We start from the raw sequence: 54697 nt of genomic DNA, 5'->3' as shown, positions 1-54697 counted from the left end.
AGTTTAATCCCCCTGCCCTATTATATACTAGGGGCTTACAGAGGAGGTCATGCTAATCACAGGGGGACCCCAACGCATAATGTTCCCTAGTGTATGTAGGTGTTTTCACTGTATTCTAAGTGTCTTTTAACATAGCACTGGCTCTAGGACTGGTTAGTCAGACTCAGTTACCACCAGTATCCGTCTGAAAAAGTTGAGGGTACAGGATGATTTTGCAACAAGGCTTCTTTCTGCTCTTCTTTTTGTTCTTTCTGCACATTATCCTTCTTCCTGCACTTTTCTTCGTCTTTGAGGACTTCTGTTGCTTCTTTCTGCACTTCTTTTTTTTCTTTCTGTGCATTTTTTCTTCTTTCTTCACATGTCCTATCTCTGTAGGCATAGTTAGAAATTAGCAATTAAAAAAACCTTTGAAATTCACAGAAAAAAACATAGGTTTCAGGCACGTTATAGTTAGGAATTAGCATTTAAAAAACCTCAGAAATTCACTGAAAAAACCATAGGTTTCAGGGGTGTTATAGTTAGCTGGACTTTTCACTTGTACAAAACCATTGAAATTCCCCCGTTATAGTTAGTTCAGCTAACTATAACTCGCACGTCCGCAATGCACTGCTGATGACGTCACATATTACATCACTCATGACATGGTCAGTGACATCACTCATGACATCACTGATGACATCTCAAATGACATCACTGATGACATCACTGATGACATCATCCTTGTGATAGAGTGGCAGACCTCCTCTCACCCTAATATAACCTTTGATACACACATTCAAAAATAGAGACTAAACTTTTCAAAACAATGGACATACCAATACCAGTTACAACAACCTCTTCAGTAATTCTAAGATCCACATACACATCCACTCATTCACCAACAGTCCTATACAGTCACTCATACATGTATTCACTCATCATATGTACTCATACACTTATACATCCTGTTACAAAATGCCACTCATCCATAGAGTTACTCACACACATAGTCACTCATGCTAATAAAGAATCAAATATACATTTATTTGCATATACAGTTATACACACACCACCACACTTACTTCTACGGAAACTTACACATACTTAGTCTTTTAAACAATCACTTATAGAAACACATACTTATTCATACAGGAACTCTTTCAATCTCTCACTCTCACATATACTCACTTATATACACCAATAGTCACATATACTAGTTTAAAACATATGTAGTTACTCATAAAGACACTATTGAGACAGTCATTCACTCACTAACACACCCATACACACACTCATCCACCCATACAGTCCTGCACACATGCTGTCTTCAACACATACAAAGAGTGAGTCACTCATTCATGCACCTATGCACTACGTAATACCCCCCACCGAACCATGCAGACACTCAGACTGATACTCAAAAAACCAACTAATAACCTATATAGACACCCATGTAGCTACTCACCAACCCATGCAGCCATGTATACACAAAGTGAGAGACTGATACAGATATTTACATATTTAAACATTACTCACTAAGCCATGTATTCACTATGATACACTTAATCAGTCAGTTACACAATCAATTTTTCAAAAACAAATCATCCATTTAGACACTTATATACCCATTTATTCTTCCATCGACCTTGAGATATACATATATAAAACATATTTAATTTTCAGAAAAACACACATTCACTGGATGATGTCATCAGTGATGTAATTTGTGATGTCATCAGTGATGTCATGAGTGATGTCACTGACCATGTCATGAGTGATGTAATATGTGACGTCATCAGCAGTGCATTGCGGGCGCGCGAGTGATAGTTAGCTGAACTAACTATAACGGGGGAATTTCAATGGTTTTGTACAAGTGAAAAGTCCAGCTAACTATAACACCCCTGAAACCTATGGTTTTTTCAGTGAATATATATATTGTTCACGTTTTCCTGCCACTAGCTCCGAACTCAGGGCGGGTGCTCTCCCCCACAGCGAGGGCAGAAAATCGCTTGCTAGTCAGCAACCTCCAAGAAAAATCGGGAGCACTCACGGGGTCACTTTTGTTATAAAGTCTTTATTCTGCCACAGCTATTCCCTCCACAAGATGTTTTGGTGTCATATATATTAGTGTTTATGTATATATACATATATATATCTTTATGTATACACACACATATATGTATATATTATATCATACCCCCACTTCTATTATTGACATTAGTCACATAGAATATAATGCACTCTTAACAGGTCTTTCGGGAGTCAAATTCACATTCCTCCAATGGAAAATGGTGACAATTGCTGTGTTGCTATATTGCTGGTACAATATGTGAGCTGTTTGTTGACCTGATCTCGCACCCTGTATCATCTTGAGTTAATTTTCACATGACTATGGTAACATTCTCGCTGTTTTTATGTGAATAAAAGGCTACGTCTTGGTCAAACCATCATAATCTGTGTTGTTTCTCTCCCTGGGAGGCTTTCCAGTTGGGGGCTGCGATTTGCTCGTTCTGAGCGCTCTGTCAGCCGTAGCCTTTTCTATAACATCACCTGCAGGAGGAGCAATTAAATTTACTTAGATTGTGGCAGGAATATTTGCTTGAGACTATTAAACAGTGACTATGATGTTATTAATCCTTTTGCATTTGAGATAATCCACCGCTCCTTTCTCTTGGAAAGGTAATCCGTTATCAGTTCAAAGTTTGCTCATTATGTGTATAGAGAATCACTTTTTAGAGTGGTCGTCCCTGCTGGTCAGTGCAACTGCGCATGTGCACTGTCCCTATGCAGTAAATTGGCTGGATCCAATTGGCTTATTTATCTTTCCAGTGCAGCAATGGTAAATTGGTGCTGGAAATGCACAAGGGGCCTGCAAGATAAATGTCACATCTAGGTTGCCTACATGTAAGAATGAAAATGTATAGCTCCTGCTACACCATTGTGCCTACCCAGCTGGCTGCAGTTGGAACCCTGAAGTAACATGTCCCAGTAAAATACTCCGTCATGTAGAAATATCTTCTTTAATACCCAAGAAAACATATCCCCAAGTGGGTCCTGTAGCCCAGTGGGTTAATTTCTTAATATATAAAAGTGGGCATGCTGGATGTTACAGAAAAGTATGTTCCAACAGGCACAAAATGGAGTTTTCACCACTGCATAGGCAAAGGGCATTTTCTTATGGAAATGACCCTCTGTGATAAAAAGTCTCTTTTCACAACTTCGGCAACAAAACAGGTAGGAACGTGCTTTGCTTAAAAAATCTTTTTACTGATTACCACAAATCCAGTTCAGCGGCGAATGAACATTTATGTTGGCTATAGTCCAAAGGTACTTCCAAAAATCATACTTATTACAGCCTTGCAACCTGGCAGTAATAAGCCAGTTCTGCTGGCTTTTCTTCACCCCAGTGGCAGTAAGTGGCACCCGGAAGAGGCGTGAAACGGTGCTCACACAGGAACCCACAGACTAACTTTTGAAGGTCAAAATACTGGAGCGGAGCAGTCACTGAACGCTTGTGTAGTGACGTTTGGAAGTGGACAGATGCAAAGGTATCACAAACGTTCCAGGACGAAACCTGGATTTTATTATAAAGATGGCAGAGAGGGCCTCCTTTGGAAGAAACCTATGAGGGGAACCCACTCAGACATCTGCCTCTACTTCCAGTGGGCGAAAATCGTTCTCAGATCTGGAGCAGAGAGTGGTCCATCAGGGACTGTTCCTGGAGGGAGCAGGGGGCGTAGGACTTGAGCTCTGGAAAGTGGATCCTGACTTCTGCTGTCTTGAACAAAGGTTTCTGAGGCAGTTTACATTCAAGTGAAGTAGGAAATGCTATAAAATGGGATGATTAGTGGTGGGAAAATTGCATAGATTAGGCCTAGGAAAATCTGCTATCACTGGTTAGTGCACTTGATAAAAAAGCCGTCTTAGCACCAGCTCATCAAAGCTGGCTGTAAGGAACTAGACCTTACCTGGACCAGGAAGCAACATTATTAGGCTGCCTGACCTGTCTGGGCTTTCCTGGCCGGACCTGCACCCTACTTTGCCCTGGAAGAAAAATTAGCCTGCCTGAACTGAGTGAAGGGACCCAAGTTTTCTCTTGCTCGTCACTTGAACCCAGAGACTGGAAGTTCTCTCCAAGGGTCAGTACTGCCTCAGTGACCCTGAGGCCAAAGAAAGGCACCATCTTGTGTTGACGATGAACTGTATTGGACTCTTCTTTGAGAGAGACTTCCCTAAGAACGTTCTCTGGAACCCTGGGGGCTATGGAAAAGACCAAGGCTCAGATTTTTGCAAATTGGTGCAAAGCCACACAAAGTCTTGATGGGTATTAACTTTCTATCACAACAGTTATTTTGCGCTGGAAATGTGGTCTTTCTTACCACCAATAGAGATTTGTGCTTTTTGCATATCTTTGCGTCAAGGGGGCTTTACTGGGGTGAAACTTTGGAGGATAAGTGCAAGCAACCATAGTTTTTGATGCAAAGCCTGATCTACCAAGATAGGCAGACTGGGCTTTGTGTAAAACAATAACATCTCCTTGAGTTAGGCGTTAAAAAAGGAAAATGCTTTCATTTCTCCAAACAACCCATACATTGCATGAGTCCTGCAATGCACTCAGAATTTGTCTCGGCATAAGAATTTGTACTGGAAGCTTTTGCTTCTAGTACAAATCCTATGCTAAACAGCTAGACACTCGCCTCTGCACCTTGGTGCAGGCTGTGTGTCGCGCAAGGCACTCGTTTTAGTGCACCAGCGCAAAAGTAGGCAGCAGCAGCCGCAGCAGCATTCCATTTTTAATGTGGAGCTACTCTATTTTCTCCTCCTTGCTCAACACAGCACAAACCTTTGCTTGCTGCTCTGTGTTAAGCAAGCAATGGTAAATATGGGCTTTGAGGCTAGGGCAAGACAACCACTTCATCCCAGCTTTCTGGGTAGCAAGGGTGAAGAGTCACAGGCGTTTAATGGAGGTCGCGTGAAGGCAAGAACTCAGAATTAAACAATCAACCAATAGGCACAATAATGTATTATCCATCTCACTGCTTGTCTTAATAGAAAAGGAAGTACTTTTAATCTCACAGCAGAACTCAATATTGTACAGTTCAAAGAATACAACATATAAGATTGCAGAATGGTCAGGTACAGTTTCCCCAATTCTTCTCACTGGTTTCAATTGGCAGCAAAGTTCAACTGTTTTTCATTTCTTTATTGCCAAAATAATACTATAGAGTCTCTCCTGTGACACTTTCTTGGGTCATCTCCGTTTTCTGGGATTCCCTTCCCTGGGATTCCCTTCAATGGGAACTTACTGGAGCCACTCTTTCTGTACAGTCTCTCCTCCTGCATGGCCAAGCACACTTGTTCCCTCAACAGGCAGGCATGCAGGCAGGCTCTTTATGCAGACATTGTTGACTTCAGGTGATGTACCCTCAACTCTGGGAAATTAGCTATCAGGAAGACAATAACCCTAATATCTCTTCAAGTACTCTATGGAGCACTCCTTTCTGTGTCAAGAGGAACTGGAGATTGGAACCAAGTGGGATAGTTTGGATCCCACTGTCACAAGGGGGACATACGAGACCGGGGAGGGGAAGACGATACGGTTTATTGGCATTATACTTTACCATCAGCTCACATTATTCCCGGACTTCTATGTTTGTAGCCGCTGTCTGCTGACATCTTGACAGAAACATATCCCCCCTACCCCGCATGGAAAGGGTCTGAAGCGAATCTGCCAGAACCCAAAAAACCATAACACGTTACGAGCCCTTTAAGGGGGAGGAGCTACGCCACTGTCTACACTCCTTCAAAACTGAACTGGGAGAGGAAATTAAATTGGACATGATGACCAGTCCGCAAGATCTGAAAGCTGATCTAAGCAAGAAGATAGCCACACTTCAAACTGATGTGTATTCAATGGGCACAAGAGTACTTGAGGCAGAATTCAAGGTGAATGCTCTGGAAAGCGCTACAAGAGCAATGAAAATGAAGCTGACTCATCTTCAAGCCCAAATGAAATTGGAAATCCAAGACCTGGAAAACAGGACCAGAGGTGATGCTACACAAATTAAATGCCTGCTAGAAAACACAGTAGGAGCAGACTGAGGTGCCTTTCTCGTTGGCCTTTTTCATCTAAGGTTATTCTGCTGCAGCAGGGGGTGCCCCAGGGCTCTGCGTTGAGCCCTACTTTGTTCAATCTTTATATGCGCCCCCTTGCTGATATCATTGAGTGTTAACATCGCATCGTACACAGCTCATCATCACTCTGTCCCATTATAAAGCCAATATAGCGGCTTTGTTAAGATCTTGTCTGTCAGAATTGACTGAGTGGATGGACATGAACTGCCTTAAGCTGGATGCAGGGAAAATTGAGATCCTTATCCTGGGTAAGCAGCCATCACTGTAGTCATCTACATGGTTGCCAGTTTCACTCGGGCCACTACTTGACCTCAAGCCTAAAGAAAAGAACCTCGGCATCTGGCTTGATTCCAAACTAACATTTGACTGTCAGATAACTAGTCGAGCAGGTAAATGCTTCGGAATCTTGAAAATCTTATAAAAGAGCCTGGGATTCCTCCAGGAAGCCACCAGGAAGGCAGTAGACCAGGCCCTGGTTATGTCCAGACTGGACTATTGCAATGTCCTGTATCCAGGAGTCTCACGATCTAGAGTGATGAGACTCCAAAGAGTGCAGAATGCTGCAGCACGTGTGCTGCTGAATCTTCGAAAGCGATCCCCTGTGGGTCCTGCCCTCACTAAATTGCACTGCTTCCCTTGGGAAAAAAGGGTGTCTTTTAAAAGCACGAGCTCTTGTCATAGAATTCTGAATAACAAGGGTCCTTGCTATTTGCGTTCCTTTGTTAAACCTTATCTACCCAGCAGAAATCTTAGATTTGCAGGGGCTCTTTTAGCCTGCATTCCTAGAGTGAAAAAAGACTGCACATGAGGGTGCTACTTTAACTTTCTGGCCTCTGTGTTATTCTCTACCTGTATCACTCAGACAGGAAAGATCTGAACCACTCTTTCCCAGGAAGTTAAAAACTTGGGGCAGATTTACAAGCCCCGTGCGTGACTTTTGCGCCGCCGCTGCATCACTTTTGTGATGCAGCCGCTGCGTAAATATTGCAGCCCATTTACAGCGTGACGCATCTAGGGAGATGCGTCCGTTCTAAAGCCCTGCGACATTTTATACCTGCTTCAAGTATAATGTATGCAGGGTGGGCGTTCCCATGCAAAAAGCCATGTAGAACTGGTGCAGTGAAATCTACAAGATTTCACTGAGTCGCTTTACGCCTTCACTGCGTCAAAATCCCTACGCCTGCTCAGATGAGGCGTAAGGAATAACGCAGGGCTTTTTGAATACGACTCACCCACTATTTTGGCTCATTGCTAGAGTTGTGTCACTTTCATGAGCAACTCCAGCAATGCGTCACTTTTGCGCCAACAGATTTGTCAGAATTTCTGATGCATCTGTTAATCCTTTCGCCATGGAGCACTGTATTGTAAATACAGCGCATCCATAGTGGCGCAAGGACATTCAGCGCTGACGCAAGGAAACTGACGCATCTAAGCAGATGCAATGGTTCATTGTAAATCTGCCCCTTGGTTGTTCAGATTGAGCTGAGTGATCAGTCCTAGTTGTCGTTCTGGTTCTGGTCCAGGAGCGAAGCCTCAGCGCAGGAACACTTCGCTAAGAAGTAACCAGGCACTTTATAAATCACTTCGTTATTATTACTAGTTGACAGCCATACTGATATCTGCATTGATAGGGCACACAGGGTGGACCTCATACAACTTGTAGGAATACAAAGACCGAGAGAGATTTTAGCTAAGCTGCTTAACTACAAGGTAAGGAGGACATACTCGTGGCAGCCGGACGCAAAGACTTGATTAGTTTCCAGGATCACACATGCACCCTTCACCAAGCTATTGCTCATCGAGCCTGTCCAGGCATCATCTCTTCAGGCCAGTCCCAGCGAAGCTCAGAAGAGACAATATAAAATATCTCTGGACTCATCCATTTGGGATTGGGTTTTATCTCCAGAACAAATCTTAGCACTTCAGCAATAGATATGAGGCAGGCGTCTTTTGGACATCCAACTACGGTAACACACAGGGCTGTCTGGGAGAGGAGACAGAGACCTGGAGGACCGATGTAACACCAGACCACAGAACAGGAGCTCAGAGGTGATGAAAATCAAATAGTGAATGTCAGATGCATACGCTTCGACACCCTTCCTACAAGGTCTGCAAACAACATATCTTTACCCCTGCTGGGTATGGACATCATGGGAGGTAGAGGGTGTGGACACCTTGACATAAGAACTGGGATGGACTTTGGTGAGCAGAGGGGAGGGAATGGGTGGAAATGAAATCTGTAAACTAGGTCTTCTCTCTTCCAGACCCACATCACAAAAACACTACCTCCACATTAAATCGAATTACGCAGAATACTAATATCACCTAGTTCTTAGACAACTGGGGGGCACTCTACTAGGCCAACAACACTTGGTCCATGGTGGTGGCTCGACTCTGGAAACTATCCACACTTTGAACTGGCCCAACATTTATTATTTTTACTTCTTAGCGAAGTTCACTGTTTGCACGTGTTTGTGTATTGCTTATGTGGTTGTCGGTACTATAGAAGGGATTATTAGACTATTAAATATTGGTCACCTGGCAATTCATAGATAGCATGCGGCCCACCTAATGAACATGATTCAACTCTTAGGATCACTTCAAGTGCAACCGTATGACTCTAATAGTTGATTTACACATGGCCCTAAAGCTAGTATCCTTTTTTTTAAAAAATCTTTATTTTCCAGTGTCAAAAATGCAAACATAACATTGTTCCAGCTCCAATTCCATGCTAACGAATATTAATAAATGCCACAGACATAATGCGACCAGCCCGCGCCATGTAGATTCACGACAATGTTTCCAATTTGAGCCCACAAAAGAACCTTCACACCATCCGTTGCTTCCCTCAGTACATTTCCAACACCTCAATCCGCGCATCTAGCAGTGCTCTAATGCTATGTACAGTTCTAATTCATAACATCATAAAGTAAATGTCCAAGTTTATTATGCGGATTGAACATGTTCAGCCAATACCCGCTGGTTCCAGGCCAGCTTCCATCCGTGCGTCAGGCGCCTCCTGTGCCATTGCTGTGAATTGCTAGAGTGGGCCCCAGATGGCACGTGGGCGGGATGTGCCAGGCAGTGAGGAGGCGTATAAATCATAGTTCAAATTACAGTATGCCATGCTATTCATCCAATCTTTACTTCATCCTCCTCCCCCACTTTAGCGCTATTTCCCTTTTTGCCAAGAGCAGCCCAACCGCGACAAAATTCCAAACTGCTTTTGGGAAATTTTTCACATATCCCAATAGGGCCACTTCCGGGGTTGGGGATAATACTAAGCCCGTCATTTTCCCAAGCAACTGGTGTATGTCAGTCCAGTAGGAGCTCATTTTGCTGCAGGTCCATGTGAGGTGAGCAAAGTCCGCTTGCGGGGTTTTGCATTTTAGGCGGCAGAAAGCTAGTATCCTTAAATACCAAAAGCCACAATTCACCGAAGAAGAGAACCTCTGGGACGGTTGTTAGGATATAATTACTCTCAGGGGAGCACCTTTCAGAAAGCAAAGTTCCCCACGGGATCCTCCTCGGTTTTGGGCATATCCTGGAAGGACAACAGCACAAATAAATCAGAAATGAAAAGGGGTAAGTAGGTACAGTCGAATGAGCGAGCAATGAGGTTCATCCTTACACTAGTTACCCTCCCAGCGATGATGGCGGCCTCCTTGAAAAGGAAGGTGTTGTTATCTCAATGAGACAAACATGTGACATCCTTGAAGAGCCGAAGAAGACAATGAAGACCTGTTGGCTGACCCTGAGGTAAGAAAATGCCAGTCTCATCATGGCAAGGCTTGGCTGCATCATACTTTTTTCTTGCCATGGCACCGTGCAAGCACTTCCAAGAAGAGTCAGCCTCAGTCTTGACAAGAGGGGTCTGGTCTGAGCAGATTATCCATTCATATGGGAGCAAGAAAGTGTTGGAAGGAAATTCTTTGAGTCAAATTGCACGGCAGGTGTTTACATTCGATTTTGTAATGTTGACCTCCTCTGTGCCCTTACAGACAAGACCTAACCATATGCAGATCCGTATTGGACACACCCTAAAATTATCTCTCTGTCTGTCCGTCTGTCTGTCTGTCTATATATTTTTGCAACCCTATGCACCAGAGTAGTGTCCCAATATGATTCCAGGGGTCCAGAGTCTTCAAACATTTGCATCTATTCACTTTGTGATGTCTAACTGAGTCTCTCTAAGTGACATGGTTAGGCGTGAATGAGAGCTCCAAACTTTCTACACCCTAGGCACTCAAGCTGCACCTCATCAGGGAGGCCAAACTAAGTGACACACATATGCTGTTGCTTGTCTTTTATACTTCCTCTATCAATGTGAATCAAATGTTTAGAACAGCTCTGAGTTAGAGACAGAATCCAGTTGTCCTAGGCAGACCGACTTGCCAATGCATCTGTTTTTAGCCCAGTTTCAAAGAGGTTTCTAGGACAACAGAGGTCTTTGTTTACAGCTATGCTCAAGAGTACTGTCTGCTTTTTTAGCAAATTAGGAGAACACTGTTCTGCTGGGGCACAACTGGGTAGAAGGAGTGAGGGAGTTTACCATTTTCAATATACAAATTACACACCAATAGAGGTTTTCACCGTCTTCGATTTTATTGTGAGGTCCTTCGTTCCAGCGAATGCAAATCTCACAGAACACGCAAGACACGACACTGCTGAAAAAAAGGGATTAGGAGACTTTAGGAATGGCTAGTGATTTATTAACATCATAGTATGGAATGTTTACATAATGGCCGGCATAGCATGGTGTCCTTAAATCTTTAGGAACCCATGCACAAAATGCTGCTCTTTGGATCAGGTTTAGCAACAAGAGGAGGAGATGAGAGTCAACTCTACCCGAAGGACATGATTCCCTGAACTGCTTGTCAGATGAAATACAAGGGATGCTATTCTGACCACCCAGCTTGAATAGCTGCCTCTATGAACCTGCTACTAGATTTATGTTGTATTCTGTTCTGCCAGAGTTCCACTGAATATCAATATATTTTATTTTAGCATTTTATCTTTGTAGAAAATCGAGAAGATCATTATAACTATCTGCAGCTTGCTGCTGTGCTCTGGTGGCGGCTGGTAGGGGACGGTGGCGGGTGGAGGGGGATAAGAAAAAAAGAAGAAGAACTTACCTGTGGGTTTCCAGCTGCTGCTTCGTCTCTGTACTTGCTGTATCCTGCCTCGCAGAAGCACCCAGGCTCCCAGATTCCCCTAGCCAATCACGACGCTGCCTTACAGCAGCGTTGTGATTGGTCTGAGCGCCGTGTCTCGGCACTCAGATAGGGACTGGGAGGCTGTGCATGTTCTCCACCCAGGCTGTACAATACCGCGGGTGGAGAACATGCAAAGTGCGCATGATGGTTTGGCCAACACAAGACGGACGGCCAAACTGTCATGCACACTTAAGGTGCAGCAGCCACTCCTCCTCCCTCTGTGTCGCGGGAGCCCAGCCCCGTCCTGCACTAATATGGAGCGTGCAGCCAGACTCAAAATAAAATGATAACGTTTGGTTATCATTTTATATTTCCTTTGCACTGCCCTTAGAGCAGTGGGGCGACGCTCCTTTGCCTTAGCGGCGGAGCCTCCGCTGCTGTGCTCTGAGGAAGCTTTCTTTCTTCTGAATCGCACAGTCCATTTTTTGAGACAGAGACATTTTTACACGGTTCCACCTCTTCTTTTTAACTTCTTTCGCCAGCTTCTTTTCATGAACTGGATTCTCAGGTATAGCAGCATGGGCTTTTTTGTACATTTCTTTCATCTGGTCACGTGCAACATTGTACATTATGTACTGTGAGAACTGTTTTTTATATGAATTCTCATCTTCATCCATCAAATAGCGGATGTAGTCTGCTACACTTTGTCCCAGGATGTGCTTGCGGTGGACTTCGACATTAAACTCTTTGATTTCAGAGTCATAACCAGGGAACCGCTTTGTGCTATCGGGAATAGACAGTCCACCATCCACTGCTCGCTTGAGGGCTCCCAAAACTTTTTTTTCCAGTGTTGGTTCTGGCCAGGCCAGCATCCAGATAAAAAATAAAGGCACCAGGTTGGCCAGCTATGCTCTCCACGTTGTATTCATCACTGGTCACTTCCACTTGGCCTTTATAGATTTTGTCCAAGGCAAATTTATGGAGAATCCTTCGAACCAGCAGCAAGCCATTGCTATAGGAGGCAGCATTGTTGGTGAGTCCGACCTTCACACCACACTTGGGATGTTCATGCGAATAGGCTGCACGAACAATCATATCTCCTTCAATCCTGGCATTTGCAACCTGGCAGATGATGTCTCTGTTGGTGATGCGCACAATCATGTGGTACTTCGGAGTTTTGTTCTTGTTTTTATCCTGGATCACAACCATTTTCAGTCATAATAATCAGTTTTCCCCTCTCTTCTCCGACAGAACTTGACCTGGTACCTTTTGAAGTAGGCCTTGTTCTTGAGAACTTTCACAAACCCCATTTTGCACATTTCTGTCCCGTGTTGCTGAGTACAGGGGAGTCACAGCCCCAGTATATCGAAACCACAATTTCAATGGGACACAATATCAAGGACTGAATATGAAAAATAAAATGTTGACAGATAAGTTTAGATTTTCTATCCCTAACACCACATAAATGTATCTACGAGGTACATATATCTGCAAGGTACGTAGATGTGGAGTTAGGAATAGTACGTCTATGCTTCCATACATGCACTTACCTTTCAATATTCGTTCCCTCGATATTCTTATGCCACGATATTGTTGGTGTTGATATTCAGTAGTACAATCTGTTCTGTATTTTTTATAAAGCACACATTTACCATTTACTTGAACTTATAGCATTGTGACGTGGAGACGTAGGTGCATGCAGGTGTGGGTTTGCCTATAGAACCATGAGGTAGTGCCTGGAAAGACCACACTAAACATAGTGAGAATTGTGTTGAGCTGTGTTGAGCTGGATGTTGCACTTTCTCTGTGGTTGCGTTCTGAACACACTTGTATGACTGCGACATGCCGACCAAACCTGTGTGAGTGAGAGATGAGTGGGGTTGCCACTGTGGAGTGTACTGCAGTTGGGGTGTGAATCATTTGACATTCCATTTAACCCATGCTAGCTATGTTAGTGAATATGTCTGGTTAGAGTGTTGATTGACTCATGCTGTCTGGAGCAACACTGTACTTTCCTAGGTGTTAGCATAGTGTGCAAGTGCGTGAGTGGTGTGTGTGGAACTCTGGTAGTTGTGGAAGCAACCTTTTGAACAGAGGGGCAATTGGGTGTTAAAGGTCATCGAACTGATGGGACCTGTTACATAGTACGTCAACTGAACTCTCAGTTAATTGGTGGAGTACTGGCTGGAGTTTTGTGGATTTGTTAGACATGGCATGATCCCCACAACTTTTACAAAGTGGAGTAGCTTCACTTGCCAAACTGCACACGCGGAAAACCCAACAACTCCACCATTGTGAATTTCTGAAGCATCAACCAAGGAAAATGAATACACTTCACCCCAGCCTCTGGCATTTGTGACAGCTAATGATGCACTGTGGCTCTCTAGTGATATTTCGGAGAAATACTATTTTCAGTGCTGTGTTTCTACTATTGTTTTTTTTTTTAAACAGATTTTATTCGTTTTATTCCTCGTTGCGTCATCTTAGTACATAATCATAAACTGTGTTTCTACTATTGTTATCCTAAAATGGGGAGTGATTCAATTCTGGACTGTGGAGGCTGGAATCAATACTTAAAGAATCTAAATTGGGGTAATGCCTCCCAGACCATTGATCAAATAGCGCTTTAAGGAATCCATACGTTGTTCCTTCAATTGTGTTTGATTTCACCTATTATTTTCAATCTTTCGCCCATAGTACACACTCTGATGGATCACAACTATATGAATGGTTTTATTTGTGATTTTATCATGTAATACATCCCAAATCTTTTTTCCTAAATCTTAGAATATTTTTCTTTTGTTTGTTTTTATACAAAGTTTTTTGGGAAGAACATGCTTTACATACATAGAGACAAGGGACATAGCTTGTGAAAAACAACACTTACATAACAACATTTCATAAATACATGTGAAGGATTAATCAGGGGGTCAGTTTATGTGCAACAAAATAATCACTACATCATAATTATAATAAAAACTTGGTTTACAGACGTGCAACAGACCAAATGCAGTTGCCTGTCTAGTGACCTATAGTGTATTGGCTTTGGGACTTTTACCACTTTAGTCCTCTTGTGTGTAGTGCTGAATGCTACTACTGGGCCCTGTTAAGTTTGGAGTCAGAGCATGAGTTAATGCCAGGGTGGGATCCTAGATTCCATCTCTCCTGTTGCACTCCTTATGTGCATAGAATAACCCAGTTTGTGGTTGCTCTTGACCCCGTGTGTTTGTACGCCAATGCGTTTTGACCTTTGGAGGTGGGCTTGCAATGTGTTTCGGGGAAGGTCTTCTTCAGGGTTGTTGACTTTTTGGACATGTTATGTTGGCTGCTTTATGAACATCTTGTTTGATGTATACTGCCAGTTTCTTATTCCATGTTCCTGTAATAATCAGGGGGTCCTGTGTGATAATCGGACCTTAAGGTTTTTTGAGCTTGGACCATCCGTCAGTAGTGGTCCAGCAACCTGCTTTGGTTGAGTGTCCGGCCGTCTCTTCGATGAATTAATTTCCGTGGGGATGGTTCTGTGGCGCCAGGACCTTTTTAAGTTTCTACTATTGTCATCCACTTATTAAGTAAATGGTTAGGGTACTGTTAATACAAAAGGACTTTAATTATTTTTGCTATTTTTGTATATAACCAATTAATAGCCAGACAGGTTAAGGGACATTTGTACCACAAAAAATATTTTCACCCTTTCACGTTTTTGTTTTTTTCATCACTGCAACTTTTAACTGGTTTGTCATCATTTTAATCTAACCTGGTTTGAAGCTGTACATTCTCTATTTCATTAACTGTAATTTGGTAAATTCAGTTACCTGCAATACTGCACCAACATTTCTCTGTTGGCTTGCCTTGAATTTCAGGCCAAGGTACCAAAGGTGAGCCAAGGGTAACTGTCAAATTTAGTGAGTGAGATAATGACCAGTCAAACTGAGCGAGCGAAATAATGATGTCCAACAACTTTTAATTGCACTGTGCTTATTCAATTTATTAGTATTTCCAATCCATTAATTAGTGGTGATATATTATTTCAGCATGAAACCTTCTGGTGTAATTTTTCATAGATTTTATGGGTAATAGTCTTGGAATAGAATAAGCGTTCTTATTAATGTCCTCTTCTTCTTCTTTTCTCCCTTCAGTAGGTGCAACATCAGATGTTTCCCCACCGATACACTCGAAAAGAAGAAATGCAGGGAAGTGTCTATTATTTCTACTATATTTTCCCTAATCCTGGCACTCTCTGCTGCCCTCTTTGGGGAATCGGGTTTGAGTCTCGGGAACGACGCTAAACATCCTGTGATTCTGGGCAAATCACTTAGGGGCATATTAACAAGGTGGCGAAAAAAAATTATCGCCGCTTTTGCGGCCGTTTTCGGCCGAAAAGCGGCGATAATTTTATCACCTTATCAGCAAGAAAGTGTTGGAAGGAAATTCTTTGAGTCAAATTGCACGGCAGGTGTTTACATTCGAATTTGTAATGTTTACCTCCTCTGTGCCCTTACAGACAAGACCTAACCATATGCAGATCCGTATTGGACACACCCTAAAATTATCTCTCTGTCTGTCCGTCTGTCTGTCTGTCTATATATTTTTGCAACCCTATGCACCAGAGTAGTGTCCCAATATGATTCCAGGGGTCCAGAGTCTTCAAACATTTGCATCTATTCACTTTGTGATGTCTAACTGAGTCTCTCTAAGTGACATGGTTAGGCGTGAATGAGAGCTCCAAACTTTCTACACACTAGGCACTCAAGCTGCACCTCATCAGGGAGGCCAAACTAAGTGACACACATATGCTGTTGCTTGTCTTTTATACTTCCTCTATCAATGTGAATCAAATGTTTAGAACAGCTCTGAGTTAGAGACAGAATCCAGTTGTCCTAGGCAGACCGACTTGCCAATGCATCTGTTTTTAGCCCAGTTTCAAAGAGGTTTCTAGGACAACAGAGGTCTTTGTTTACAGCTATGCTCAAGAGTACTGTCTGCTTTTTTAGCAAATTAGGAGAAGACTGTTCTGCTGGGGCACAACTGGGTAGAAGGAGTGAGGGAGTTTACCATTTTCAATATACAAATTACACACCAATAGAGGTTTTCACCGTCTTCGATTTTATTGTGAGGTCCTTCGTTCCAGCGAATGCAAATCTCACAGAACACGCAAGACACGACACTGCTGAAAAAAAGGGATTAGGAGACTTTAGGAATGGCTAGTGATTTATTAACATCATAGTATGGAATGTTTACATAATGGCCGGCATAGCATGGTGTCCTTAAATCTTTAGGAACCCATGCACAAAATGCTGCTCTTTGGATCAGGTTTAGCAACAAGAGGAGGAGATGAGAGTCAACTCTACCCGAAGGACATGATTCCCTGAACTGCTTGTCAGATGAAATACAAGGGATGCTATTCTGACCACCCAGCTTGAATAGCTGCCTCTATGAACCTGCTACTAGATTTATGTTGTATTCTGTTCTGCCAGAGTTCCACTGAATATCAATATATTTTATTTTAGCATTTTATCTTTGTAGAAAATCGAGAAGATCATTATAACTATCTGCAGCTTGCTGCTGTGCTCTGGTGGCGGCTGGTAGGGGACGGTGGCGGGTGGAGGGGGATAAGAAAAAAAGAAGAAGAACTTACCTGTGGGTTTCCAGCTGCTGCTTCGTCTCTGTACTTGCTGTATCCTGCCTCGCAGAAGCACCCAGGCTCCCAGATTCCCCTAGCCAATCACGACGCTGCCTTACAGCAGCGTTGTGATTGGTCTGAGCGCCGTGTCTCGGCACTCAGATAGGGACTGGGAGGCTGTGCATGTTCTCCACCCAGGCTGTACAATACCGCGGGTGGAGAACATGCAAAGTGCGCATGATGGTTTGGCCAACACAAGACGGACGGCCAAACTGTCATGCACACTTAAGGTGCAGCAGCCACTCCTCCTCCCTCTGTGTCGCGGGAGCCCAGCCCCGTCCTGCACTAATATGGAGCGTGCAGCCAGACTCAAAATAAAATGATAACGTTTGGTTATCATTTTATATTTCCTTTGCACTGCCCTTAGAGCAGTGGGGCGACGCTCCTTTGCCTTAGCGGCGGAGCCTCCGCTGCTGTGCTCTGAGGAAGCTTTCTTTCTTCTGAATCGCACAGTCCATTTTTTGAGACAGAGACATTTTTACACGGTTCCACCTCTTCTTTTTAACTTCTTTCGCCAGCTTCTTTTCATGAACTGGATTCTCAGGTATAGCAGCATGGGCTTTTTTGTACATTTCTTTCATCTGGTCACGTGCAACATTGTACATTATGTACTGTGAGAACTGTTTTTTATATGAATTCTCATCTTCATCCATCAAATAGCGGATGTAGTCTGCTACACTTTGTCCCAGGATGTGCTTGCGGTGGACTTCGACATTAAACTCTTTGATTTCAGAGTCATAACCAGGGAACCGCTTTGTGCTATCGGGAATAGACAGTCCACCATCCACTGCTCGCTTGAGGGCTCCCAAAACTTTTTTTTCCAGTGTTGGTTCTGGCCAGGCCAGCATCCAGATAAAAAATAAAGGCACCAGGTTGGCCAGCTATGCTCTCCACGTTGTATTCATCACTGGTCACTTCCACTTGGCCTTTATAGATTTTGTCCAAGGCAAATTTATGGAGAATCCTTCGAACCAGCAGCAAGCCATTGCTATAGGAGGCAGCATTGTTGGTGAGTCCGACCTTCACACCACACTTGGGATGTTCATGCGAATAGGCTGCACGAACAATCATATCTCCTTCAATCCTGGCATTTGCAACCTGGCAGATGATGTCTCTGTTGGTGATGCGCACAATCATGTGGTACTTCGGAGTTTTGTTCTTGTTTTTATCCTGGATCACAACCATTTTCAGTCATAATAATCAGTTTTCCCCTCTCTTCTCCGACAGAACTTGACCTGGTACCTTTTGAAGTAGGCCTTGTTCTTGAGAACTTTCACAAACCCCATTTTGCACATTTCTGTCCCGTGTTGCTGAGTACAGGGGAGTCACAGCCCCAGTATATCGAAACCACAATTTCAATGGGACACAATATCAAGGACTGAATATGAAAAATAAAATGTTGACAGATAAGTTTAGATTTTCTATCCCTAACACCACATAAATGTATCTACGAGGTACATATATCTGCAAGGTACGTAGATGTGGAGTTAGGAATAGTACGTCTATGCTTCCATACATGCACTTACCTTTCAATATTCGTTCCCTCGATATTCTTATGCCACGATATTGTTGGTGTTGATATTCAGTAGTACAATCTGTTCTGTATTTTTTATAAAGCACACATTTACCATTTACTTGAACTTATAGCATTGTGACGTGGAGACGTAGGTGCATGCAGGTGTGGGTTTGCCTATAGAACCATGAGGTAGTGCCTGGAAAGACCACACTAAACATAGTGAGAATTGTGTTGAGCTGTGTTGAGCTGGATGTTGCACTTTCTCTGTGGTTGCGTTCTGAACACACTTGTATGACTGCGACATGCCGACCAAACCTGTGTGAGTGAGAGATGAGTGGGGTTGCCACTGTGGAGTGTACTGCAGTTGGGGTGTGAATCATTTGACATTCCATTTAACCCATGCTAGCTATGTTAGTGAATATGTCTGGTTAGAGTGTTGATTGACTCATGCTGTCTGGAGCAACACTGTACTTTCCTAGGTGTTAGCATAGTGTGCAAGTGCGTGAGTGGTGTGTGTGGAACTCTGGTAGTTGTGGAAGCAACCTTTTGAACAGAGGGGCAATTGGGTGTTAAAGGTCATCGAACTGATGGGACCTGTTACATAGTACGTCAACTGAACTCTCAGTTAATTGGTGGAGTACTGGCTGGAGTTTTGTGGATTTGTTAGACATGGCATGATCCCCACAACTTTTACAAAGTGGAGTAGCTTCACTTGCCAAACTGCACACGCGGAAAACCCAACAACTCCACCATTGTGAATTTCTGAAGCATCAACCAAGGAAAATGAATACACTTCACCCCAGCCTCTGGCATTTGTGACAGCTAATGATGCACTGTGGCTCTCTAGTGATATTTCGGAGAAATACTATTTTCAGTGCTGTGTTTCTACTATTGTTTTTTTTTTTAAACAGATTTTATTCGTTTTATTCCTCGTTGCGTCATCTTAGTACATAATCATAAACTGTGTTTCTACTATTGTTATCCTAAAATGGGGAGTGATTCAATTCTGGACTGTGGAGGCTGGAATCAATACTTAAAGAATCTAAATTGGGGTAATGCCTCCCAGACCATTGATCAAATAGCGCTTTAAGGAATCCATACGTTGTTCCTTCAATTGTGTTTGATTTCACCTATTATTTTCAATCTTTCGCCCATAGTACACACTCTGATGGATCACAACTATATGAATGGTTTTATTTGTGATTTTATCATGTAATACATCCCAAATCTTTTTTCCTAAATCTTAGAATATTTTTCTTTTGTTTGTTTTTATACAAAGTTTTTTGGGAAGAACATGCTTTACATACATAGAGACAAGGGACATAGCTTGTGAAAAACAACACTTACATAACAACATTTCATAAATACATGTGAAGGATTAATCAGGGGGTCAGTTTATGTGCAACAAAATAATCACTACATCATAATTATAATAAAAACTTGGTTTACAGACGTGCAACAGACCAAATGCAGTTGCCTGTCTAGTGACCTATAGTGTATTGGCTTTGGGACTTTTACCACTTTAGTCCTCTTGTGTGTAGTGCTGAATGCTACTACTGGGCCCTGTTAAGTTTGGAGTCAGAGCATGAGTTAATGCCAGGGTGGGATCCTAGATTCCATCTCTCCTGTTGCACTCCTTATGTGCATAGAATAACCCAGTTTGTGGTTGCTCTTGACCCCGTGTGTTTGTACGCCAATGCGTTTTGACCTTTGGAGGTGGGCTTGCAATGTGTTTCGGGGAAGGTCTTCTTCAGGGTTGTTGACTTTTTGGACATGTTATGTTGGCTGCTTTATGAACATCTTGTTTGATGTATACTGCCAGTTTCTTATTCCATGTTCCTGTAATAATCAGGGGGTCCTGTGTGATAATCGGACCTTAAGGTTTTTTGAGCTTGGACCATCCGTCAGTAGTGGTCCAGCAACCTGCTTTGGTTGAGTGTCCGGCCGTCTCTTCGATGAATTAATTTCCGTGGGGATGGTTCTGTGGCGCCAGGACCTTTTTAAGTTTCTACTATTGTCATCCACTTATTAAGTAAATGGTTAGGGTACTGTTAATACAAAAGGACTTTAATTATTTTTGCTATTTTTGTATATAACCAATTAATAGCCAGACAGGTTAAGGGACATTTGTACCACAAAAAATATTTTCACCCTTTCACGTTTTTGTTTTTTTCATCACTGCAACTTTTAACTGGTTTGTCATCATTTTAATCTAACCTGGTTTGAAGCTGTACATTCTCTATTTCATTAACTGTAATTTGGTAAATTCAGTTACCTGCAATACTGCACCAACATTTCTCTGTTGGCTTGCCTTGAATTTCAGGCCAAGGTACCAAAGGTGAGCCAAGGGTAACTGTCAAATTTAGTGAGTGAGATAATGACCAGTCAAACTGAGCGAGCGAAATAATGATGTCCAACAACTTTTAATTGCACTGTGCTTATTCAATTTATTAGTATTTCCAATCCATTAATTAGTGGTGATATATTATTTCAGCATGAAACCTTCTGGTGTAATTTTTCATAGATTTTATGGGTAATAGTCTTGGAATAGAATAAGCGTTCTTATTAATGTCCTCTTCTTCTTCTTTTCTCCCTTCAGTAGGTGCAACATCAGATGTTTCCCCACCGATACACTCGAAAAGAAGAAATGCAGGGAAGTGTCTATTATTTCTACTATATTTTCCCTAATCCTGGCACTCTCTGCTGCCCTCTTTGGGGAATCGGGTTTGAGTCTCGGGAACGACGCTAAACATCCTGTGATTCTGGGCAAATCACTTAGGGGCATATTAACAAGGTGGCGAAAAAAAATTATCGCCGCTTTTGCGGCCGTTTTCGGCCGAAAAGCGGCGATAATTTTATCACCTTATCAGCAAGAAAGTGTTGGAAGGAAATTCTTTGAGTCAAATTGCACGGCAGGTGTTTACATTCGAATTTGTAATGTTTACCTCCTCTGTGCCCTTACAGACAAGACCTAACCATATGCAGATCCGTATTGGACACACCCTAAAATTATCTCTCTGTCTGTCCGTCTGTCTGTCTGTCTATATATTTTTGCAACCCTATGCACCAGAGTAGTGTCCCAATATGATTCCAGGGGTCCAGAGTCTTCAAACATTTGCATCTATTCACTTTGTGATGTCTAACTGAGTCTCTCTAAGTGACATGGTTAGGCGTGAATGAGAGCTCCAAACTTTCTACACACTAGGCACTCAAGCTGCACCTCATCAGGGAGGCCAAACTAAGTGACACACATATGCTGTTGCTTGTCTTTTATACTTCCTCTATCAATGTGAATCAAATGTTTAGAACAGCTCTGAGTTAGAGACAGAATCCAGTTGTCCTAGGCAGACCGACTTGCCAATGCATCTGTTTTTAGCCCAGTTTCAAAGAGGTTTCTAGGACAACAGAGGTCTTTGTTTACAGCTATGCTCAAGAGTACTGTCTGCTTTTTTAGCAAATTAGGAGAAGACTGTTCTGCTGGGGCACAACTGGGTAGAAGGAGTGAGGGAGTTTACCATTTTCAATATACAAATTACACACCAATAGAGGTTTTCACCGTCTTCGATTTTATTGTGAGGTCCTTCGTTCCAGCGAATGCAAATCTCACAGAACACGCAAGACACGACACTGCTGAAAAAAAGGGATTAGGAGACTTTAGGAATGGCTAGTGATTTATTAACATCATAGTATGGAATGTTTACATAATGGCCGGCATAGCATGGTGTCCTTAAATCTTTAGGAACCCATGCACAAAATGCTGCTCTTTGGATCAGGTTTAGCAACAAGAGGAGGAGATGAGAGTCAACTCTACCCGAAGGACATGATTCCCTGAACTGCTTGTCAGATGAAATACAAGGGATGCTATTCTGACCACCCAGCTTGAATAGCTGCCTCTATGAACCTGCTACTAGATTTATGTTGTATTCTGTTCTGCCAGAGTTCCACTGAATATCAATATATTTTATTTTAGCATTTTATCTTTGTAGAAAATCGAGAAGATCATTATAACTATCTGCAGCTTGCTGCTGTGCTCTGGTGGCGGCTGGTAGGGGACGGTGGCGGGTGGAGGGGGATAAGAAAAAAAGAAGAAGAACTTACCTGTGGGTTTCCAGCTGCTGCTTCGTCTCTGTACTTGCTGTATCCTGCCTCGCAGAAGCACCCAGGCTCCCAGATTCCCCTAGCCAATCACGACGCTGCCTTACAGCAGCGTTGTGATTGGTCTGAGCGCCGTGTCTCGGCACTCAGATAGGGACTGGGAGGCTGTGCATGTTCTCCACCCAGGCTGTACAATACCGCGGGTGGAGAAACATGCAAAGTGCGCATGATGGTTTGGCCAACACAAGACGGACGGCCAAACTGTCATGCACACTTAAGGTGCAGCAGCCACTCCTCCTCCCTCTGTGTCGCGGGAGCCCAGCCCCGTCCTGCACTAATATGGAGCGTGCAGCCAGACTCAAAATAAAATGATAACGTTTGGTTATCATTTTATATTTCCTTTGCACTGCCCTTAGAGCAGTGGGGCGACGCTCCTTTGCCTTAGCGGCGGAGCCTCCGCTGCTGTGCTCTGAGGAAGCTTTCTTTCTTCTGAATCGCACAGTCCATTTTTTGAGACAGAGACATTTTTACACGGTTCCACCTCTTCTTTTTAACTTCTTTCGCCAGCTTCTTTTCATGAACTGGATTCTCAGGTATAGCAGCATGGGCTTTTTTGTACATTTCTTTCATCTGGTCACGTGCAACATTGTACATTATGTACTGTGAGAACTGTTTTTTATATGAATTCTCATCTTCATCCATCAAATAGCGGATGTAGTCTGCTACACTTTGTCCCAGGATGTGCTTGCGGTGGACTTCGACATTAAACTCTTTGATTTCAGAGTCATAACCAGGGAACCGCTTTGTGCTATCGGGAATAGACAGTCCACCATCCACTGCTCGCTTGAGGGCTCCCAAAACTTTTTTTTCCAGTGTTGGTTCTGGCCAGGCCAGCATCCAGATAAAAAATAAAGGCACCAGGTTGGCCAGCTATGCTCTCCACGTTGTATTCATCACTGGTCACTTCCACTTGGCCTTTATAGATTTTGTCCAAGGCAAATTTATGGAGAATCCTTCGAACCAGCAGCAAGCCATTGCTATAGGAGGCAGCATTGTTGGTGAGTCCGACCTTCACACCACACTTGGGATGTTCATGCGAATAGGCTGCACGAACAATCATATCTCCTTCAATCCTGGCATTTGCAACCTGGCAGATGATGTCTCTGTTGGTGATGCGCACAATCATGTGGTACTTCGGAGTTTTGTTCTTGTTTTTATCCTGGATCACAACCATTTTCAGTCATAATAATCAGTTTTCCCCTCTCTTCTCCGACAGAACTTGACCTGGTACCTTTTGAAGTAGGCCTTGTTCTTGAGAACTTTCACAAACCCCATTTTGCACATTTCTGTCCCGTGTTGCTGAGTACAGGGGAGTCACAGCCCCAGTATATCGAAACCACAATTTCAATGGGACACAATATCAAGGACTGAATATGAAAAATAAAACGTTGACAGATAAGTTTAGATTTTCTATCCCTAACACCACATAAATGTATCTACGAGGTACATATATCTGCAAGGTACGTAGATGTGGAGTTAGGAATAGTACGTCTATGCTTCCATACATGCACTTACCTTTCAATATTCGTTCCCTCGATATTCTTATGCCACAATATTGTTGGTGTTGATATTCAGTAGTACAATCTGTTCTGTATTTTTTATAAAGCACACATTTACCATTTACTTGAACTTATAGCATTGTGACGTGGAGACGTAGGTGCATGCAGGTGTGGGTTTGCCTATAAAACCATGAGGTAGTGCCTGGAAAGACCACACTAAACATAGTGAGAATTGTGTTGAGCTGTGTTGAGCTGGATGTTGCACTTTCTCTGTGGTTGCGTTCTGAACACACTTGTATGACTGCGACATGCCGACCAAACCTGTGTGAGTGAGAGATGAGTGGGGTTGCCACTGTGGAGTGTACTGCAGTTGGGGTGTGAATCATTTGACATTCCATTTAACCCATGCTAGCTATGTTAGTGAATATGTCTGATTAGAGTGTTGATTGACTCATGCTGTCTGGAGCAACACTGTACTTTCCTAGGTGTTAGCATAGTGTGCAAGTGCGTGAGTGGTGTGTGTGGAACTCTGGTAGTTGTGGAAGCAACCTTTTGAACAGAGGGGCAATTGGGTGTTAAAGGTCATCGAACTGATGGGACCTGTTACATAGTACGTCAACTGAACTCTCAGTTAATTGGTGGAGTACTGGCTGGAGTTTTGTGGATTTGTTAGACATGGCATGATCCCCACAACTTTTACAAAGTGGAGTAGCTTCACTTGCCAAACTGCACACGCGGAAAACCCAACAACTCCACCATTGTGAATTTCTGAAGCATCAACCAAGGAAAATGAATACACTTCACCCCAGCCTCTGGCATTTGTGACAGCTAATGATGCACTGTGGCTCTCTAGTGATATTTCGGAGAAATACTATTTTCAGTGCTGTGTTTCTACTATTGTTTTTTTTTTAAACAGATTTTATTCGTTTTATTCCTCGTTGCGTCATCTTAGTACATAATCATAAACTGTGTTTCTACTATTGTTATCCTAAAATGGGGAGTGATTCAATTCTGGACTGTGGAGGCTGGAATCAATACTTAAAGAATCTAAATTGGGGTAATGCCTCCCAGACCATTGATCAAATAGCGCTTTAAGGAATCCATACGTTGTTCCTTCAATTGTGTTTGATTTCACCTATTATTTTCAATCTTTCGCCCATAGTACACACTCTGATGGATCACAACTATATGAATGGTTTTATTTGTGATTTTATCATGTAATACATCCCAAATTTTTTTTCCTAAATCTTAGAATATTTTTCTTTTGTTTGTTTTTATACAAAGTTTTTTTGGAAGAACATGCTTTACATACATAGAGACAAGGGACATAGCTTGTGAAAAACAACACTTACATAACAACATTTCATAAATACATGTGAAGGATTAATCAGGGGGTCAGTTTATGTGCAACAAAATAATCACTACATCATAATTACAATAAAAACTTGGTTTACAGACGTGCAACAGACCAAATGCAGTTGCCTGTCTAGTGACCTATAGTGTATTGGCTTTGGGACTTTTACCACTTTAGTCCTCTTGTGTGTAGTGCTGAATGCTACTACTGGGCCCTGTTAAGTTTGGAGTCAGAGCATGAGTTAATGCCAGGGTGGGATCCTAGATTCCATCTCTCCTGTTGCACTCCTTATGTGCATAGAATAACCCAGTTTGTGGTTGCTCTTGACCCCGTGTGTTTGTACGCCAATGCGTTTTGACCTTTGGAGGTGGGCTTGCAATGTGTTTCGGGGAAGGTCTTCTTCAGGGTTGTTGACTTTTTGGACATGTTATGTTGGCTGCTTTATGAACATCTTGTTTGATGTATACTGCCAGTTTCTTATTCCATGTTCCTGTAATAATCAGGGGGTCCTGTGTGATAATCGGACCTTAAGGTTTTTTGAGCTTGGACCATCCGTCAGTAGTGGTCCAGCAACCTGCTTTGGTTGAGTGTCCGGCCGTCTCTTCGATGAATTAATTTCCGTGGGGATGGTTCTGTGGCGCCAGGACCTTTTTAAGTTTCTACTATTGTCATCCACTTATTAAGTAAATGGTTAGGGTACTGTTAATACAAAAGGACTTTAATTAATTATAACCCTTTCACGTTTTTGTTTTTTTCATCACTGCAACTTTTAACTGGTTTGTCATCATTTTAATCTAACCTGGTTTGAAGCTGTACATTCTCTATTTCATTAACTGTAATTTGGTAAATTCAGTTACCTGCAATACTGCACCAACATTTCTCTGTTGGCTTGCCTTGAATTTCAGGCCAAGGTACCAAAGGTGAGCCAAGGGTAACTGTCAAATTTAGTGAGTGAGATAATGACCAGTCAAACTGAGCGAGCGAAATAATGATGTCCAACAACTTTTAATTGCACTGTGCTTATTCAATTTATTAGTATTTCCAAGGGATGTATGACGTTACAACGCATGCTATTACAACGCATACCTTTACAACGCATTTTTTACACCGCAAGTACTACTACAACGCATTACTTTACAACGAATACTCTTACAACGCAAAACCTATTAAAATACTGAAAAGTGCTGTTACAACGAAATCTATTACAACGCATACCATTACAACGCGATTTTTTTTTTTTTATTAAATTAAAAGTACAATAAAATCTGGCACGGGATGCAGGGAAATTAGGGGTTTTAGGGTGGGGAAGTGTATTAAAATGTGGAGAACAACTGAGCGTAAATCTACTTAAATGCTTAACAAAATTAGTACTCGAGTATTAAAATTAATACTCGAGTATTAAAATTAATACTCAAAATCCCCAAATAAATTCCGTTTTCACACATTTCAAAGATTAACAAAAAGAACGATAGTTAAAACAACAGTACTAACACAATTTGTATCATGAATAAATCGGAAAGTAAGTAAACAGAGTAAAACACACATAAAGATAGGCGCCATTTTAACCATCTCACTTGTAAAACTTGTCCTACCACAGTTTCTATGTAAACAATACCAAAAGACATGTTCCAAAATGGATGCCAAAACGGAGCAAATGAATGAAAACAATATTTTTTAAAAAGCATTTTTAAATTATCATTTTCCACAGTAAAACAAAGCATTTAAAAAAACACAACGAACGCAGTTTTTAAAAAAATTAATAGTGACACAGAGCAAAACTTATAAATACAAGGAAGACACCATTTTGCACTCAGTTGATTATCAACTAGCAGAGAGCCCAGACGTGAAAAGCTGACCCTCTGTCACCTCCACTGCGACCTCCTCAGAGAGAGCACGGATTTCATTCGTAAAAGCATTACAATAGAGCAACTACTAGTAAGTCATTATAAAAATTTTAAACGTTGGTTTTGAGGAAAATATATTTTCTTAACCCAAAAAAATTTTACATTAAATTCTTAATAATAACTTTTAAAATGTACTGTTTCTAATTTATTATCACTAAAAATACACACCAACTTAAAACAAGTATTTTATTTTCCAAAAACAGAAACTCGGAATATATTGAGATTCAACAACAGGTGTACCTAATTGAGCATCACCACCACGTAAACGACTGACATATAAAATTGTGAAGGTAAATGTAATTTATTTGTAATGGTTTTAATTGTAAAACATATTTTTAAAAATTACCTAAAGTGATGTATGGCAATGGTGTTTTGTTTTTAAACCTCAATCTCACTACATCATAAACGAAAAAATAGCATGATGCAGGAGTAACAATTACTAATAAGACTTCAGTTGGGTAATACATCTGAAAATGCGATTCATATTACTAGGGCAACTATTTCTATTCACAGTCCTCGAATATTCTGCATTATAGTAATTTAGTGATAGTATCGGATTAACCTTTTTTTTTTGCGAAAAATGCATTAAATGTGTAATATGTTTTCTTTCACCAATTGTTACTCATACTCCTTTGTCATATATCAAATTGTTGTTAAAATTTATTTTTGAAACAACCAACGTTGGCTAAGGAACATTAATTTATTCAAGTTTTTTTTTCCACAGAGTACATCTGTACCCAAAAAAAAGTTTATCCTGCTGCAAGCATTTGCTTAAAGGCACGAAAACAAGCAATAACAGAAAAAGGTATGTTACCTTTTGAGTATTATTTTTACTATACATTTTTAAACCTTCTTTTTGCAATTATTACTCCTCTAACGTACCAAATTAGTAAAATAATGGATAGTTTAGAGTAACAATATACTATTTCTTCTCCAGGAAGGTGCAACATTAGGGAGATTTTTTTATAGTGTAGGGGTACATATCTCTATTTCAACTACAGGAAGGTGCATTGGTTAGTACAGTGTCATGTAGTATTAGTTATATTGTATGTCATTATTAATTTAAATATACTCAGATTTTAAATTTCAAACCAACGTTAATTTTTTTTTTATCGTCTTTTTTTTCAAAAGACAACAATTTGATACCTTACAGAAAGATTCTTTCCACCACACACGTTAAATCTAGAATCAACAGACCAAATCATCCTCCGAAGCCTCATCCAGAAAAGCAAGTTCTACAAAACAAGGTATTGATTTTCATGATGGTTTCTTAACCTTCAATATATTAGACTAGCTATCTCATTGCTAATGTTGAAAAAAAAACCAATTTAATTATGGTTACATTTGCAGAATTCAGAATTTTATTTCATGACTAAAGGATGGTGTAGCATTAGGGAAAGTGTTCTCTACTGCAACTTATAACAAATATACAAGTTTTCAAAAATTATTGTAAAATTGCATTTCTCAACATCGTTCAGTTTTCTCATTCTTTTCTATTTTCACTTTTTCAGACAATTATTTTTCCATTCCAAATCCAATCACCTCATAACTGTCTACTGCTGCCTACACGCCATTCCCAATTTAGAAAAGTCAGCAAGAAAAGCAAATTCGAAATAAAAAGGTAATTTTATCCAACATTCGAAGGTGCACCAGTTCTAAATATGTACCATGCTGTAGGGGTAACAATTACTATTCTAACTCCAGGAAGGTGCATCAGTAGGGAAAGTGTTGGATGGTGTAGGGGTAACAATTTACTATTGTAACTCCAGGAAGGTGCATCAGTAGGGAATGTGTTGGATGGTGTTGGGGTGCAATTTACTATTCTAACTCCAGGAAGGTGCATCAGTAGGGAATGTGTTGGATGGTGTAGGGGTGCAATTTACTATTCTAACTCCAGGAAGGTGCAGCAGTAGGGAAAGTGTTGGAGGGTGTTGGGGTGCAATTTACTATTCTAACTCCAGGAAGGTGCAGCAGTAGGGAATGTGTTGGAGGGTGTAGGGGTGCAATTTAGTATTCTAACTCCAGGAAGGTGCAGCAGTAGGGAAAGTGTTTGATGGTGTAGGGGTGCAATTTACTATTCTAACTCCAGGAAGGTGCATCAGTAGGGAATGTGTTGGATGGTGTTGGGGTGCAATTTACTATTGTAACTCCAGGAAGGTGCATCAGTAGGGAAAGTGTTTGATGGTGTAGGGGTGCAATTTACTATTCTAACTCCAGGAAGGTGCAGCAGTAGGGAAAGTGTTGGATGGTGTAGGGGTGCAATTTACTATTCTAACTCCAGGAAGGTGCAGCAGTAGGGAATGTGTTGGATGGTGTTGGGGTGCAATTTACTATTCTAACTCCAGGAAGGTGCATCAGTAGGGAAAGTGTTGGCTGGTGTAGGAGTGCAATTTACTATTCTAACTCCAGGAAGGTGCATCAGTAGGGAATGTGTTGGATGGTGTTGGGGTGCAATTTACTATTCTAACTCCAGGAAGGTGCAGCAGTAGGGAAAGTGTTGGATGGTGTAGGGGTGCAATTTACTATTCTAACTCCAGGAAGGTGCATCAGTAGGGAAAGTGTTGGATGATCTAGGGGTGCAATTTAGTATTCTAACTCCAGGAAGGTGCAGCAGTAGGGAAAGTGTTGGATGGTGTAGGGGTGCAATTGACTATTCTAACTCCAGGAAGGTGCAGCAGTAGGGAATGTGTTGGATGGTGTTGGGGTGCAATTTACTATTGTAACTCCAGGAAGGTGCATCAGTAGGGAAAGTGTTGGATGGTGTAGGGGTGCAATTTACTATTCTAACTCCAGGAAGGTGCATCAGTATGGAATGTGTTGGATGGTGTTGGGGTGCAATTTACTATTCTAACTCCAGGAAGGTGCAGCAGTAGGGAAAGTGTTGGATGGTGTAGGGGTGCAATTTACTATTCTAACTCCAGGAAGGTGCATCAGTAGGGAAAGTGTTGGATGATGTAGGGGTGCAATTTACTATTCTAACTCCAGGAAGGTGCATCAGTAGGGAAAGTGTTGGATGGTGTAGGGGTGCAATTTACTATTCTAACTCCAGGAAGGTGCATCAGTAGGGAAAGTGTTGGATGATGTAGGGGTGCAATTTACTATTCTAACTCCAGGAAGGTGCAGCAGTAGGGAAAGTGTTGGATGGTGTTGGGGTGCAATTTACTATTCTAACTCCAGGAAGGTGCAGCAGTAGGGAAAGTGTTGGATGGTGTAGGGGGGCAATTTACTATTCTAACTCCAGGAAGGTGCATCAGTAGGGAAAGTGTTGGATGGTGTTGGGGTGCAATTTACTATTCTAACTCCAGGAAGGTGCATCAGTAGGGAAAGTGTTGGATGATGTTGGGGTGCAATTTACTATTCTAACTCCAGGAAGGTGCATCAGTATAGAATGTGTTTGATGGTGTAGGGGTGCAATTTACTATTCTAACTCCAGGAAGGTGCAGCAGTAGGGAAAGTGTTGGATGGTGTAGGGGTGCAATTTACTATTCTAACTCCAGGAAGGTGCATCAGTAGGGAATGTGTTGGCTGGTGTTGGGGTGCAATTTACTATTCTAACTCCAGGAAGGTGCATCAGTAGGGAAAGTGTTGGATGGTGTAGGTGTGCAATTTACTATTCTAACTCCAGGAAGGTGCATCAGTAGGGAAAGTGTTGGATGGTGTTGGGGTGCAATTTACTATTCTAACTCCAGGAAGGTGCATCAGTAGGGAAAGTGTTGGATGATGTTGGGGTGCAATTTACTATTCTAACTCCAGGAAGGTGCATCAGTATAGAATGTGTTTGATGGTGTAGGGGTGCAATTTACTATTCTAACTCCAGGAAGGTGCAGCAGTAGGGAAAGTGTTGGATGGTGTAGGGGTGCAATTTACTATTCTAACTCCAGGAAGGTGCATCAGTAGGGAATGTGTTGGCTGGTGTTGGGGTGCAATTTACTATTCTAACTCCAGGAAGGTGCATCAGTAGGGAAAGTGTTGGATGGTGTAGGGGTGCAATTTACTATTCTAACTCCAGGAAGGTGCATCAGTAGGGAAAGTGTTGGAGGGTGTAGGGGTGCAATTTACTATTCTAACTCCAGGAAGGTGCAGCAGTAGGGAATGTTTAGGATGGTGTAAATGTTATGTTTTAGGTAAATTATAAATTTATTCAGGCTAATTTTTGTATCTTTTCTCCTCTTTTCAGATAATGTCTAGCCTGGGAGCTGCCAACTTTATTAAATCCAGGAAGGGCAAAAATTTGTTAAACCATGGTGGATACATATATAGTAAGGAAAGAATAAGTTTAACTAGAAATCATTGGAGGTGTGTGCAATACTACACTACCCATTGCAGTGGCAGAGCGGTTACTGTTGATAATTTGGTTGTGAAAACCACAGAACATAACCACTCTGCCTCTGCAATGGATGTAGAAATTAGAGAAACAATAAACGAGATGAAAGCTATTGCAAGCACCTCCAATGATTCCACAGGATCAATTTTAAGAGAGGTTGCACAGCATGTCCCCAGTCATGTTGCTAGTAACATGCCTATAATACCTAATTTGAGAAGAATTATTCAGAGACAAAAGCAGGCAAGTAACATTCAATTATCTACACCACATACTTTCTCTGACATTAGAATTCCTCATGATCTTTCTATTTCTTTTTCTGATGAACCTTTCCTTCTGCATGACAACGAAAACCCTCAGAAACGTATTTTAATTTTTAGTACCCCACGTAACCTTGCTAAGTTAGAAACTAGTGAAATTTGGATGATGGATGGGACGTTTAAAAGTACACCCCATCCTTTCACTCAAATTTACACTATACATGCTAAAATTAACAATAGTGTAATTCCCTTAGTTTATAGTTTGCTACCTGATAAGACTTCTGCAACATACACTGAACTTTTATCAGTGATTAAAAGTAAAACATCTTCAAGTCCTCGAAAAATAATTATTGATTTTGAATTGAGTATGATCAATGTGATCACTAAAACGTACACGGATACCCAAATTCAGGGATGTTTTTTCCATTTTTCGCAGGCATTTTGGCGTAAATTACAGAAAACATCCCTAGTTGCAGAATATTCTCGGGATAGCAAACTACAATTTGAACTAAAAAAATTAACTGCACTTTGTTTTGTTCCTCCCGATAGCGTGGACGAGTACTACACTGCAATTATAGAATCTGTTTATTATACGAGTAACGAAGAAAAATTGGCACCCATTCTAAATTATTTTGAGGACACATGGATTGGACACCTAAGCAGATCGGGTCGCAGGAGGAAGCCACGATTCCATGTGGAGTGGTGGAACTGCTACACGAGTTGTTTAGAGGGAGAAGCAAAAACAAACAATGCCATTGAGGGATGGCATAACTCCTTCAACCATACAATTGGTAAACCACATCCTAACTTCTACTCATTTTTGGAAACTTTGAAGAAGGAGCAAAGTTTCCAAGAAATGAGAATAGCCCAAACACTCGCAGGTAGTCTAAACCCACGAGTAACAGTCAAAACAAGGGAAATGTCTGAGAGACTATTGGCAATTCTACAACAATTTTCGTTGTGTGTGGCTATAGACTACCTGGAAAATCTTTCTAACATTCTTTCTTTTTAAAATAATGTAATTACTTACTTTCCTGCTTTGCTTTAAATTTTACTAATTTTCAAATTACAATTGGCATACCAAGGTATTTTCTAAAAATTTTTTCAAACAAACAAGTCGGGTTATTTTTTTTTAAAACAAATCTTCATTTCAAGCAAAACCTACCAATGTCTACAAATTTACTGTCCCATAGTATTTGAACTATTGTTCGACATCGGAACTCCATTAATTAAATTACCGAAAAAATCCAATTTAATTACCTTCAAAACTAATCTCCAAAAATGAAACATATGTAAAATCTACAATTCAAACCATATTCCGAAATACACTTTGCAGCTTAATCATCATTTTTATAACAATCGTTATTTTTCAAAATTTGAAAGTACGCAACTTTTTTGCAGTTCGAAATGAAGATCGACATTACTTTTGTTACTTCCTAAATAAACAAATCAACTTTCTGAACAGTAACTTATAATTTTTTAACAGTTACATACTTTTTTAAACAAAATAAATAAATTTTAGCGACCCGACATAGGCATACATTAATGACATTAATGTGGACATGTTTAAAAACAATTAAGTAATCAATTAGTTTTCCCGCAACCTCCCCTTATTCTTTCCTCACTATATATGTATCCCTTTTAAAGGTTTATTCTACAATTACAAATGAAAATATTTCCTACCTGGCCGCAGATCAGCTTCCTGCTGCTTCCTCCTCCGATGCTCTGCAAAATGGCGTTTTACGTCGACGCTCACGTCATTACGTCATCGCGTGCATCTAAATTTGAAGCGGACTACTTTATTTAACTAACCTGTAAATAAATGTTTATAAATGTTAATAAAATATTTATATTTTGTTTCAAAAATGTTACTTACATTGCAAAATTCATTAAAAATATGGTTTATTTTTTCATGATTTTTCAATAAATAAAAAATGTGAATTCAAAAATTGTTTCCTGTCATTATTTTTTAAATAGTTATTTAACTTTCAAATTTATAACTAATTAAATGTAAATTCACTAAATATGTTCCTTACCTCGACTCTATTGTCTTTTCCTTTCAAAACTTTCTCTTTCTTCACTTTCTGATCCTTCTTTTCTTGTTCCGCGGGTTGTATATTCTGATGCTGGCAAAATAAATAAAGGACAAAGACACTCATAGACTTCAATGGAAAAGCGTGGGAATTATTTTAAAAAAGTAAGTAATTATTTTTTTTTTTTTTTGTTTTAAACTATTACTGTTTTTAAAATGCATTTTTTATTACTCTTTTAATATTTCAAATATTATTATATTTTTAATTATTTTTAATAAATTTATCTAATTTTTATAATAAATAATCCAAAAGTACTCTTCCTTTTTTTTAAAAACAATGTTCTCTATTTTTTGTACTTATAAATACTTTAGTATTTACATATCTTATTTCTTAAATTTTTGATAGATACTGTAGTATTAATATTTTTAAAAAGTACTCACAAACTTTAAATAAATTAAATTTAAAATATGCTGTTTCTTAATTTGAAAAAACCAATGAACTAAATTAATTTAAGAAATACACTTTAATATTTAAAAAATACTCAACTATTAAAATTTATTTACTCACTCTTATTTTTTAGAAAAAATATATTAAATACTCTTTCAATTTAGAATAATTCTCAATTATTTATTTATCTTTAAAAATACTCACTATTCACTGTAATATGTATCAAATTAAATATAAAAACAATCATTCCATTTTCAGAAATACTCAAGTATTAATTTAACTATCCAACAAAACATTCCTAGTAAAGAAAATACTCAAGTATTAAGTATCAAGAATTAATATTAAAATACTCAAGTATTAATTTAACTATCCAACAAAACATTCCTACTAGACAAAATACTCAAGTATTAATATTAAAATACTCAAGTATTAATTAAACTATCCAACAAAACATTTCTACTAGACAAAATACTAAAGTATTAATATTTTGATAAACAACTCACTTTATTTCAAATACAATTTTTTTTATAACAAATAATTATACGATATATATTTATTTTAATTAAAATACCAATATTAAAAAATGCGTTGTAATAGTATATGCGTTGTAAAAGTACTTACCATATAACATCTTGCGTTGTAAATGCATGTGTTGTAAATGCATGCGTTGTAAAGGCATTTTCAAATAATGCGTTGTAAAGGTATATGCGTTGTAAAAGTACTTACCATATAATAGCATGCGTTGTAAAAGCATGCGTTGTAAAAGTTTTTGCGTTGTAAAAAATGCGTTGTAATAGCATAGCGTTGTAAAAGTTGCGTTGTAAAGGTGGTTCCCCATTTCCGGATGTATGACGTTACAACATACCATTTCCAATCCATTAATTAGTGGTGATATATTATTTCAGCATGAAACCTTCTGGTGTAATTTTTCATAGATTTTATGGGTAATAGTCTTGGAATAGAATAAGCGTTCTTATTAATGTCCTCTTCTTCTTCTTTTCTCCCTTCAGTAGGTGCAACATCAGATGTTTCCCCACCGATACACTCGAAAAGAAGAAATGCAGGGAAGTGTCTATTATTTCTACTATATTTTCCCTAATCCTGGCACTCTCTGCTGCCCTCTTTGGGGAATCGGGTTTGAGTCTCGGGAACGACGCTAAACATCCTGTGATTCTGGGCAAATCAATTAGGGGCATATTAACAAGGTGGCGAAAAAAAATTATCGCCGCTTTTGCGGCCGTTTTCGGCCGAAAAGCGGCGATAATTTTATCACCTTATCAGCAAAGACACGCTATTGCGTGTTTTGCTGATTTATCACCCCTTACAACAACGCCCAGCTTTGCATCTCTAATGAGATGCAAAGTGGACGTTCCATGCCAGAATAACTGGAGAAATGTCGCTAACCGACATTTCTCCAATTATCAAGCTGCACGCAAACAAGCAGAGCAATAAGAAAAGTAGCGCTAACCACAGTTATCGCTACTTTGCTTACGCCTGCTTGTGATCTGACGTAGCCATGTAATCCAATGGGATGTGGATTACATGGCTAAGACCACCCTGCCCTATCAGCAAGGCATCGCTGGTCGCATTGTGATTATCGCTGGATTTCCAGCGATAATCATACTGTTTTCCAGCTAACGCATGGATTCCTATCACTTGGGAGATAAGCGTTGCTGATAGCACGCTAGCTCCGCGATAGAATCCACCGATAGCCTGCGATAATTATCCTCGCGCTAAAAGCGCTGAGCGATAATTATCGCAGGCCCTTGCTGATATGCCCCTTAATCTCCCCGTGCCTACACAAAAAAAAATGAATGTGTCCATCTGTAACGGCACTGGTGCTCATGTAAAGCGCTCTGATACCCGATGTCTCGGGTCTAGTTCGTGCCATATAAAACTCATTATTAATTTCTTCCTCAGACGCTATATCTCGAATGTGTGTCCCAATAAACAAGACTTTCAAAGAAAAATAATCTCTTTGGCTAGTAAATCACGAAAATAAATTAAGGGAGAAAGCAGGTCCACAATAGTCTACTTTTAGGTTCTCTTTTGGGGCCTCTTATTATACTCTGGCTTCTATTTCAGGGATAGGGGGAAAGGAAAATAAACACAAAGAAAACATTGCTATCTCCCTTTACCGTAAGCGTTATGAGGCGTTTCCTGTATTTAGGCTACTTCTACGTATTGCATCTAGCTCTCGTCCCTTCCTCCCCCTCCATTGCCAATTCCTGACACACACATGCACCTGTGAAAGCCACGCTCCTCCTGGAGTGTGGCAGGTAATATACAGGAGCGGCCTATGCAGGTAAGAGCGGTAGGGCCGGATTGGGAGGGGATTCAACAGACGACCATGAGAGAAAATAAAATAAATAATCCATTTTCCCTCGTCGTCTTCTGATTAAATCCCCCCATCCCCCACCCGGCTGTACTGCCCCACCGCTCTTACCTGCACGGGCCACGGCTGGTAATATAAGGAACAGCAGGACGTCTCGAGTCATGTTCTGTGATTCCGAAACGGTCGCCTGTGGAAGTCTCTTGCGGCCGCAACTCTTTGGTTTGAAGTCGGGTTGCCGCTTCCCTGAACGTGGTTTCCAGGTGAATGGGAAGCCCGTCTGCTCCTGGATTCTTTTTCGCGTTCCTCTGGCCGGTTTGCTGGCTTTCAATCGTCTTCCTGTTTCTCCGTAGCCCCTTTCTCTGTTGCTGTCTCCTTTTTAGCCTCATTCTCTGTACCTCTCCTCTTCTGTTTCCTGTAAAATTAAAAGTCTTTCTTTTGAGTCTATTACAGGTTGAGTGTTTTCTGGGGAGCAATGTCAGATTTCATGTAAATCCTCCAACTCGTTTTCCCTCTTCTATATGTGACTTAGGGCCTGATTTAGATCTCGGCGGATGGGTTACTCCGTCACAACGGTGACGGATATCCCGTCCGCCGAAATATAAATCCCATAGGATATAATGGGATTTAAATTTTGGCAGGTGGGATATCCGTCACCGTTGTGACAGAGTAACCTGTCCGCCGAGATCTAAATCAGGCCTTACTTTCTGTTTCACACATTACCTCACTTAGCTTTTCCTGATTGGGGAAAAGGAAGAACCGAGAAAGTTAATCAGCATTACTTTGCTCCTTTCCTTACCTATATCAAAATGAATGGGTGGTAGGGAAAGAAATGATTTTAGGACTTCGGATTACCTTAATTTCTATTAAGCCAAGTTAATGGAGTGTGAGCAGTATATAAGATCAAAGGCCGTCCCTCTAATAGAGGAGTTTTTCTATGCCCCATTTAGTAGCAAGATACTCCTTGTCCGTACCAGGATATACTCTTTCTCTTGGAAATAATTTGTGACTAATAAATAATATGGGCTAATCATCTCCTTCATCATTTTCTTGGGATAGAACGGCTTTAATACTATTTCTGAAGCATCGGTTTGGAGTATAAATGGCTTACCAAAGTTAGGAGACCGTCAAACAGGGTTTGTAGTTATAGCCTGTATATCATCCAAATATGCAGAGGCATAATTTTGGTGATGTCTTAGTAAGGAGTTCATAAGTCTTTGGAAAGTAGCAGGGACCAGTGTAATCAAAGAGGAAGTCCTGTAAACTGATATAATCCATCTGGAGTAGAGAAAGCTGTTTTCTGTTTATCCACAGGTTTTAAGGGCATTTGCCAGTATCCTTTTGTAATGTCAATAATAGTGATATATTTGGCTTCCCATAATCCTTCATTTAGCTCAACAATTTGGGGTAGTGGATAACCATTGAATTTAGAAACACTTTTACTGGCTCTGAAGTCAATACAGAAGTGAAGGCCTCCATCGAGTTTAGGACTAAGACAATGAGGAAGCACCAATTACTTTTGGATGGTTCAGTTACCCCCATTTTTATCATCTGCTCTACTTCAGACTGAAGGGCTTGTCTTCAGGCAGCGGGAATTTGATAGGGCTGTTGATTACGACTACTCCTACCTTAGTAGGAATAGAGTGTAACACAAGGTGGGTCCCCCCGGCAAGTCAGAAACGATCTGAGCAATTTGTTCTAGGGTTTGTAAAAGTTCTTCCTTTTTATCACTAGAGAGAGACTCATTTATAGAATTATCTTTTAAAGTACTGTTTGTGGTTCTGTAGAAACAGATATGCGAACTTCTTTTGGAAGAGGTCTTAGCCATTTAAAAAAAGATTAATATGATATATTTGTTCCCTATTCTTGGATATTTGGAGTGTATATAAACTCTCCCAGTTTTGCTGATTGTCTTAAAAGGTCCTTGCCATTCGGGTTTCATATTATTCTCAGAGGTGGGTAATAGCACTAATCCCAATGTCCTACAGATATTCGCTCCCTCTTTTCCCTCTATCATAGAAATACTTTTGTCTTCTTTTGGTTTTCTCTAAATTGGTACGGGCTAATTCTCTTAGTGTTCCAATCCTAGACTTTAACTGGACTGCATAATCCATAAAGTTTCCAGCTCCTTCTCCTACATCCTTTTCCCAGATATTTTTTTTATAATTTCAAGTAAGATGCAGGTTTCGGCCCAAAAAGTAGTTAAAAGGGTGAGTATCCCAAACTACTTTGAATTTGTCCCCTACAAACAAATAAAGCTAAGGCAATAATTGATCCCAATTTTAACCGTCCCCTGACAGCATTTTCTTTGGCGTAAACTTAAGGGTCCCATAGTATCTCTAGACAAGTCCATCAGTTTGGGAATGATAAACTGAGGACATTAGGTGTTTGATATCTAACTGTTTACATATCTGTTTCATTTATCTAGTTACAAAGGGGGCACCCTGGTCTGTTAGTATTTCTTTTGAAAATCCCATACAGAAAAGAAATTTAATTACGTGTGGCGCTATGATTTTGGTGGTAGTAGCCCTAAAGGAATGGCTTTGGGATAGAGAGTGGCATAATCAATAATGCTGACACAAATTTATATCCATTGTTCGAATGTGGTAAGGGACCAATTAGATCTATTCACACCCTATAAAATGGTTTCCCTATTACGGGCATGGTTTGTACAGGGACTTTAGGAGGTTGATATGGATTTTTATGCTGACATATTTTACACTCTTGACAATATTTCTTGATTTCAGCTATTATCCCAGGCCAATAGACATGGTGTAATATGGCTTGGGTAGTTTTCTCTAATCCACTATGTCCTTCTAATAGATGAGAGTGGACATACAACATTATTTGGTCCCTAAACTTTAGGGGGACCAATAACTGAGATGGCTCATTTAATCCTCCCACCCGGTATAAAGCCCATTTTTAATGCTGAAGTGAGGATAGGAGATTTCCCTTCATTTATTTACTTTGGCGCTTTTCCATGCATCATGGAGAGAGGAATCATTCACTTGTGTCATCCGGACATTTCAGTCTAAAACCCATGGTTTCAGTTTTTAAACTCTCTCCAGAGCCTTCTTGTTATGGACTGCCTGGCCTTGATGATTCCCTGTTTGGATCCTCTGTTCATGCTTTTTAAGAGTGTCTTTTAACATGTCCAGAAATTGAGGGTTGTCCGTCCCCAATATTGCATCTTCAGGAAGGTTCAGGAGCAGGGGCGGCTGGTGACATTTGAAAGCGGTGGGCGTCAAATGATTGTGGTACTGCACTGCGGTGAGCGAGCGAACTTGAACAGCCTTCGGGGGGATTTCCTCCCATGGAGAAAATTTTAAATGAAGAAAGATCAAATTGTGCATTTTCAAGCACATTTGAGAAAGCAGGAAGGTTAATAAAGCAATTTTGAATCAACTAACTATACAAACAAGCACTCTGTTACATACTCACTGGAGCTGCTTTTGTTAATATAGAGGGTTGATATGGGACAATGAGTATTTGTTGTTTCACCTCTCACTTTGGTTAACACCCAAACTATCCTCAAAGCCCGCACGACAACAAAGATAATAGAAAATGAATCTGCTTTTAATGATCAATAAATTGCTTTGAAACATCAATTTGGCAATAGCAACTGCTAAAAAAGTCACACAACACATGATAGTTCAAACAAAATGGAATGGGAAAGTCAAATAATAACTCAGCCTTTTTGTATCACATACAGGAGCCACAATTAAAGCCATGTTGGAAAAAACACAGATTTCCTCTGTTGCAAATATAAAAAACAAAATAGAGGCAACACAAGACCCAGCAAGTCTCAAAATTCACGTTAAAGATCAATAAAAAACATGCACTGCCTTTAACGACGATGCTGTGAGGGAATAAATGTAGTTCCACAGTCGAAAAGCAGCATATGAAAATGTGATACCCGACGAGTGAAAAAAATGTCATTTGTCGATCAATAATCCCCACGTGAGGATTCAATGCAACAAACAAAACATGCTTAATGCCATGGTAGCCCATGTGGTTAATGTAGAATCTTGATTGTTTCAGCAACAAGCTATTAAAAGTTATTTCAGTGCAGGAGGAGAGCCGAGTTAAGAGTAATTGCTCGGACTCGGAGGCTTCTCGTAGCTTCTGAAAATTATAAATAAAAGTCGGCTCAAATACAGTGAGAGATTGTCCTTGCCCAGAAATTACTTACCTGTTGTCACACCCCAGCCTGTCAATAATCTGCAGTGCTATGCTGTGACTGCAGCCGGTGCCAGTGTCCGTCCCAAGCAACAAACACAGACATGGAATACAGCATACCTGCAGTATTCTGTGATTCGGGCATCATCTTTTTTAGCGAGTTGTGTATGAGGAGTAAGTCTCTTTGTATGATAGTAATGTGCACCTACAGCAGATGCAGATACAGATGCAGCACAGGCGTGGACTAGGTGGCCCAGAGTGGGCATCTAAACTCTATTTCTCTGGGGTACCTGGTTCAACCACGCACAGAGACGGTTTAGCTAAGGGCTGGTTGGCAAGGTACTGCCATGGCCTCCAGGGAAAGACAAGTAAATAGGCAGGCCTCTGGGTCACCGCACAGGACCAGCAACCCTATGTATGGGTCTGGGCACTGAACTCCTATGCCTGGGTTCTGGCTGACCGCTGGTGACCTCTCCTGGGTCCGAAGTCCTGGGGGCACGGTCCAGTCCACTCTAAGGGCCTCTGAGTAGGGCACAGGAGAGTCGTTGTAGTGATGGCTATTCATCCTGTCTTGCTCATCTTCTGCTGTCACCATGTGGAATGTTGGTATTCATGATGACAGATTAGAATGTTGGGTTCCTAGCTCTGTGAATTCAGTTGGGAGCTTGGGGCTGAGCTGTGAGGAGATTTTCCACATCACTACAGTCGTCCTTTAAAACTTCCAGTCCACAGTCTTTGGAGTCCACCCACGAGCGCGCCCTCACTTCACCTACACCAGGGGCAGCTCCGGAGCAGGGACACTGTGCGGGCCAGGTGTTGGTAGCCCTCGGAGCCCAGCGTGAGATATAACAGAGCCCAGGCACCATACTGACTCCACTGATCCCTACCAGAATGAAGGCACTGGCGGGGGCCGGCGTGAATGAGCGCTGCACTGACATCCCCTTGTGCATTACAACAGCCCTGTACTGAAGCACACGGAGGACTGCAACATCTTACGCCCACCTTAAAGGGCAGTGAACTCTGCTGTGCGATAGACCGGAGCAGGGGGCTGGAGGGGGAATCGGGCAAAGGACGACATAGCTAAAGTGCTGTGCGTAGAGTGGAATCTATCAGCTCAGAATTAAGTAAAACCGATTATAAAGCACTCATGACTAAGTGATTTGTTGTCTCTTGGCGCTTAACCAGTCGGTGAGTGTTCTAATTAAGCAAATCGGTTCTTCAGTTTTTGTTTTTTGGGGTTTTTTTCTTCATCTTTTATATAGCGCAAACTCGACCCAAAGGTATTGGAGCGCTTTACATAGCACCGTATTTACATTACATATTCAGGCACGGGGAGAATCGAGATTACGTGATTTGCCCAAAATCACTGGATGTGGACGCGACCTCGAGGCTTTGGGCGGCTGAAAGGCTAAGTCGGCCATTCCAAGTGATGACCCCCAGGCTAGATACCATGGCTATCACGGAGTCGTGCATAGCTGCACGGAGGCTCGCTGCAGGGCCTGGCATGGCTAACAAAACTCATCATTGATCTGCCTTACCTGTGTCGGTGGAGGACAGGAGCAGCAGCAGGGCCGCGAGCGTGGAGGGGTAGGAGCGTGCCGAATCCGATTATGCCGAAATCAGAGCTACGCAGTCCAACTCTTCCACAGCCCACTCCCCCAGCTCCCATTATCCAATAAGGAGGCCTAAAAGTCGCGCGAATGCAAGGGGAGCTCCAATTGTTGCCACCCACCACTACTCTGTCTTTAGATAGTCAAGCCCTGCCCCTTGCCATTCATTTCAATAGCGCGCTGCTAAAACTGCCTGGGCCACAGCATAAGCGCCCCATTTAAACCGAACCATTTTCCCTTTCTCTGGCCACTCCCTTCAGGCTGACATCACTGTTCTCGTATGTGCTTCGCGGGCGAACAATATTCTTCGCCCTGACTAGCACATGCGCTGGAGGTCTCTGACCTCATCCCTTCCTAAAAAGAAAACGGAATTTGTATTCAACATAAAGCAGTGAGCACTTCATTTGAATCAAATGAAATGCTCACTGCTTCATGTTGAATACAAATTCCGTTTTCTTTTTAGGAAGGGAGCTGCAGCTGCTGCATTGTTTACAGTTTCTTCTCCTCCCCGATCCTAGTCCCGACTGACACCGAAGCTAGTGGGGCAACGCCCCTTTCGCCCCTTAACACCAGCCGCCACTGTTCAGGAGTTCCCTCACCTTAATATATGATTCTTGTCCTTCCCAATTGGTTACTTTGATTTGGGCGATTGAATATGTTTTAGTGTCCCCATACACACATCTAATCCTCACATGTGTATTTGGGATGATTTGAAAAGGATGTACTAAGTCATCTTAAATCATGGACTGCCTACATCCAGAGTCCGAAAGTGCTGTCACTCATTTCTGATTAATTTGCAAACTCACATAATAGTTGGGTCCCATTTCCTGAGTAAAATAAATGGAGCGGGGTACATAGTTAAATTCCATTGGTTCTTCTCCCATTTTCTTCTTTACAAAACCTTGCAATATGACCCCACTCTCCACATTCACAACATTGGGGTCCACTGTTAGAGCTTGTTTTGAGGTTCTATTGGTCGTTCCTTTTGTGGTTCAGCATACTTTTATAGGTTTTCTTATCAGTTCTGCTAGAGAAGGATGTTTGTAAAGATCGTACTCATTTTTCCAATTCCATAGTGGGTAATCGTGTTTGGGCCCTTGTGAAGGTAGTAGCTACCTCAACGGCTAGCTCCAATGATAATCTTGAATGTTGCTGTAACCACTTTTGTGTGGGAACCGGTAGCACTTCCAGGTACTGCCCAAGATATTATTTTGGTCAATATTCCCTCTTTACTTGATTCTTAGGGCTTCAACTATCTGTCTGCAGCACCTTTTATCTTGAAGAATAAGGGGTTTGGAGTGTCTCAGGGAGATCCCCTTTTTTTCTAAATCGGAGTCGATGAGTTTCTTTGTCTACTCCTAATCTGTCAAGGACCATTTTCTTAATCTCCACGTAAGGAGTATTTCCATTAGCATTCGCTGTTTGATAGGCTGCTTGTGCTTCCCCAGTTAACAAATGAGCTAAATAGAAAGGCCACCTGTCTATTGGCTCAAGCAGCTCACTCTCAAAGATCAATAAAAAGGCCTCATGGTCTTCCCGATGAGAACATTTCTATATAGACACTATAGTTCCTATCGGAGTAATTCCTTTACTTTGAGCTACACACAAAGCTAATTGAAGTTGGCTTTCTGAAACTTTGGTCAACTGTTCCACTTGAGTCTTCAGCATATCGTGGAAGACACTACACTTTGTTTACCCAATTTTCCTATATCTCTCCAGGACCCACTCCAGTTTGTGTTCACCCTCAGAAAGTTGTTGGATCAGATTCTCCATCTTGTGTCAGATGGTCAATTATGACAGCATTCTCCACCACTTTTCAAATTGAGTGAGTAAAATAATGACTAATCAAATTGAGTGAGCAAAATAATGATGTCCCAACAACTTTTAATTGCACTGTGCTTATTCAATTTATTATGATTTCTGATCCATTAATTAGTGGTAATATATAATTTCAGCATGAATCCTTCTGAAGTCGTTTTTCATAGGTTTTATGGGTAATAGTCTTGCAATAGAATAAGCATTCCTATTAATGTCCTCTTCTTCTTTTCTCCCTTTGGTACGTGCAGCTCCAGATGTTTTTCCACTGGTTCCCTCTAAAAGAAGAAATGCAGGAAAGTGCTTATTATTTCTACTATGTTTTCCCAAATCCTGGCACTCTCTGCTGCCTTCTTTGATAGTTTCTCCCTTCTGGCTTCATTTCCTGCTTAGTCTTCCGCACCTCTTTATTAATTTCTACCTCAGACACTATATCTCGAATATGTGCACCAAAAGACAAGGCTTTCAAAGAAAAATAATCTCTCCGGCAAATAAATCATGAAACTAAATTAAGGGAGAAAGCAGGTCCACAATAGTATACTTTTAGGTACTCTTTTGAGGCCTCTTATTAAACTCTGGCTTCCATTTCAGGGATAGGGGGAAAGGGGAAAAAACATTAAGAATACTCGCCTTTTACTGTAAGTGTTATGAGGCTATCCTGTATTTAAGCTACTTCCCTCTATTGCATCCAGTTCCCGCCCCTTCTTCCCCCTCCCATGTCAATTCCTGACCCTTGCAAGTACCTGTGAAAGTAGCGCTCCTCCTGGAGCCTGGCGGGTAATATAGCGTAGCCGGCTTGGTGCTCCTGTCACAGCAGCATATCTTGAGTCACCTTCTGTGATCGCGGAAGGGTCGCCTGTGGGAATCTCTTGCAGCCGCAACTCTTTGGCTTGAAGTCAGGTTGCCGCTTCCTCTGCAGGATTCTGGTTTCCAGGTGGATGGGAAGCCCTCTTGTTCCTAGATTCTTTTCCGCATTCGCCCGACTAGTTTGCTGAAGTCTGGTCATCTTCCTCACTTCCTGTTTCTCTATAGCCTCTTTTCGCTTTAGGTGTCTACTTTTGTAGCCTTTCCTGTCCTTCTTCTTTTTCTTTGTACCTCTCCTCTTCTGTTTCCTGTAAAATCAAAATGATTTCTTTTGTATCTATTACAGGTTTGGCTTTTAGGGGGGACCAGCGTTGGATTTCATGTAAGTCCTCCAACTCTTTTCCTTTTATATGAGACTCAGATTCCGTTTGACAGTAACCTTAGGAAATCTGGATTAACTTTGCTGGTCCTTTCTTTTAGGTATAGTTAGCAGCTCAGTCACAATTCACATGAAGACAGAGACCTCTCTCCATCAGAGCCTACCTGTTGGATTCACTATTCTAGTATGTTTAGGTCTGGCATTGACCCAACCTTTTGATTTTACTAAAATTATATATATGATATACTTACTTAAAGGGGCTTTCAGCCTCTCATCATCCATTGATCTGTAGTTGTGTCATTCACATGTTGCTTCTGCCAACTAAAGTATACAACATGGGGCAGTGGGTCAGCCTAATTCAGCCACTGGCTACCTTCACTTTGAGTGATTGTATTTTAGTCTTTCACAAGGAGCATATCCTCAGACAAGGTAGTTCCCTTCAGTGCCAGTGTTTTTTAAAACTTTATTGTTCAGGAAGAAGAGTATGTGTTGTCTTTGCAAGCCTCTCCGTGTATGTATCTTTTCAACCCTCTATTTTTAATAAAGATTTACAAAACCATTACAAAAAAAGCATTAGCAAAGGGAAGAAGCTGGCAACCAAAGCCAGCCTTATTGGCTTTTTTAGATCTGGTGTTAGCCAAGATATCTTGAGTTTACTATATTTATCAGTATAGGATTTTCAGACAGACTGTATCCATTAGTCCGTTGTGTCATTCACATTTTTCTTCCACCTACTCCAGAATGCATTCTGAGGCAACAGGTCAGTCCACTTCAGCATTGGCTGACTTCACTTGAGTTAAGGCATGCTTTCCTTTTACAAGGAGTACATCCACACACAAAGTAGTTCACTTCAGTTTCAGTTTCTGCTGTGGTTATATAATGTGTGCTTTGTATGCTGTAAAAAAAATATTTTTGCCTTAACGCATTTTATTTGTTTAAGATTAATGACAGTCCGGCAGATTCCCCAACAATAAGGTTTTGCAAACATTATGACAGATTAAAATAAGAATTGACTGAGCCAAAAAGGCGGGTGGCCAAAGCCAGGCCTTTTGGCTTTGCCAATGATTGTTTAAGTTGGTGTGCCCAATCCTATATTTTTCCTTTTTAGCATACATGTCAGATCTGAGTACTCCTTATGGCTGTGCACAAAGCCGGAAGAGCACGTATGTGTTCCTTTTGAGTGTAGATAAGTGCCTGAACTCACAGATCTAGCATATTCTGCCGGCTCTCCCGGCGGGCGAATCTGTTGGTCCAGGGAATACCTCCTATACTTAAATAACAGGGATTGTGACTACACATTCAAACTTGATTGCTTGGGATCTCAGCATCAATCGGCCTGCAAAGTCTGCCCATACTCTTTTATGCCTGGTTCCCCGCAACTCATAGCTGCACCATCCACGAACCCCGCCCCCACTTATCTAGCCCGGACCCACTCCCCCCTCCCCCCTCATTAGGGCCTGCCTGGTCAACTGCAGGTCCCTCCCTAGACACGCTGATGAAATTTGGCTGTACTTGGAAGCACACTTGTGGGATTTAATGTTCCTCACCGAAACCTGGCTTAGAGATAGCTCAAACCCTGACCACACACTAGCCATCCTGGCTGGATATCGGCTGATAGGGGTCAACAGGGCTGGCAGCAAAACTGGGGGAGGGGTAGCAGCGGGATGGGAAAATTCACACAGGAAGATCGATAACATAGGGCCCTTAGAGCTATGTACTTCTCTGTTAAAATTGCATTTAACCTCTCGATGGCTGGCATCTTAGTATACAGACCACCAAACTCCCCAGCCTGTCACCTGTTAGAACTGTATGACATTGCAGCTGACCTTTTGCTCAAGCATGCCAGGTTTACTATCCTTGGTGATTTCAACGTCCACATGTAGAATGACAACTGCACCAAAGCCAGTCAACTGGCCGAAACGTCTGATGGCCTTAACCTGACACAGCTGGTAAACGGCTCGACACACTTAGCAGGCCATACTCTGGACCATATTTTTACGAACAACCCCAATTTAAAAGTTGTGCCCCCTTTACCGCTCACCTGGTCTGCCCATTTTGTAATACCTTTCAGCCTGGAGCTCAACCACCCTACCTCCAAACCACATCAAGTCCTAGAGAAAAGGAGATTGTGGAGCAACGTCACCGTAAATAGCATGGCACCTGCACACAACACTACACCTCTCCAATTGTCGGGCAACTCTGACGAGGACTCAGTAAGCTTTCACAGTTGGATGACCAAAGCCTTAGACACTGTTGCCCCCTTCAGATCAGTCACTTCCTCCAGGCAGAGCCCCTGAGCCCCCTGGTTCTCCCCTGAACTTCACGTTGAGAAAAGCCGATGTAAAAAAATGGAGCGTGCCTGGAGACACTCCTACGACCCAGCTGCTAAACTGGCATACAGGAAAGCTTTAAAGAATTTTTACAAACTCAAGCGCAACATCATGAGGGACTATTTCGCCAACCAGATTAGCTTTGCTGGCAACTCAGCAAAAACATGCTTCAAAATTGTCCAAGACTTCATAAAGCCTGCTGCCACTGCCAGTACGGTTCTCCCCACCGCTTCCCTCTGCACAGGCTTGTCTGACTTTTTTCAAGACAAAATCCAAGCTATATATACTACCTTCACTTCCTCTCAGAGTGCCATTGAGCCCACTATATCACCTGACAATAACGATACACTGTCCGAATTCCACCCACTTTCACTCGATGATTCTCTGCAAATATGATTATCCAGCAAATCCGGGTCGCCTGGCGATCCGTGCCCGGCACAGTTCTTCAAACTCTTGGCACCATGCATCAACGCCCCATTGAATCAGATTTGGAATTCCTCCCTGAGTTCAGGAATTTTCCCTGCAGTGTGGAAACAAGCCTACCTCCTGCCGATCCTCAAAAAACCAGATGCTGACCCGGCTAAATTAAAAAACTTCAGACCCGTCTCCCTGCTCCCGGCACCGGCTAAAATCCTTGAACAAATTGCCCAGGAGCAACTGTCCAATCATTTGGAATCTAGGAACCATTTTCATGACTCCTAATCCGGCTTCAGAGCTGGCTACAGCACGGAGACCGCTCTCCTCGAAGTATCTGAGAGCTTACGCGAGATGGTCAACCAGGGCAAAGCAGCTATCCTTATGCTACTCGACCTGTCCGCGGCCTTTGATATGGTTGCCCACTCTATTCTTATTGATAGATTAAGAGACCTGGGTATTCTGGGAACGGCCCTGCCCTGGATCCAGTCCTTTCTGGAAAACCAGTCACAACAAGTCTTTCTCCGACTCTTCATCTCTGCCGAGAATCCCCTGCTCTGTGGGATCCCCCAGGGATCCACTCTGAGTCGTCTTTTTTGCAATGCCTACCACTCACCTCTGCCGGCCCTGGTAGAATCCTGCGGGGTGAGGGTGGTCTCTTACGCGGATGACTCCCAACTGGTGTTCTCCTTCGAGGATCATTCAGACGCTGCTTTTACCAACTTCAGAAGATGCCTGAGTAACATCGAGGCCTGGATGACACTGGATAAAGCTTAACTCGGATAAAACCGAGGTACTCTTCTTCAATCAGGAGTCCCCCTCGCCCTCCCCAGCGTTACGGTGGCCACAGGAGATCAATCCTCAGAACCGGTTGACTCGGCGAGAAACCTAGGGTTCAGATTCGACAATGAACTCTCCTGTAAATCCCAAGTCAGGCAAAACTCTTCCTCTTGCTTTGGGAAGCTACGCACACTGCACAAATTCCTACACTTCCTTCCATTGGAATTTCGCAGAACTGTAGTCCACGCACTTATTATATCTCACCTGGACTACGCTAATAGTCTTTACCTGGGTCTCCCCGCTTATCTCATTCGTAGACTGCAGATGATCTAGAACGCTGCGGCCAGAATGATCTGCAAAATACCTTCCCGCCACTCGATCTCCCCCCACCTGAGGAACCTGCACTGGTTACCCGTAATCAGGCGGATTGGATTCAAGGCTCTGACTCTAGGGGACAGGGCCCGACGTATCTGAGAGACGGACTCCAACATTACCATCACACCCGGACCCTGAGATCTAACCATCTGTGTCTCCTCGTCATTCACCGCTTTCGTAAGGCAAGGACAGGCCGCAGAGCCTTCGCGGTCAGGACCGCCAAACTCTGGAATGCCCTGCCACTCTCTATCCGCTTATCGGAGACAGAACTAACCTTCCGCTATGCCCTGAAAACCTGGCTTTTCAGTAACATCTAGTTCCTCCCCACTAGAAGGGCTTTAAAACCCCTCTCCCCTCCTTTGTGTGTCTCTGCCCAGGCTGATACAGCTTGAAATGCTGTGGGCTCTGCTGGGCAGTGTCTGGAGTCTTATCTCAGCCACACCCTGTGGAGAGTGGAGAGGTGTGGCTCACTGGTTAGAGGCGGCAGATCCGTAAGCAGAGAATTGGCTAGGGACCAGGGTTCAATTCCCGACGCGGCAGGGTCGTGGATCAGGGTCAAAACGGACTCGATAATTCTCGCCTCGGTACCTACTCTAACCAGGAACACACTCGGCAACTCTGGGCATTAAGCTTGCCTCATCTCTACAACGGCCCCCCACAGATGCCGGGGATGCCTGGTTTCACTTTGGAGATACCCAGAAAGGGACCATCTCACAGGGAAAACCAGGACGGGTTCCCCAGCGGTCTTCAGCGCCAGGATACTCCATGGAGTCACAGTGCGCTTTACAAGTACACCCACATTTACATTTACACCCGAGTTTTTCACAGGTCTATAAAAGACCATTTACATGCCTTTGTGAACTGGTTAACGAGGCTTTGTGTTTTTTCATTGGTTCCAGTACCCACTGGGTCCGCACTCTGCCTTTTTCTTACATTTGTATTTCATTTTTACTGCCAAGTGTGAGAATGCATTTTGTGAATTTGTTCTTGTTTAAGGAGTCTGCAAAGGCCTCGCCTTGACACTAAACAGGGCTGTAAATAAAACGGTATGTATTCATTTGTAACATGACTTTTCTGTCTTTGTTTCCTTTAATTATTAGTCACATATCATTAATGCAGCCCTCAAACACATTTAAAGTGATTTTTATATTTTCTGTTTGAAGTATGCAAAATAAGTGCTAAAAATACCGGCTTTAGGTGATTTTGCTTATTTTTCCACGGGCGGGAATATCAAAATACCAGTGGTGCTGGTATAAATCCCATCAGCTATCAACCCTTATCAGGCGACTGGGGCACCATTAAAGTGCTAGAATATTTCATGATTGTTCATAAGGGTCTGTGCCGTTTTAGTAAATTTGATCCCAAAAATTTCTAAAAATTCTCAGGGGAGAAGTCTACTCTTCCTTAAATCATCTACAAGAAATCTGTTAACTTGTTTTGCTTACTGGAATTTGGGGGGTGGGTGCGCGTACCACTACCCACCACTTACATAGATCGTTTTCTTCATATAATGGGTATGAGGTTAGCTCTCACCCCATTTCTGGAAGTGTTTGTCCTGCCCCATTGCTGGGAGCAGGACTGGCTTTAGGATGGTGCAACTGGTGCAGCCGCAGCTGGCGTTGAGTTTGGTGCGGAGCGCTGTGTTTAAAAATAATTTTATGTTTAAAAGCACTGAACTTCCTTGTGCATCAGGTAGTTATCAGTCAATAATAAAAATATCAGGATAACTTTGATGATTAATGTTCCTCCTAGAGAGAGTTCAGAATTTTGTCTAGTTGCAGTTTTAGCTCATTGTAAAGTAGCATGAGGGGTTAATGTGCCTGCTGCAAAGAACTTGTACCATATGGATCACAGAACTGAGGCGTGTGAGTGAACTATGAGCAGCAGTATAAAAAAAATGTACCTCAGAGAGAGGCTATGGAGAGATGAGGTGCACTGCTGGAGAGTGGTGATGAGGGAATTCGTGGAGAAAGAGGATATGGGGGAGGAGAGCGCCCAAAAGACTGTCGTAACAGCCACCACCAGCACTCGAGTCTTAGTGCCCCGCCCCCCCAACTCCCCACCCCCCGAAGTTCGGGCCTAGTTGTGCCCCTGACTCTATGTACACACATCCTCTGTAATCGCTGCAGATAACCAGATAGACAGGTAGATAGACTGGCATGCCTGTGCGCTCCTGGTGGGTGGTACACACACGCTGTGCGCTCTCTCTGGCGGTGACACACTTCTTCCACAGCTGCCGGGTGGCTGCTCTTGGCGCCTGGGAATCCTTCCAGCTGGAGCAGGGCTGGATGTCAGCTCTCCCCCTGCCGGGCTCTGCTGGGGGCCAGGGCAGAGTGGTGGTCCCAGGGAGGGGGACATAGTCTAGGGAAAAGGTCTGCTAGAAGAGGGCACTTGTTTCATCCTCACTTGGGGGGGGGGCAGTGGGTGGACGTGTGGTTAGGCTCCTTCCCACCCACAGCCGGATGTTGGTGGATAAATGACTGTGGCGGGGAGGGGGGCTGGGGAAGGGAATTAAGAGAGGGCCCCTCGGTGGGTAGATAGGTCCTCGGAATCTGCCTTGGGGTGTGTTCCATCCACGGTGGGGGCGAGGGCCCCTGATATGGCTTGGGAAGGCGTGGGGCGTCCTCTGGGTGAAAGAGGGTGGCGTGGGGCAACTGAAAGGTGGCTGGGCATAGACGGTAGGGTGGGCGGGGGAGGAAGGCTGTGTAGGGCTGGGGTTTGGAAAGCTGGCGGGGCGTCGTTGAGCGGGTGGAGGGGTGTTAGGGAGGGGCAGTGGCCGAAGCCCAGCATCGGTGCCCAGCTCATGTTGCTGTCAGTGGTGTTTGTATTCGGATCCGTGACCTCTTGCTGCGGGTCCGCCGGTGCTGCCAGCCAGCTGCTCGCCTATAAAAGGAGTGGAAAGAGTTCTGCTTTTTCCAAAATTCTGCTCTTTTCTTGCCACGCAGCGCACGCTTCTGCCCGCCCGGAGCCGCGGTGTGATTAAGGCTCTTTGACTCACAGCACTGGAATGCTCTCCGTTTTATGAAAGTGTGTGTGGTGATTCGTGGCTGGCGGAGGCTCAGCGCTGGGGTCAAGCGCGGGTTCAACGCGCCTTCTAGGGGATTAAACAGAAAGGTATCTTGGAAGTGCTTCAGCTCGGGTTTAGTCCACCGATGAGAAAGGAGGCAGTGCAGGCACTTAATACAGGGCCTGCACTTTAAGCAGGACTGGCACTGCAGAGCCGCTGCTTGAAGCGGAGCTGGCTTTAAAGCAAGGCCCCTTCGGCCGGGCCTGCACTACCCTGAGTCTTTTGGGTCTTTGAACTATGCATCCCCCGGGTCCCCGCATCCCCAGGGCCTTGGGATCTGCTCTGCCGTCGGTTATTTTCTCTCTGCCCCGAGTCGGTTTTCGCGCCTCTTCTACCTTATGTTCCCCGCATCTTTGCACCCTCTGGTTCTCTGTGCCCTCGCACCCTCTGGTTATCTGCACCTTCTGGTTCGCATGCACCCTCTGGTTCTCTGTGCCCTCGCACCCGTTGCCTCTGTGTGCCCTTTCATCCTTCGGAACTCTTGTTCCCCACACCCTTGGTTCCCTTGCCCTCAACCTTCTGCCCTCTTTCGTACTGTTCCCTCCCTGTGCTTTTCTCGGCGCCATTCATTCGCCTCTCTTCGCCCTCATGCTTCAGTTCTCAGTGCCCCCCTACACCCTTCGATTCTCCTGGCCTCTGTAACCTTCTATTCTCATGCCCCATGCGATGCTCTGGGTCCTTCAGTTCTCCTAGTCCCTGCACCCTCCTTCTCGGGACCCTCCTTTGGGCCTCTCTCCCCGCTGCCTTCAGTTCTGTCTCCCTCCTGCACCCTCTGTTTCTCTGTGCCCGCGCTCCATTCGGCACTCGCTCTTTCGTTGTACCCTCTGGTACCCTAGGCCCCTCCACCCTTGGGTCCTCTCTCTCTGCATCTTTCGGTTCTCTCACTTGAGCGGTTCTTTGGGCCCCTGGACCTTTAAGCTCTCTTCTCCTGCACCCTTCGGTCCTGGGACCTGTTAGGGCTCTCTATCTCTGCTCCCGCATGTCCCGTCTCCCTCCTCCCACCCCCTGGTTCTATGGCCCTCCTGTACCCTTTCCCTCCCCTCTTCGCCTCTCTCAGCGCGCCCTCTCCTTAGTTCTCTCTCTCCTTCCAACCTTTGGTTCTCCCCCTTGCATCTTTCGTTTATCTAGCTACATATTTCGATTCTCACGTCCATTTGGGTCTATAATAATAATAAATAATAAACGGGGTGTCTCTCTCTCCACCCTTCGGTTCTCTGGGCCTCGGCGTCCTTCAGTTCTAGGGGTCGCTGGTCCCCACACCTCTCTGAACCTTCTGGTCTCCTTCTCTCCTTCCTTTGCTTCCTGGTCTTCTTGTCCCCGCTGCTTCTCTCTCCCCACCATCCTTCGGTTCTCTTGGCCCCTACACTCGTCTCGTAGCCCTCGCGCCCTTCCTTTCACTCTCTCATGCAGTTTCCGGTTCCAATGATCCCTTGCACCCTTCAGTCCTGCATCCCCTCCGCCCTCCCGTTGTCTTAGCCCCCATCCTCCGGGAGCCTTAGCCTCCCCCCATCCTCTGGGAACCTTAGCCCCCCCATCCTCCGAGAGCTCTAGCTCCCCCCCCCCCCCCCCATCCTCCGAGTGCCTTTGCCCCCCGCCGCACCCCTCGGTTTACCCCCTCCCTGCGGGTCTCTGTCGCCGGCAGCTGTTGGGCTGAGCTCTTCGCCCTCCATTCCTTCACTCGTGCCCTCTGTGCCCCGTTCCTGGCCGGGGGCCCAGTTCACTGCACCGCCCTAAAGTTCCCCTCTGTTTGAGGGTTTGGCTGCCAGGCAATGAGTACACAGTGACCCTACCCCACACAGGCAGAAAGAACAGAGACCGAACCAGAAACAGACCAACAGCGCACAGTGACCGACCAAAGGAAGATAACAGTACAGTTATTAGCCGAGGTCCGGCCTCGGACGCAGCAGCAAAGGCTGTGGGCCTGATGTGCACATCACTGGGGCAATCAATACGGATCTGTCATGGTTACAGTTTATATCCGGAAGTACAAAAAAAAGATTTGAAAAAATACTGAAAGCAACCTAAGCCAATTCTCGTATAAAGCTTCAAAATAAACAAGAAACCAGGAAATGCTACAACTCGAAGGAATACATCCAAATGAAGCCACAATGGGACACAACTAGGGGTGGGCAGAAAACTACGCTCCGCCAGCGTAGCAGCTAAAGCCAGC

The 54697-nt window shown here is 42.7% G+C and overlaps 3 pseudogenes; all 3 read right to left on the bottom strand.

Annotated features, from left to right (window-relative positions):
• Positions 1–11686: 11686 nt before the first annotated feature.
• Positions 11687–12580, bottom strand: LOC146857768 (large ribosomal subunit protein uL18 pseudogene; annotated as a pseudogene).
• Positions 12581–17345: 4765 nt separating this feature from the next.
• Positions 17346–18239, bottom strand: LOC146857767 (large ribosomal subunit protein uL18 pseudogene; annotated as a pseudogene).
• A 4766-nt stretch (positions 18240–23005) lies between these two features.
• On the bottom strand, positions 23006–23899 carry LOC146857766 (large ribosomal subunit protein uL18 pseudogene; annotated as a pseudogene).
• Between the last annotated feature and the right edge of the window lie 30798 nt (positions 23900–54697).

This window comes from Triturus cristatus, chromosome 3_2 (genome assembly GCF_964204655.1).
Source record: "Triturus cristatus chromosome 3_2, aTriCri1.1, whole genome shotgun sequence".
Classification (NCBI taxonomy): domain Eukaryota; kingdom Metazoa; phylum Chordata; class Amphibia; order Caudata; family Salamandridae; genus Triturus; species Triturus cristatus.
Note: the sequence above shows the minus strand (reverse complement) of the source record. Positions and strands in the feature narration are given on the sequence as shown.